Consider the following 72,089-nt stretch of genomic DNA (forward strand, 5'->3'; position numbering starts at 1 on the left):
GCAAATAAATACATGAGAAAATGTTCAACATCATTAGCCATTCAAGAAATGCAAGTTAAAACAACACTGAGATTCCACCTTACCCCAGTAAGAATGGCTAGCATTAAGAAATCAACCAATAAGAAATGCTGGCGAGGCTGTGGAGAAATAGGAACCCTCCTCCACCGCTGGTGGGAATGCAGACTGGTGAAACCTCTGTGGAAATCAGTTTTGAGTGTCCTCAGAAAACTAGGTCTAGAGGTCCCATTCAACCCAGCTATTCCCCTTCTGGGTATTTTCCCAGAAGATCTAAAAACATCATATCACAGCGATGTATGTGCACCTATGTTCATAGCAGCACAATTTGTAATTGCTAAATTGTGGAAGCAACCCAAATGTCCATCCACCACGGATTGGATAAGAAAATTGTCGTACTTTTATATAATGGAATATTACTCAGCTATAAAGAAAGATAAACTTGAGGCTTTTATAGGTAAATGGTCATAACTAGAGACAATATTTATAAGTGAAATAAATCAGACCTGCATGTGCAAGCACCACATTGTCTCATTAGTGTAAAACCTGAGAGTGCATTTAAACTAGGAGGTATGATAGACGTTGTGAAATGATAGGAAAACACTCAAGGGTAAAGGGCAACTGGGATGTGGGAAAAAAGAAGGGAAAGAGGAGAAATTTTGTGTGTATGTATGTACAGGATAGTTAACATAGTTGTTTACTGTCTTCTATTTCTTTGCTGAAAGAAACTGTCAGTGAGTCCTTGATTGGTCAATATTGCATGTGTGTATCTGTTTTCATGAGAAACCACTTTGAAGATATCAATATGTAATACAACAAGCATTGTTAATTTCCTACCACTTTGTTTGTAACCCTGTATTTTCTGTACTGTTCATTTGTTATTTTGTAAGAGGTTGTCTGTCTGTTAATGTTTTCCTTCTTTTATTTTTAAAATAAAAAAGATATTAATTCCAGTCAAGTAAGGATGGTTCAACATTTGAAAATTAGTTAATGTAGCCCGTTGATCCACAAAATAAAGAAAAAAAGGCATACCAGCTGATGCAGAAAAATCATTTAATAAGAACAAAACACCCACTCCTAATAAAAATTATCCATAAATTAGGAATAGCGGAATTCCCTCAACTTGAAAAGAATGTGTACAAAGAGAATCTGTACATCACATCATAATTAATGATGGTAAACTGGACAATTTTTCCTAAAGTCAGGAACAAGACAAGGATGTCCACTCACCACTTCTATTCAACATTGTACCTAGTGTCATGTCTAGTGTGGTAACATAAGAAAAATATACACAAATTGGAACAAAAAAAGATAAAAACCTATCTTTATTCCAAAATGCCACCAAAGTTTATGTGGAAAAGCCCAGAGGAACTAAAAAATGAGGAATTCATGAAATACCCTTTGAACAAATACTCAAGTATAGCAGTGCCTTGGTTCATGAACACATCTGTGCAGCAATAATTCAGTTCAGAAGCATTAAGCAAATTTTGCTTCCATTAGCAAACTCTGCAATGGGAGACAAAAGATGGTAGCCAACTTCCCTACACAAACATGAATGTACCCCTTCACCCTGCTCTGACACGTGATTGTGTCTTCTTGTAGTCAAAGTGGAGGTCACAGGCAGACCTGTGCACACTTGCTGTGAAACATTTTTGTGTACTTTTTAGCACGTACAGTACTGTACAGTACTAATCAGTCTATCAGGGCTCCACAGTGCAGAGCAATCATGGTGGTGAAAAGAAAATGCAGACCAATAAAGAAGGTGACAAGAACATGAAATGTGGTGATAAAGGTAACCTGAATGTGTGGCGCAGTAGTGAAGTTGACAAGATTGTGCAGACTGAGAATGACAAGAAGGAGGTTTTGAAAAAAATAACCATTGAACTGAAAAAGGAAAGTGTAGAAAAGCATGAGTGTGCTATACATGTGACTGATCTGGCCTCAGAGTACAAGACGGTGAAACTGATAATCTCTACTATTTGGAAGAAAAAAGATGCCATTGAAGGAGCTGATGTAGCAAAAGGAGCAATAATGTTAACCAAGCAGAAGACACAAGTGCTAGAAGAGATGAAAAAAATTTTGTAAGTGTGGATGAATGAGAAACAACTGGCAGGTGATAGCGGTAGTGATCTGTGATTTGTGAAAAAGTCAGGAACCTGGACAGTGATTTACTGCAAGAAAATCCCTCTACAAGTGCAACAAGTGGTGAATCCAAAGCCACTAGAGGCCAGTATGATAAATTCCACAAGGAAAGTGGCATCATACTGAGAAGTGGCATCCATAGTGTTGTAAGGCATGGTGAGGTTTTCATGTCTAATAAGGCTTCTACAGAAGCCTACAAGAAAGAATTTGCAGAATTCATTAAGGTAGGATATGTCATTCAACAAGTGTCCAACTGCGAGGAAACATGGCTCTTCTGGAAGAAGATGCTGAAGAACCTATTATTGCACAAGAGGAAAACGCAGTGCCAGCGCACAAGCCCATGACAAATAGAGTGACCCTTTTGTTTTGTGCAAACACAAGTGCCTATATGAAGATTAAGTCACTGGTGGCATACCATTCCCAGATCCCTTGTGCATTCAAGGAACAGAATGCGAGCAAGGCCAGAGTGCCTGTCATGTGAATGACCAACGTGAAAGCGTGCCTCCCAAGGCAACTGTTCATGGAATGGGTGCCTGAGGTGTTCGCGCCCACCATTAGAAATATCTCTCTGACAGCCAATTGACTGAGAGGTGCTGTCTTCTGCTGGACAATGCCCAGCACAGCCTCGAGGCTTGGTGAATGATATGGATGCTGAGGACCGACTTGATAAAGGTCAAGTTTTTCCCCCACCCAACATGACACCTCTTCTGCAGCAGTGCATAGACTACAACTAATCTGCAACTTCAAGAAGCTGTACAGTTTTAATGTCACTGAACAGACACCCTTGACTCTGAAAGAGTTCTGGAAGAAACATTTCAATATACTCCAGTGCATCAACCTCACTGACAAAGCCTGGGAAGATGTCACATACTGGACTTTAAAGTCAATCTGGAGCAAAATGTGTCCAGAATGTGCCACTGAATGTGACGTTGAAAGGTCTGATCCACAGTAGTGGAGGAGATTGTTTCCACGGGTAAGAGTGTGGGTCAGGACATCAATGGTGCAGATATAGAGGAGCTTGTTGAGGACAATAAGGATGAGCTGATGACAAAAGAACTTGTGGAACTCCAGAGTGAGCAGCAGAAGGCACTTGTTGAGGAATATTTCACTGAGGAAGAGGAAGACAGGGAGGAGCTTAGCAGTGATGTCGTTAAAATCCAGTATGGAAAAAATGGAATGAGTGCCAGGATTTTTTTAGAAGTGCCACACCAGCATAACTCTAATGAACAGTGTTGAATCTGGTGAACGATAATGTGGTGTTTCATTTTGGGCGGATTATGCAGGGCAGCAAAAAACAAGTGACAGTATAGAGACTTTTCATCAAAATTTGCCCTGTATTTAAGAGACAAAGAAGAGAGGAAACCACTGAAGGAGAGCTCCTCGATGTCCTTATGTAGGAGGACTCTCCTTCCAAACCATAGCCTGCTCCCCACCCACCTTCCTGTCCTCCACACCAGAAGTCACCTCAAGCAAGGTTAGTGTTCTCTCTCTTCATATTGCACTGTACTTTGTTTCATATTTTGTGGTTAAAAATACATACGATTCAAAATATATTGACCTTATTTACATTGAACCTGTGCAAAAATTTGATTCAGTTCATGACCAAAATCAGTTCATGACCACATTTGTAGGAGTCAGAACAGATTAACCTTATTTGCATTGAACACTATGGGGAAATTTGATTCAGGTCCAGACCAATTTGGTTCATGACCAGGATCGTGGAATAAGCTTATTTCATGAACAGAGGTGCCACTGTATAGCAAATACACAGGATACATGAGCAATATAAAAAATCTGCTTTCCTATATAACAGTTACAAACAATTAGAACTTAAAAATAAAATATAATATAATAATAATGTGTTGCTTGGCCTTCCTATTTCTCAACACAATACTCTCACAACTTTAAGGAAGAAATGTTTATTTTAGCACCCAGTGGGGAAAGTTCAGTCCATAATCAGCTGGCTCCAAGGCAGAAATGTCATGAAAGAAAGGTGTGGTGGCAGAAATCTGCTTGGTTCATGGCAGCTGGGGAGCAAAAAAGGGGAAGAGCATCAGAGAGGAACAGGTCAGAGGCCATATATGATACCCAAGGCCATACTTCCATGACCCACCCAGACACACAAAGGAGCATGCTCTAATAATTTGCTACATATTTTTAATGCAACGAAGTTAACATAACCAGATTAATGATCACAAGTAATATTTACAATAGCACTAAAAATTAAGTACTTACATATAAATCTAACTAAAAATGTATAACCTCCATAAAGAGAACTACAAAACACAGATGTAGGAAATCAAAGAATATAAAAATATAAATAATATAAAGGTATATGTGTTCATCAAATGGAAAGTTCAATATTGGAATGTTGTCAACTGCACCTAGTTTATCCATTCAGTGCAATCCCAAACAAAATCACAGCAAGCTATCATTTAGGCAGCAACAAGATGATTCTAAAATTTTTGTGAACAGCTGAATGACCAAGAGTGACCAGTGCAATACTAAAGAAGGACAAGGATGAAGGACTCACATGACTCAATGTAAGTATTTACCATAAAAAAAAGTATTTACCATAAAGCTGAACAAATTAGGCATAGAAAGACCTTCTTTTGGTTTGGTAAATGGTATTTATGAGAAATATACTTCCAATATCATATTGAACTAGGAAAAGCTGAAAGATTTCCTTTTAAAATAAAAAACAAGACAAGGTTATGCCTTCCTATTCAATATCGTACTCAAAATATTAGCCAGTGCAATCAGGCAAGAGAAAAAAGTAAAGAGGATACACACAGAGAAGGACGAAGTCAAATTATCATTATTTAAAGATGACATGTTCATCTACATAAAACACCCAAAAAGTTTCACCAAAAGAATCCTAAAATTAATAATTAAATTCAGTAATGTAAGAGGATATAAAATCAACACAGAAGAATCAATAGCATTCTTTTACACCAAAAATGAAGTCAGTGAAAAAAAAATTGGTAATACAGCACCATTCACAAGGATCAAGAAAACTTAAATGCTAAGGGATTAAAATAACTAAGGAAGTGAAATACCTCTACAATGAAAACGATAGTACTCTGTAAAACAGATCAAAGAGGACATCACAAAACAGAATTATATTCCCTGTTCCTATATAGGGAGAACCCATATTGTCAAAATGGCATACGTCCAAAACAGAAATACTTACTATTATAATTTCAATCAAAATATGAACAGCATGCCTCATAGAAGTAGAGCAAACAACCCCAAATTTCACATGGAACCTCCATATGGAACCAGAAGAGACCCAGAATAGCAACAACAACAAAGCAAGAGGCATCACCATCCCATGTCTGTTTTGACGCCAGCAGCAAACTGTTTTTAATCACTGTAGCTTTATAACATAACTTGAAATCTGAGATGAAAATGTAAACTGAAGGAAAGACAGTGTCTAACAAATGGTGCTGGGAAAATTAGCAATACACATGCAGAAGATGGAATCTAGAACCATATCTCTTACCATGTACTAAACTAAAGACAAAATCAATCAAAGATCTAAATGTTAAAACAGAAACATATAGTCTGTTGGAAGATAAAATAGGTAAAACCTTGAAGACATAGAGGCTAGGACTTTTTGAACAAAACATCAGTTGGACAAAAGATAACATCAAGAATCAACAAAAGAAAAAAATTTTAAAGAATCAAGAAATGATAGCATGTTAAATTAAAGAGATTTTACACAGCAAAGGAAACAGCCCGCAGAGTGAAGAGACAGCATACAAATTGTGAAAAAATTTTCCAAGTTATTTCTCAGACAGAGGACTAATATCTAGAACATATAAAGAACTCAAAAATATGAGACCCCCCCAGTAAAAAGCACCAATCAAAAAAATTGACAACTGAAATGAATAGACACCTCTCAGAAGAAGCACACATGGCCAATAAATGTGTGAAAAAATTCTCAACATCTCTACCACTGCACAAATATGCATTTTAAAACACTGAGATACTGTCTTACTCCAAAAAGAATGGCTATCATCAAGAAATCAAATAATAACAAGTGCTGGTGACAGTGGTAGTGGAGAAAAAAGAACTCTTCAACATTGTTGATGGAAATGTAAACTAGTACAACAACTACGGAAGTCAGTGTGGGGATTCCTCAAAAAAAAACTAAAGCTAGAAATTCCGTTTGACCCAGTTATTCCCCTTCTAGATATCTTCCTGAAAGAGTTAAAGACATCATATTATAGTGATACATGCATCCCATGTTGATAGTACTATAATTCATAAAAACTGAATCTTGGAAAGGCTTTATATGTCCATCAACAGACGAATGCATAAAGAAAATGTAACTTTAAACAATGCTGGATGATTGTGCCACAAATAGGGACAAACTTGAGTCATTTGTAGGAAAATGGGTGTACTTGGAGATTGTAATGTTTAAAAAATCAGACAAATAAGTTTATTTTAAAGATAAAAAGAACAAAAATATTAATAAACATACAGATACAAACAAAAACAATAAAAGCAATACAGAATTTCAGACAAGGTGATGGCAAATTAACAATGGTTGTGGTACTGCATACTATTATCTTCAAATTGGTTACTGAGATAAATAAATATAGGCATGTAAGATTGATCAAACAGTTAAACATTAACTGTCCCTTTCAATAAAGCAATAGAAATCAGTAGTACAACTATGTTATTTATCCTATGTATACATATATACATATTTCCCTTCTTTCTTTTCTCCTTTCCCACATTGCAGTTGTTCTTTCATTTTGAGCAGTTTCTTTCTCTTTCACAATATCTATTGTACGTTTTAGATTTTATTTACACTTTCAGGTTCTTATACTAGGGAGTCAATATGGTGTTTATTTAAATCAGACATGCAGGTCTGATTTATTTCACTTATGAGTATCGTCTCTAGTTGTATCCATTTACCTATAAAAGCCTTGAGTTTATCTTTCTTTATAGCTGAGTAATATTCCATTATATAAAAATACCACAACTTTTGTATCCATTCCTCAGTTGGTGGACATTTGGGTTGCTTCTACGATTTAGCTTTTAAAATTTGCACGGCTATAAATGCGGGTGCACATATACCACTGTGATGTGATATTTCTAGTTATTCTAGGAAAATACCCAAAAGGGAAGTAGCTGGGTTGAATGTGACCTCTAATACTAGTTAACTGAGGAATCTCCAGACTGATCTCCACAGTGGTTTCACCAGTCTACACTCCAACCAACAGTGGAGAAGTGTTCCTTTTTCCCCACAGCTTCATCAGCATTTGGTATTGGTTTATTTCTTGATGATATCCATTCTTTCTGGGGTGAGATGGAATCTAAGTGTTTTAATTTGCATTTCTTCAATGACTAGTGACTTCCAACATTCTCACATGTATTTATTTGCCATTTGTATTTCTTTATCTAAGAAGTGTGTATTCATCTCAGATGCCCATTTTTGCACTGAGTCTTTGAATTAGGGGGGCTGATTTTTTTTTATTCTTTATATGTTCTAGACAGAAGTGCTTTGTCTGAGGGACAGTGGGCTAAAATATTTTTCCAATTTTGGGGTTTTCTTTTTACTCTGCTTCTGATTTCCTTAGATGTGCAAAAGCTTTTCAATAAAATGAGATCCAAGGTGTTGATTCTTTGAAGTGTTTCCCCTGCAGTTTGGTTTTTGTTCATGAACTCTCTGCCTATCCCTATGTCTTGAAGATTTTTTCCTGCTTTCTCTTCCAGTATATTTAGTGTTTCTGTTTTGATATTTAGATCTGTGATCCATTTTGACTTGAGTTTGGTGTATGATGATAGACATGGGTCCAGCTTCCTTCTTCAGCACGTGGCAAGCCAATTTTTCCAGCACCATTTATTAAAGATGCTATCTTTCTTCCAGTGAACTTCTTTGGCCCCTTTATCAAAGATAAGGTAGCTGAGTGTGTTTGTGGTTGTGGCTGCATCTTCCAGTCTGTTCCATTGATATTCAGGTCTGGTTTTTGTTTGTTTGTGTGTTTTGTGTTTTTTTTTTTTTTGCCAATACCATGTGGATTTTATCATAGTAACTTTGTAGTATTATTTCAAGTCAGGGATTGTGATGCCCCCTGACTTGTCTTTGTTGCCAAACACAAAAGGATGGCTTTTACTATTCTAGGTCTCTTGTGGTCATAAGTTTAAACAACATAGAGTTTCTCTTATATGAGAAACCCAAAATATAAATAAACTAAAGAGCAAAATAAAGATAATAGGAAACAAGAAGATTAATATTTTGCAAAAGGAAATGGACCAAGAGATAGAGAGAGGGAGGAGAAAGGAGATGAGAAAGCATAGAAAAAAGAAATTCAGATATGTTATGTACATGCACCAATCCCCATGATGAATTTGATCATTATGCACTGCAGACATGTAACAATAAAAATAAAAATTTACAAAAAGAACTTACTATAAAGCTACAGTAATCAATACAATATGTAATTGCCAGATCAATAGACACGTAGATCAAAGCAACACAGTAAATATTCCACACAAATATCATCAACTGATTCAGACAAAGTGGAGAAAAGATAGTCTTCCAAAAACTGATGCTGGAGCAAATGTCCTTATGAATGGATATTTCATAGTAAAGTATGCAGATGGCAAATAAACACATAAAATATGTTTGATCTCTTTAAGCATCTGGGAAATACAAGTTAAAACTATAGTGATTCATAGCTACACAACTATCAGTGTGGATAATATTAAAAAAAACAGCAATAACTCAATGCTGAAAAGCATGCAAATGAACTTCATCATTCATACATTGCTACTGGGAATATAAAGTCATATGTCCATTCTGGAAAAGTTTGTCAATTTCTTATTAAACTAAGCATGCCATTATCTAGGACCTCCAAATCCAACGTTGGGCATTTATTCTAGAGAAATGACAACTTGTGTCCACTCAAAATTTGATACATAAATTACAACATCCCAAATCCTTAACAACCAAAATGTCCTTCAACAGGGAAATGGTTCAACCAGCTGTGGTACATCTATAGCATGACATATTATGTGGTAGTACAAAGAGATGAAGTATTGTTCCATGCAATGCCCTGAATAAATCTCAAGGGAATCATGTTGAGTGAAAAAAGCGAAACCCAAAAAGTAACATATGTCTGATTCCATTTACATATCATTCTTGAAATGACAAAAATATAGAAAGGAAAAACTAATTAATTATCAAGATTAGGAAGAGAAGGAAGTGAGAGTGAGAGGCAAGTTTATCTATTTTGCTATAAACAGGCAACAGGAAGGATGCTCGTGGTAAGGAATCTATATTGTGTAGGATCTGTATCAGTTTCAGCATCCTAGTAGTGATATTACACTACAGTTAGGCAAGATGTTGCCACTAAGGATATTGGGTAAAGGGTACACTGGATTCTATGCATTGCTTCTTAAAACTGCATGAGAATCTACAGCTAGCTCAAATTTTTTAAAAAGTTTACCTGGAAAATTCATAAAACATCAGGAGATGGTGTCACTGAGACCAAAGTGAATATATAGCACCAATGAAGTTTATTGAATATATTAATAGGTTATTGGTGATTACCTCTGCCACATTATTCTATTGGAGTTGTGGGAATAGGGAAACCTGATTGGTATGGATTGAAGAATGAATGGGAAAAAGAAAAATACACAATAGTCTTTTCTGTTACAAAGCTTAAAAAAGAAATAGGGCCATTTGTACAGTGTAATGAAGTATCAAAGAACAGTTTATAAAGATGGGAGATGCTCAAGCATGTGAATAACCTAAGATAAGGAAGGATTCTCACGGGAGAACTGACAAGATGTAAGCAAGATGTTGGGGGGGACATATGAAGAGGAAAGGATGGAGGAAGGAAGAGACAACAATAACAGAATCAGAATATGGACATCTAGAACTGAAGGAAGGCTATACAGAACGAAGTGAAAGCTAATGAACCCGAAGAACCTTTGTAGGTGTAAGTCAAAGAGTTCAAATTGGCCCAAATGGTCTTTAGGAAGCAAGAATCTATGCTGTTGTATGGGACAGGGTTAAGGAACTTGGAATACATATGATAAAAAAGAAAAGAGATTACTTGGGGCAAGTGAAGGATAGCTGGGTGGCCTGAGGGCTCAGCTGAATTTGGAAATTGTGATGACTAGGAACACCAGTTTGGGGAGTTCTGCTCCTTTCCTCCATGTTGGTCATTATGGGACTGAGGATTCAAATATTTGGAGGAACATAAATCTGAGGCTAAATAGTGTAGGTGTGGTATTTGAAGGACACGGGGATGGAGATACAGTTGATAATATGTCAGAAGATTTTGGCTAGATAAAGATGTAAGTGATGAGACAAAGGAGGGTTTGGGGCCTTGAACCCCTTTCAGTGAGGCCAAAGGTCAGATGATGTCAGATTCAGCCATTGCTGGGAAATTTGGGGCTCAGTGGGATGTCAGCATTGAATCATTAGGAGGTGAAGCAGTGCCTACTGTTACTAAATGACTTGAGTAGTTAAGGTGCTGAGAAGTAAACAAACAGAGAAGAAGTATGGAGACATTATTTATTGGGTGCATCTCCCGTGTGGATATTGTTGATGTCATCCAGGAGGAGGCCTGGACTTACAGTGTGAAGTTCTTAGAGTATTGGGGAAGAGCAAGAATAGTGCCCACATCTACACAGACTCTCAGGCCCAGAATCCTGGTTAGTAGTCAGCAATTGGGGATGAATGTAAGATCAGGAGAAAACTCAGTTCTAGGGAAGACCAGAAAGTGTAGGGAATGCATGTTTGAAACAGTTTGATTTCCTGTTTGTTATCTGGTTGGGAAAAGTGCAGCTAAACTCTTTGTGCATTATGTTTTACCATTTTCACCCCCAGAAAGTCCTGAATGGTCTCTCTGAATCTTACCGCTGATCTCTGACTTTAGGAAAATTCTTTATCCCTCCAAGACCTAGTCAGAGTATTCCTATAACAAGAAAGTTGGAATAGATTTTCTCTGCATTTTCTAGTCAGAACTACTAGGTCCTGCCTGAGATGGTGGTTTTTGTCTACTGTTGTGTCCTATCTGGGTAGCAAGGACCAAAGAAGCCTGAAACTTACTTGTTGAAAGTGCACACCTCAATCAAAAGCAAATGAGTGCAGATATCACAATACATTTTTGTGTCAGAGGCAGAATCTCAAGATGAATGGTCCAGTAAAATCTAATGTTTAAACATTCCAGCTTTGAACACTGGCTATTTTTCCATTAAGCAGCTGTGTATTTGGCAGGTTATTTAACCTCTCTGTATCTCATTTACCTCAAGAATAAAATGAAGATGACAGTAGCATCTATCTCATTAGGTTATTGTGAATACTAAATTAAATGATGCATGTAAAGCTTTTAACATGGTGCCAGATACTTCAGAATAACTCGATATGTGTTAGCTATCATTGTAATTATTATAAAATTATTATTATAGGAGGAGCCTAGTGGTACATGTCTGCTGTCTATAAAGCTCTGTGTAAGGAAATCTCCTATCACCAACTCTGTAGAAATAAGTAACACACATCATTCCACTTTGGGGGGCTCTGATCTTGACATGGAATTGTTCAAAGTGTCTCATAATTCCGTAAGCTTTCCAGAAAGGTTGGCGGTCCCATCAATCAGATAGTAGCACGTTATTCGTCTTACCCTTGGTTGTCAATGTTCTAGATGTTTCTAAGTTTTCATTTTTTACTGATTCAGGGGGGGAATTTCTCCTTTGAGAACATCTGCTTGTACCCCCCTTATTTTTTTCCCTTCCCACTTGTAGGCCTTCCTTCCTTTCTGCCACGTCCCCTTCATTCCTCCTTAACCATTTGTTCACATTAGCCCTTCTATCCTCCTCATTCAGTTATAGCCCTTCATCCTTTATTTCATTTATTCCCCCTTTATTCCTGTTCATTTCTTACCCTTTCTCAATTTCACCTCTCTCCTTTATCCCATGTTCTTTCTTCTCTTTCACTTTGCATCCTCTAGTCCCCTTTCTTCTACATTACCCCCACACCCCATATTCCACATCACCTCCTATGCTTTACTTCATATCACACCACCGCTTTTATTCTTTTGTGCCATTGCCTCTTCATTCCACATCCCTCCTTCCTTTATCCTGGGAAATCCCCTCCACTCCATTCCATGCTGTCCCTTCTCTTTATTCCATGTCATCCCTTCTTCTGTGTTCCACGTGACCCATCCCATTCTTTTCATGTTATACCACCCATCTCCTTTTTTCTACATCACCATCTCCCTGTCTTACTGTCACTGTCTCCTCCATGTTCCACATTGCTCCTCCCCTTCATCCCATGTCTCCCCTTTTTCATTCCTTGCCATCCCCCTTTATTCCACATCTCCCCACACCCTTCTCCCATGTCCCCCGCTAATTGCACACCATCCTGCTTTGTTCCACATCACCCTTTCCCTGTGCCCCATGTCACCCCTCCCCTTTATCCCATGTCATCTTGCCCTTCCCTTTATCTCATGCTTTTCACTTCCTCTTTGTTCTACATTACCCCCTCCCTTTATTCCTCTTCCCCATATCCTCTCTCCCTCAGATCATCAGTCAGATTCCCAACTCACCCTCAATATGTAAAAGGGAAAAAAAACACACAGTAAGCCATTTATATGATGCTGTCACAACACAGATGTTTACTAATGATTAAATGCCAGAGAAGTTTTAACAATCACAAATCTTCGAGCTCTGCGGTTGTTACCCATCATGTGATCAATGTCTATCCCTCAATACAATGCATTCTTCATTCTATGGATCTTAGCAGTTGTTACCCATCAATATCAGCTGTAATTTGGATGTCATACGTAACCCATATGTGTGTGTTACCAGAGCATGTCCCGCAAATTTGTACCGTCCTGCATAGAGGAACTACAGAGACGATAGATAAGAATAGTTTTAATCGGGTGACTTTAGCTACTTGGAACTATTGTGCCTGTATCTAACTAGCTGTTTTATAGACAACTGTAGTGAACATCAGCCATCTTTAAAACAAATTCAGGTACTAAAATCTAATTTTATCCCCTAACTTTTGATTGATCCCAGAAAAGCTAGTTAGACTTATACTTGAGGTTTTCCTGTTTGCTTGTCCTGAGCAAACCTGCACAGAATTTGGGGAGTGGCTGTTTGACGAGCCATTGGTCTAAATAATTTGGAAAAAAAATCCTGAGGCGGCAGACACGGCTGCGGGGACACGGCTATGAGTTGGTGTGACATGGTTTAGCATTAGTTGTTTGTCAGCTGTCAGTAGGCTGACCTAACATTCTAGCATGCCTCTTGAGGGCCTTTCCAATTAAACTCTCAGGAGGAGGGTAGGAAAGTCAGGAATAGCATGCAATCCTTTTTGGGAGAGGGAAAGCACCTCGAGATTTGTGAGCTTCTCTGGGACAGGTGTCCACCACAAATGTAACATCAATTAAAGAAAGGACTGTAGCAAAAGAAAGCCAGATCAGGGGGAAAGCGATTGCAAGGTAGCACCAGGGTGCCCGGACATGACACAGAAATAGCTCTTTTTACCAGCTGAAGAGACCAAGCATCCCCAGTAAAGGGGCTGGCATTGTGTTTGGAATTCCTATCCTGACCCGAGCATCAGGGGGAACTCCTTCTTACCCTCAGATGTGTGTCCTTAAGTTTCTCTTAAATGTTTCCTGTGACATTCCAAGTCTACCCCACCCTTTTCCCCTGTCTGACACCTTATAGAAGGAAAAACATCTAGGGAAAGAAGTAGCCAGTGCCAGTGTTGGCTTCCTTCTCCTGGGGCACACGAAGCAATGGGCGGCCTTGCTCCGGAATGGGGGGGTTACCCGCTCCCTCCTCATCATCATGGGAACGGGCAGTGCCAGAAGGCACAGCTGGATCCTCAGAGGAACCTGGAAAATAGTAACAATGTTAACTCCTTATGTTTCTAGACTTTATTCTTCCCATAACATCCAAGCATTAAGACCTAGTTTTGACTTTCAAATAAAATATGAGTTAAGAAGGTAGGGCAGGGATGGTTCTCACCACTAAACATGTAAGAAAAGCTCTTACACACAGATCTGTAAATCTAGGACCACTGTGGAAGCTGGAGTAAGAGCTGGGTTAGGGGAGATATATATATATATATATATATGAAATGTCACTGGGGAGATAGGGAAGAGGGCGACCTAACAACCACCAACAACCTAAAAGAAACCTGACTAATTTTACCAAGCAAATGAGTAACAAAGCTGGGACCTGAAACTTACAATACTAAGTGAAAGGGAGAAAACAGGGATCACTCTTCAGTGAGTCTGGGGGAAACCTAGAGCCTATGACTTGGCTGGGCTGACACTTGTTTTTAAGGAGAGTGGTATCTACAGGCAATGGAACATCTGCATCTTCTTCAAGGAACTGAATTGCCTTTGGATTCTGAATTTCTTTATTGTCTTGATCGTTAGGCATTGGTACCTCTTCCACATTCATAACTTTAAGATTCACAGCTAGGTCTTGTGGAGGGTCTGGACCTATACTGAGGACATCTTCAGTGTCTGGAGTCACAGTGCTCACTTCATCACTTTCAAAAGCATCGACTTGGTATTTCTGGGAATCTGGAACTTCATTGTGAATTCACGCATCCTTGGGCTCTGGGAGCACACTGAGAGCTGAGTCTTCTAGAGTATGGCTTTCTTCAGAATCTTGGTTTTCACCAATATCAGAGGTTTCTTCAGCCAGTGGAACTTCTTTGTCATCTGAGGCTTCTTTGTTTGGGACTGCACTCACATCTGAGGATTCTTCCTGATCTTAAATTTCATCAAAACTGGAGACATCTTCAGGGTTTGTGACCACATAAAGATCTGGGATGTCTTTGGGAGTGGGGAATTCCTCAGAGCCAGCTATGCCATTGACTTCCAGAGTTTCTTCATGACTGTGAATTTCTTCGGCATCTGAGGTTTCTTCACTATTTGGGGTGCTGTCAAGATTGGGATCTTAGTCAGAGTCAGAAACTCAATTAACCTCTGGGGAGTCTCCATGATTCAGGATTTCATGTCCTGCAGGGTCTTCTTCAAGACTCAGGACCACATGAAGAGCTGAGATGTCATCAAAATCAGGGTCTTCAGAGTCTGAAATGCCACTGACCTGTGGAGAATCTTCATGGCCTAAGAGCTCTTCAGCATTTGAATCTTCTTCACTTGTGGCTTTATCCACAGCTGAGATCTCTTCAAGATTGGAATCTTCTTTAAAATATTGGGCACTGTCATTACCTGAGGTATCTACATTATCTGGGATTTCATCAGTGTCTAGGGCTTCTTCCTTACCTGGGATTTCATCTGTATCAGAGGCGTTTTCATTGTTTGGGACTACGTCAAGATAAGGAACTTCTGCAAGGTCAATATTCGGGTCATCTTCAAAATCTTCAAAGTCGCTGTCCAGATTTTCATCGGGGTTGAAGAGTTCTTGCAGATCTGGAACTCCTTCAGGGTCTGGGGCCATATCAAAATAAGGTATTTCTTCAAAATTTAAGATCTCAATAAGCTGTGAAATTTCATCATCAGGTTCTATAATATCCTCAAGGGTAGGAAGATCATCAAAATTAAGGTTATCATCATTACCTTCCCTTTCATCAATCTCTGGATACCCTCTAGTTGTGGGCCTTGAATATCAAGGTCATTTCGAATCTCAGGACCTTAAGCTCCCCCCCAAAAAACTACTACTTAATAGAGATATCTAAATAGTAGCTCTTTGTTGACTGATATATCTTTCTCAGAGGACTTATCTTCCTCAAGGACTGCTGTTCAGCAAGGACCTGACCCAAAGGAAGGGCCTGACCTTCAGAAAGGGACTAACCATGAGCAAGGGCCTAACCTCCTAAAATGATACTGACCTTCATCAAAGGGACTGCTTTGACCAAGGATAGCCGCTCGGGCCTCAGCAGAGGATTCCACTGGATCAGAAAGCAGAGCGTCCTCTTCCATCTTTATGCGCGCACTCCTGAATGGGCAGGAATTTGAAAAATGTAAGTAAATTTGTACTTGGGTTGGTTGACTTAAAGGTGGTCTAAATGTATACACTTCCACTGGACAATGTGCTTCAGGCCAAGCATAAACAAATGAAAAACTTACTGGATCTTCCTCAGATTCCTGCGTCTGATAAAATCAAGAGCCTCAGGACTGGATTTCCACACACGCTTAGCAACCTGCTTCTGAATATGAGGAGGCACCTGAGGGTTAAATTAGCAAAGTTAGCCTTTATTGCACAGCACCTTTCCATTTACCCTTTTCTCTGTGAAGGGCCCAGGCCTGAAGGCATGATGAACACCTAATATGGGGAGAGTTTCTAGATGGGGAGATCCTGTGACTGCCTGCTTTTGTTGCCCACATACAACTTTCCCTTGTCTAGTGACAGATAAGAAATGTGTGAAATAAGTCCATCCAAAACCTCCCCTACCTGGAAGAGGACATCCCAGTTATCAATCATGGCACGGACCACATTGACAGAAGCAACATAGTGGTCAATTCCCACTTGAGCCTTCCTGGACTCTTTCTTGCCAGACTTTCCCCTCTTCAGGAGAGCAGATCCAAACACCAGGGCCAAGTTGGTGGAAGTCATGCGGTTGCCTGCAACCTAGGTTAAAAAAAAAAAAAAAAAAAAAGAGGTTTGCACCTTGAGCAAGCACTGGAAGTTACACAAGTAGATCTGTCCCCTTTTATGCTTCTCTCTCTTGCCTCTTTTTGCCATCCTATGCACCCTGGCACCCTCACACACTTCCCCTGCTGCAGTTCTCGCTGCCCTTCCCCAGATATTTTTTACCAACTGTCCATCAGTGCCAATAGAGTCCTCGCAGTGCTCAGTGATTTTATGCAGGGCCTTCAGCAGACGCTCCAGGGTGTCACTGTGGCAGGGTGGCATCAGGTAGACCAGCAACTGCAGGGCAGAAAGCTGATCCTGTGGCTTCAGAGCTACAGGAAGGAAAACAGAGGCTGGCTCAGTGGGCTAGCTTTGGCAACAACCTGATACCAAGGGGGTGTATTTGTGCTTCAGAATTGCTGGGGGCTGCGGAAGACCCCTGCAACTTGCTTTTTGCTTACTTCTAAAGCATTTGAATACAGGAACTCTGAAAGCAGGAAGTGACCCCCATCAAAATCATATTTATATATAACCTAGAGTCTTCTTTGCCCTGTGAGGGCATGCCCAATTTCCAGAAACTCTAGAGAAATTACCGAGCAACAAACTCATAAGGGAATTTTAAGACACATAGAAAGTGCCTTGGAGAGGTTTTTAAAAAATTTTTATTTTTAATTGACAAATAATACTTGTATTTATTCTGGCGAGGTGTTGGCCATCTTCTGCTGTTCATTCTGCTTCAGTTTCTTGAGGGTCCTGTACCCTGAGCTCTGTTACTCAGCCCCCTAGACCCCTGCAACATCTCCCTTCCCTGCCACAGCAAGGGAGGGCAGAAGACTCACTTGCTGTCAGGAGGAAGGACATGTACAGATCATCTGGCAGCAGAGAGTCCTTCATGTCACGGAAAAACTCCTTGAGAAGTGCAGCCACATCGTGCACATTCTGACTGTCATCCAGCACTACATCCAGACCTTGATCAAATTTTTCACGGAGCTAGAACAAGGGAGAGAAGATATGGACCATTGGCCCTCCCCACCACAGGTCATTTCCTCCAGATCATCCCCTGTTAACTGTTGGTCATTCCTTCAGTAAGTTCCAATCTTCACTGAAGACAGATGGCAATGTGATGTGTGGGGGCAGTGCTGGACAAAAACCTTGTTCCCCCCCCACACCTGTCATGACACAGTTCAGGTGGCTCTTCCATCAACTTTTTCTTACCCAAGGAACAAACACACAAGCCTAGTCAGTTTACCTGACGCACTTTCTGTGCAGAGTGCTCAATGGTGAAAATCCCCACTGCACTTAAACCTGAAAGAAAATCCAGAAGATATTTAACATTTCTGACCCCCTTTCTTGTGACATTTCTCTTTTCTCCCTTAAGAACTGCACCCAAGCCTCCTCTGGTGGCAAGGTAATGTTATCCAAGCCCTTCAAGCCAGGACCTTTCTCTCCCCATTTCTAAAATACCCCTCCTTCCCCTATCATTGCCTTCTTGTTTGATTTAACCCATTTGTGGTCTCCCTTACCATGTTCCTCAATGAACTTGCAGCAAGTTTCAACAACCTGGGGGATTTGCTGTGCAATGGGGTTGAGGCTCATCTCCCTTTTAGATCCCAAAAGCCTCTGGCCAATAGGAAATGAAACCCTTGACAGTTGCAGGGTCTGAAGCAACAGGGCTCCGTCCTCCAGCTCAGCCAAGCTATCCACAGACACAGCACCCTGTGGAAAAATCAGAGCATATTAAGGGGTTGGGGGTGTGGGACCTTTCTGAGCACTATGTGACATTTAGAACCCAAGAGACTGTCTGTGGCAAGCCAAACACATCCTTCCAACAAGTTCTGCTCAGCCTCCCTCCCTTTGAGGACCCAACCCTTGAGCTTCCTGTCCAATACCTCGGCACACCTCAGGACCCCTGTCTGAAACCTGGAAGGTTTAACTCACTCGACGCCCACGGCGAGTGAACTCCCTGGGCAAAGTAGGCTCATTCCTAGGGCGAGTGAAAAAGCGCCGGATGCGACCAAACAGCCTTTGCACTACGTTTCCCCGACGACGACGACGGCCCGAAGGCTGACCCGTAGCTTCTTCAACCTGCATCTCGGCTCTTAGTTCAAGATGCTTGCGGCGGGTAAACTCATTCACCAGCACCTCTTCCAGGCGAACACCAAACGTCTTGAATGATGACACGGCTGGGGAGCCAGGGAGAGAAAGAAGGAGAAACGTCAAAGCCCTACAAGCATCGCTTAAGCGATGGGGGTGTAGCATTCCCCCCCAGGCAATGGCCCACTGTCAACCTCCCCCACCACCTCCCGCAGCCCACCCCCGACCCGCAGCGCTCCTCCCAGGGAAGCCAGCCGAAAAAGACCCCGCAGGTATTAGAGGAAAGGACTCAACTACCACGACGGGGCTCAAGGTCCCTGCCTTAAGTCCTGCAGCGGGTGACCACTTTAAATGAGGATGATTTCTTCAGGATGTTCTGTCTGGGGTGCGTCCACTGGGAAGGCTCAGGGAGGTCTGAGAGAACCGCCCCATTGCTACTGCGCCATTTCCTGATAGCACCCCCTCTGAGGGGTTTCTGGGAGGGAGGGGGAGTGCCTTCAGGGGCACTGGGCACCGCCCAGTCTCCACTAGCCGCGGGGCACAATATGGTGGGGGAAGGGTGCAGTTTGTTTCCCAAAGAAAATAGAAGAGACCCTCACCTCTGTCTTGTCCTCTTAAGACCAGAAAACAGTTCTCCGAGGTGTCTGGGCTGTCAGTGGTTAGAGCTAAGGGAAGAGAAAAAAGAAAAGACACGCACATTCACACGCAAATAGGACTATAAGTGACTAAAACATCGCAATACATTGATCTGCAGAGGGGGGAGGCGCTGGAAGAGGGGCAGCTCCGTCCGGCCCGCTGAAAGTGTTTTCCTTGCCCTCAGCCTCAGTTTCCCCCACTGACGACCGGACCCGTCCTATCTAATACCTATAAGACTCCACGAATTTAACCAAACCAGACAAGCTAAGGCTCCGGGAGCGCAGGGCGCATCTTGCTACGCATCAGTAGTCTCTCAACACACTTAAAACATAAATTCAGGGGCTCTAAGGTGCCCGGATAATGCAACAGGCGAGGGGAGGGGCTCTGCCCGCCGCGTCACCGCGGTGAGGGTCGCCAAGTTACTGCGGGCGCGCTCGCACCCTATTGCCGTCGGCTCCCCGCTCTGCGGCGGGAGAAGCGGCGACACCTGGAAGTCCCCACACTCCGAATCCCGCAGCAGCGGCTGGGGTCTCCTCGCCCTGCGTTTCACTGAGTTCAGGCTGTTCCTGTGCTACACGCCTAGCGATCCTCCCGCCCTTGCACTTTCCTACCCTGCCGGGGCGACCCTTTCCCACCTCCCTGACTCGGCGGTCCGATCTGCGCTGTAGCCCTTGGGTCTCCGGCGCGCTCGAACTCAGTCCCGCGCTGCGTCCCGCAGGCTCCCCCGCCGCCACTGAGGTGGGCAGCGCTCAGGCAGCGCACCTTCCGCCGCCACCCCCACCCTCGCACCCCTTGCGCTCTCTGCCTGACTGGGTGCGGGTCTCTCTCCCCGACCGTCTCTCGGTCTCTTCCAACTGCCTTGTCTCTGCCGTCCCAGTCCTCTCTCAAGAGTGCCCCTCTGGACTCCCGTCTGGCTGTGCCCAATTCTCATACGACACCCGGTGAGTCGGTCTCTTCACCCGTCCTCTGTCCCTCTGTCCACTTGCTTGTCACTGACATTTGCCTATTTTACAGCCCCTCACCGTTATCCCCCCGTGCTTCGACCCAACTCAACTATTCTTTACCTCTTCTGCAATTCAACGAACAGCCATCAAACTCCCACTTTCTCGGTTCCCCAGACTCCTGGACAGCCGACCTGGTCCTAGACCAAGTGCAAGCCCCTCCCACGCTCCTGGATCCCCGAATCTGTCGCGTCCCGGCTGGGGGGTCTACTCGCCCGAAGGCGAGGACGCCACACTCCCGGGAAAAGCTCACCTCGGTTAGGCTCGAATTCAGAGAGGAAATGCCTGGCCAGGAGTTCTTGGTAAGCAGTCTCTTGCAGCTTCAGACGCTCTAGCTCGGAGAGGCTGTGTATTGATACCATCTTCATCTTGTGGTCTGGGTTGTGTCCTGGGGCTCCTCCCAGGACGCTCACTAAAAAAATGAAGGCAGACAACAACAGCAAAAGGGGCATGATTCTGGGGCACAATGTCCTTGCTGCCTTCAGAAAAGGAATGCAGCCACCCATTCTGGAATCGGATGATTATCTAGACTGCATCATCCAATTGTCACTGGACCTAGTGGAGGGAACTATGGGGGGGGCGGGTGGAGGGGGAGGGAAAACTGGGAGGTGGCTTCACCCTCAAGCAGAGCTGCTTCTGGCTGCTTTTTTTTTCAAATCCAACTTTTAAAAAAATGAGCTCTAGACAGATATTCCAGAAAAGAGAAAAATCTAATTAGCAGAAGAAGAAGAAAAGAAAAAAGAAAAAAAAGAAAAGAAGCAAGATACAAGGAAAAAAATCCTTATAGTTTTTTAAAAAGCATTTTGAGACAAGAATAAAATAGAATTTTCTAGTAATTAGTTAGAACATTGATAAAGTTTTTTTCATGATAATACTTAGTAAGAGTCAGGTAAAAGAAAAAAAAGAATTTCATCCAATCTAGGAGCACTGTAAAATTCTACAACTCTTCCAGAAAACAAACTGGACACGTGGGTGGGTCTGGAGCCAAAATTTGTCCCCAGGCCCTTTGCCCCAGTAATGCCCCTTCTAGGAATCTATCTTAATGAAATATTCCTGTGCACAGGAAAAACATATGCACATGAGCCATAGCAGCAAAAAAATTAAGAGAATAAAGCTAACCCAACAATGAGATTAGTTATATAAATTATGCAATGACCAGAGTATGGAGAATTATATAATCCTAAAGTGATGGTTATAAAAAAAACTTTTCAAGAACAAATACACAATTGTATTAATTATGATTACAACTATGTGAAGAAACACATGCATAAAAATAGAACACTAAAAGAAATACTCTCAAATATTAACAACCTCTGTAGTAAGTGGTAGTATTTTGTTTGCTTATTGTCTTTTCTCTGTTTACCAAAACCGTGCAATTTGATTATATTACTTTTCATGACAAAAAAATCAACTTGCACCAAAACAAACATCATTTTGACACCATTTCTGAAGAGACTCTCTATACAAAATTGGTGACTAGAATAAACTTTTTCTTACTATCATGGCAAATCTATTTTATATGGCTTCCTTCGTGGTCTCCACTATCTCATACTGCTCCCAAGTTACACATCATGCCCCAGTAGGGATCTCCCTGCATCCTACACAGCACCCTTTCCTGAACATGCTCTGTTACTCATTTGTTTTTTCCATCCATTCATTAAAAGAAAAAAAGAAATCTGTATTAATTGCCCACTCTGTGCCAAATGCTAAAGCTTCAAAGGATGAGCAAGATAATATTACTCCTTTCGTAAAAGATTTAGCAGTATAGTGAAGGAGATACACAGGTTAGCAACAATTTACAAAACCTTGTGATAAGTCAGTCAGCCAAGATATAAACAAAGTACTGTGAGAACAGAAAGGAGAAAACATCTAAGTCTGCATGGAGACAAGGAGGAGGTTGCATCCAGAGAGAATAGTTTATGCAAAGGTAAAGAGATGAGAGGCTGTCATCTTCTTAGGGCAGCATAAAGGAATGGAAGGAGATAAATCTGGGTGGGCAGGGGTGAGATCACAAATGGCCCTGTAAGCCGCAGTGGTACTTAGAAAAACTCACAGAGAGCCATGAAAAGCTGGGTATGGGTAGAGAGCTTGAAGCAGGGAGATAATCCAAGAGGCAGGCTATGCTAGTCCAAGTCAGCAACATGAGGTAGAATTGACCAGATTTAGGGGAGAAACTTAATTGTAAAGGAAAGAATTTAGGATAGCTCCCAAGTTTATGGTTTGCGTGAATATATGTATGCTGATTCTTTACCAAAAAAAAAAAGATAACTTGGAGCATAGGAATCTAAACCTTTAAACAAAAACAAAGGAGGGAGTCTGATCTTCCCTGTCCCATGGATATTTATAATAATAATATGTATATTACTTGAAGAAAGGCTTAGATCTCAAGGATTAGGTAATATGGTTTTGATAGAGAAAAGGTAGGTGAGGGTTTATCATGGAATAATTAAAGTAAATGATTTCTCCAAGAAAATCCCCCACTTTGAATTTTATCTCCAAAATTCTCTTTTGCCCATTTTTCTTAATGGTTAAATTATAGATATCAAAAATTCCTTGCCAAAGAACAGGTACAGCATAGTAACAGGGGGTCTTCCTGTGACTTTTAGACTAAGCTAAGAGGAAAATCTCTAGCATGGATTTTAAAGCTTCTTCATGTGCAAAGCACCATCCCCTGGACTGAAAGTAAGCACCTAAACCCAACCACAAAAATGCAATCAAAAAATGACCATTTTAACCACAGGCACATACATGTCCAACAGTGGCAGACTAAAACTCTATCAATCCCGCACTCACAGTAGCAGGTCTAGAGCCTAATAGTCAAGGGTCTCATCCTGACATGCACAGCCTATGTCTGACTTAATTCTTCTAACACCACTCTCCCTCTCCCCTTATCCCAACCCAAACATTCCATACCTGTCTTGGAGTTTCAGCTATTTCTTCTTCTGGAGGCTTTCCAGATCTGGTCACCCCAAGAGCAGAGCTGGTTCTTTCCTCAAAAAACAGGATGAAAATCAATCCCTCCCTTCCTCAAAAAAATAAGGTGGGAACAAACAGTAAAACCTCAAATCAACACCAGCCCAAAAAGGAGAGAGAGAGAGAGAGAGAGAGAGAGAGAGAAAAGCCTTTGAGAGATGAGTCAGCCTAGATGCTTACAATTCTGAAGGAAATCAAAGGACTTAGAATAAACTGTCATTGGTCCCCTGCTTGAACATACAGGGTAAAACTGAAGAGCAGTCATATGCTGTATTTCTGCCAGTAAAACTGACACTGTCTTTTTTGCCTTTAGCCCTCTCAAGACACGAGTAGGACACAGGACAGAAGCAGAGATAGAAAGATCCAGTCAAAAGGCAGGTGGGTGAGGTAGGAGAGGGGAAGACAGGGCAGGCTTCAACACTGGAGACAAGCATACAACAGGTTCCTGAGATGTGAATGTTCTACTTGTCCTCAGGCCTGATTTTCCAAGCTAAACACAAAAGTAGGCTCCTCACAGGGAAAGAGGGGCAAAGAGACCTCTCTTGCTTCAGAGTGGCTTTCTTTCCCATTCAGTACGCCAAGGTACCATCCCAAAGAGACCATGGGATCAAAAACTCTTCAAGAAGGAATATGAAAGCAGAGCTGCTAAGTTTTACCCTAGAATTAGAGATATTTCTAAAGACACTTTTCTTTTGACAAGTGTCTGTTCTGAGCATTGGAGTTAGAACCAAACATAACTGAGTTCAAAACCAGGCTTTATGGTTTCTTAGATTTGTGACCTTAAGAACATCAGTTGAATTTTCTGAGCCTCAGTGGCCTACTCATAAAATGGGTAAAAACATAATACCCATCTCTGTGGTTGTGTGAGAACTGAGTGAGTAATGTTTCTGTGATATGTAGTGTTGGTTTTTAATAAGTGTGTTCATATTGAAAGTTCTTTGCAGAGGGCCTGAGATTCAGGAAATATCAGACTTCAAAAGTAATTACATAAAATTAAAATTTCTATCAGCACATTGAACAACCTACTCTGTTCAATCTCTACTAAATTTGAATTGCTTTAACGCAAGTAAAGCTATCAGGGGAGACTATTGGAGTAGATCTTGCTTCTTCACTCTTCAATTTCTTCCTGGTCAAATATTTTTTTTGAGAAATCACTTCATGAACTTTATACAAACTAATGACATAATTCAATTTTTCAAATTTTATTATTCAGGTTAGTAAAGTGTCTACTATCCTCATATCTATTTCTCTTTCAGACCATCCAATTTGGCATTGTCACTAGCAAAACAATATATAATTTCATTTCAATCAGAAAGAAGTTAAGAAATTAGCAGATTCCAAAAGGGAGAATTTGAACAAAGACCAGAGAGACACCCAAATCAAGTCCCCAACAATACATAAAGGAGAAACACCCTTGGATGGCATCAAACCTATTTGTCACACCCTCCTGCAATGCACTGCACAGATGGAGAAACAAAGGAAGGTTACAGAGGTCACCGGCTTTGACACTGCAAGGAGGAAGGAGATGCTCTCAGCGAGGCACAAATCCATACCCTCCACAATTTGGAGGTGTGATTGTCCCCACTGCCCGATCCAACAGTGAGGAATGGTGCAGTGCTTACTAGTAAACACCCATGAGACAACAGCAAAGGCTGCACTGATGCCGTGGTTTGAATCCCTACAAATTCAGCCCTTTCTGGCATCATTAGACTTCTCCTGGCCACCAAGAGACCTGGGGAGTTTGAGAAATTGACAGTGCAAGTGGCTGGGTGCCCAGAAGGCGTTGCATCTACGTTATTCAGATGTCCACAGGCATAGTGAAGGTGGACAAGACATCCCGATTAATACCTTATAACAGGCTGGGGATTTAGCTCAGCGGCAAAAGCGCCTGCCTGGCAAGCGCAAGGTCGTGAGTTCGGTTCCCGGTTCCGGAGGAAGAAAAAAAAAAAAAAAAAAAAAAAAGAATACCTTATAACATGGGACACAGGTCTCTACATGGAAATGTTTGGGCACCGATGGGGTCTGCTGACACACTGCCACGTTGACCCTGAGCATTAACGAGTTAGCTTGTAAGTTGTTACCCCATAACCTTTATCTTAGCACAGGCTGAAGATGCAGTGCACAAAATGACTCATTTTATCCCACGAAGGGGTGACACTCTAATGTAATTAAATCTGGGGACAGTGGTCCTCAGGATATACAGTCATCCCATCAGGCCACTGCAGAGCTCATAAACGGGAAATAGTACTGTTAAAATATCTTGACAAAATCCTTGGCTTAGAAAATGCTTCAAGAACCACTTAGAATATTAGACTGGTTCAGAGATAAAAGGAATCTTAGCCATCACCTCATCTAATACTACAGTTCACAAAACTGAGGCTCAGAGAGGGTAGGAATTTTTCCCAAGGCTGCACAGCAATTTGACAGAAGAGTCTGGACAAGAACCCAGTTCTCCTCAGTCTCAGGACATTTTCTACTGCCTCATTCATCCTGCTCTTAATAGCTGCAAGAGCCTGCATTGCTAAATAATGAAATCAAATGAATGTACACATAATCAAAGCCTAATTCCACAAAGCCAGGGGAGGTCATATCTGAAGGCAGGCAGCCACCACAAATTACAACATTTTTGTAAAATAAGCACAGTCGTCACTCCATTGAATGCAGGATGCCCTTCTAAAACATTATTGACTAAAGAAACAACTTAAGCTCAGGGTGGTGAAAGGCAATCTTTATGCTATGAACATTCCAAAGGATTGTGTAAACAAGGCAATGTGACATCAAATACAACAAGACGAGAGATTCTCACTGTTAGCTGCAGTATGTGTCAGGGCACATAATAGTGCTTGTATCACCAGCGGTGTCATATATATCATTTTCCCCTTTCAGTTGCTGCTTCTATTAAATTGTAGTGGAAAGAGTAAAAAAATAAGATGCTCTGTCAATAGTAGGTAAAAAAATTTAATGCCTAATTTACCTTATGCTTTTCATTTGCTAAAAAGCTTTCTATATGTCCATGCCCAAGCACACAGTAGGTGTTTAATAAGTGTTCATTGGGTGAATCATAAGATTATAAACTCTGAGGGATTGAGGGAACATAAAGGTCTTAAAACCAAAACAGCTATTCATGATTCATGAATACATGAATCACGCCACTTTATTCTCACAACAACCCCTGGAAAGGAGGTATGATGGAGATTGTCCCCCCTCCTTGCTCCTTTTACAGAAAACAACAAACTAGAGCTTGGGAGTGGTTGTGCCACAGCTAAAGTTAGACCAAAATGCTATAGAAGAAAGTGATCTGCCGGTCCTATGTATGCCTGGGCCAAGCCTTGCCCTTCCTACCATGTCATGGCTTTTCTTAGCATTCATCATTAGCATCTGCTGCTTGGAACTGGGAAGGTCGAAGTCCAGGTTACCTTTTTTCCTAAAGAGGTGGCTGAAATTTCAGGTCCTGTTTTACATGCTTGTTCTATAACATTCCTTAGAAATAGTGATCCAGAATGGGAATGATAGATAGATAGACAGATAGATAAATAGATAGATAGATGGAAAAATATATATGCACATTTGAAAAAGACTATTGTGAAAGGCAGAAGAGAGGAGGAGGTAAAGAAGAAAGGCACCAAGAGCCCTCTGTATTTAAGGTACCCTGTTTCTTTTCTCATCTCAGCCCACACCAGTTTGAAAGCATGGTATCTCAGAAAACTTCAGAGACTACAGATTGGAACATGGATTCAAATCCCAGGCTCAGCACTTGTAAGCCCACACACACACTGTGTGATTTGGAGAAAAAAAAAAAGAAAAAAAACTCCTCTGAGTCTCAGACTCACCACCTAATAAAATACGAACCATATTTGTTAGTTGAGGCTGTAGTGAAGTTTTTTTTTGTTGTTTTTTGGGGTTTTTTACTTTGGTATAGTGAAACGATCTGCCAAAGGTACTATGCTGTACCAAGGTGAGGAATTACCCCTCCCTAAAAATACCTGGGAGTCAAGTGTGAGAGGATAACTGAGAAGAAGTGCTACTATGTAGAATGAGGCAGATAGTGTTCCTGCTGAAAAATGTCCCTGCTCCAGCTTTTGAAAAAGAATATGGATACTTTCCCACTGACAGCAGGAAGCACACTTTCAGGGAGGATAAAATGAACTATTTCTTCATTAGGCCTTTTATGATCAGAGATGCAAGCAGCTAGCTACAAGGTGTAGGAATGGGATTATCTAGTCTCTAAAATGTAGAAAATAACTTATTGGCCCACCAGAGAAACCCCCCTTTGGCTTCTCTGGCACCATAAGCAAGTCATCCAGTCTAGGGGTAGTGGGGAGAAGAGGGGAGCCATCTGGAGGGGAAAACCCCATTTTCTCTCCTTGGGATCTTACAACCAAGTTGAAAGTTGCATAAATGTCAAATGTCTGAGGAACTGTCAAGTGAGGCCCATAGGTCTAACATCATCCATCCCTGCACAAATTTTAAAATATTTTTTCTTCTTTGTTTCTGTAAGGAATACTGAAAATCGATTATTCCATCAGTCCCACAAGCAGTGTGTAGACCCTCACTGAGCTGCAGGATAAAGTATGCATTGAGTAAATTCCAACTCCTTTTGCCCACCTTTTGAACTCCCTCTGTCTTCAAGACACACTCCTTTTCACACACACACACACACACACACACACACACACACACACAGCCACATACTTACATCCTCACACTTTCTGACATACGCTTTCTTCACTCACATACACAAATACTATTCTTTAGTACATTCACTGCAAGGGAGAAGAGACAAATGAGGCTAAGTTAAAGAGAAGGACATCAAGCATTTACCCTGTAGCCTCTACAGAGTTGGCGTGAGAAAGAAAAGAGCAATGGGGACACTGCCCCAAAGCATCTGGACAGAGGTCATGTCAAGAAAACCTTCAGAGTAAAGAAGTTCTCAGATTCCTCACTGAGAGCTTCTCCTTCCTCCTCCCCTCACCCCACTCACTTCTCTTCTTTGATTATATCTTTTCCAGCAAGCATCCAATTTTCTGTCAGTTTTCTTTCTCAAAATCCTGTCTAAGTGGCTGTCTTAGGGAATTGGGGCTGTGGGAGACTTTTTCCCTGCAGTTTTCAGGATAGGAATAGTATTTTAAAACTCCATTCCAATAACCATATTTCTAAAATATCAGTGCCTGTCTAATTATCCATCTTCTCTCAAAATTAGACCACTATCTTGACTAGGAAGCGGTAAAAAAGCACTAGACCAGAAGTCAGGAGGCCTTCTCAGTTACTGAGCAGGTGGGTGGCCTTGGGCAAGTCCATAAGCATCTCTAAGCCTGAAACCCAACCTGCATAATTTACTATTACCCTGTTTATCTAACAGCACTGTAGAGACTCAGCCCCTCAGAGTCTGCAGAGTCCTTGATTATTCTAAGGGACTTATCAAACTCCAGGATATAGGGTCACACAGCCACCACCTGCTATTCCAGAGAAGGACCTGCCTTAGTCCTGCTCTGGCCTAAGGAAGTCAGAGTGCGGTGTGTGTGTTCCGAGCTCGAGGATGGTCTGAGAAGGCTTCCTTCATCCACTGCCCTAGACCAGCCCCAGCCCTGATGCTGGCCCCTGGCCCCGAGCGAGGGATATTCGGCTTTAAGTCAACAGTCTGCGCCTCCTCTTAAGGTAAGGGGGTCTCGACCTCAGGCTGCCACTGTTGGAGATCTCCGTTTTCAGGCTGGCCTGAGCTGGGCTGCTCAAATTATGCGTGTCCTGCCCCTGCATAGCTCAAAGAAGCGAAGAATCTGCAAAGTTAAACAAAGTCCCGCAGCTGGCACAAACTACTCTCCCCTGCCTGTCCCCTCCAAGAATCCGAAAAATTCAATTTTTCCGTGCGCACTCTAAGTTTGAGCCATCAATGCAAAGCCTGAGCAACCTGATCAGCACTCTCAGGCCTCCTCTCCCTCCCTCACGTCGGACCCTCCTCGGCGTGGAGTGCCCTTGCCCACCCTCTTTCACCCGCAGTGGGCAGCACTCAGAACCCTGGTGCCCGGCCCCTGCACTACCTCTTGGCGACTCTCCTGGTCCGGCCAGGGAATAAGAGGCTGTGAGACCCGCTAGTCAATCCGGCGGTGCGGAGGCGACTAGTCTTGAGAGGAGCTGCTGGCACTGTGAGCGCTTGGCTCTGCCTCTCAGATTCCCCCACTCCTTGCTTTCCGCGGTGGGGTAGGGGCTGATTCATAGCAATTTTCTGTGCAACAGCCAGCTCTGTGCCTTTTGCATACCTGTTTGCTGAATTCCCTGGGCTACTCCCACTGTTTTCATTGTACCCTACAATCGTCTTTTCCATTATTCCAAAAAAAGTGTCGCTTCAAGACGGAGCCCAAAGATCCCTTCTTTCTGGGTGCTTCAAATGACACTTCCTCTGGCCATGTCACACGTTCTCCCAGTCCACTCAAAGGAAATACACAAGTGGGGGATCAGATGTAGCCAAAGGCAGAGCTAATTACTACCAGAGCCAAGGTCAAGGCCCAGAGTTCCTGGGTCCCAGCTCAGCAAGCTTTTTATTGTACTGCGTTGCTCCCCTTCTGCCCTGACATGGATGACATTCCAGGGCAGGGACATCCTTTTCTGGCCCCTTGCACAGAAGGACTGCACCAGGGAACAAGCCCTTCCACACCTTGACTCACTTTTCCTGCTCCTCTCATTCTTGTCCAGGGCATGTGCTCTCACACACTCAGGAGCAAAAAGGTCATTTTGTTCAAAGTTCAGCTAATAGCAAGAGCAAACAGTAGCTGACTTCACAAAGTCCTCCACTGGCCTGGATGGCAATGATCTCAGTCAAGTCCCCCAGCCCCACTCCCCTGCACATTGCTGTCATCATTTCCTGTCTTCTGTGCATATCTAGAACCTGGGGAAGTTAAAACCTCTTAAAACCTCTTGCGAAAATATTCTCTTCCAATCATATATACAAATCTCCATTCAGTAAGGCAAAAAGGTACTATTTACAAGAGCTAAATAGTCTCATCTGATGCAGCTAGGGCAATATGGGGGGATATCAAGTGGGAGGATTTCAAGTATACAATTGCTCCCCTCTCAACTCATTCTCCTCACCACGTGTGCCAAGTCAGTGGACAAAAGGAGAATGTTATTGTCAAAGGGGGATAAAAATGGAGAAAAAAAGAGGAAAGAAGAGTCAAAAAATGTCAATGAGTGTGGGTGAACCCAGCAAGAGGGAAGGAGGAAGCAGAGTCTGGGCAAAAGAAAACAGGAAGGGGAGAGGAAGGACTGGAGGGCACTTGTGGCTCCAGGTGCACAGAGCTACCGTGGAGGTCCAGGAAGATATAGACTCACAAAGGGTTCTGAAGGGCCTAGTTTGAAAATGAGACCTAGAAGCCTACTGTTAAATTCTCTTACCCTCTTCAGAGACAGAGCTCCTGGATCTGGCAGTAGCTGGTGGCACTGTTTTGAATTTAAGTACCTCCAGCTCCTCCCCATCACTACCAGGAGGATGCCCTTGTGCCCCCCCAAGTTAAATAAATCTTACTCCACACAACAGTATAATTTTAGTGCCCAAGATGAGTGGTTCTTCCTCTGAAAGAGAGGATATCCCCCTCTCCTCCTGTTGGCAATAGGCTGGGTCTTATCCTTTTTATACATTCTAGAGTCCCAGATCAGGAGAGGGGGAGAAAGGGAAGGAGCAGCAGCTTGAGGCTGGTCCAGTTTGTCTCTGGCATCATTCATTCTCTCCTCCCCACCTGGATTTTCCTGCAGCCCCTCCTTTGGCCCTGGTGTCTCTGCTCCCCTTCCTCACAGCAGCATCCTGCAGTGGTACTCGCTTTTTAAGATGCAATTTTAGACTGATGGGCCAAGGGAAAGATTTCAGTTGGGGAGGCGGTTGTGTCACCGATGATAGAAAAAAAAAATCCACCCAGGTAGACAGCAACATATTGTTGTTGGAAGCAGCTTGGAAAGCATGATTTGAACCTAAGTGCATGGAAAGCCAATTTAGGCAGAAGATTGGCAGGTTATTGGCATGGATTACAGTGATTGCCTTTGTAACATAAATATTCAAAGACATCATGATATATGAGAGAACAAGTGGATCGCCAAACATCACTAAGCCTCAGTCTTTTCAACTGCAAAATAGGGGAATAAATGCCCACTCCATGGCACTGTAGAGATGAGTGTGTGAAATCGTGTAGGTAAAGTACTGAGCACGTACCTTGCTACTGAATCCCAGAGAGGGAAAAGTATTTGCCCATGGTGACAAAGTAAGTAGCAGAACTCATGGGAATCTAGGTCTTCCAAGCACCCCAGACTGCAGAAGGCGCGCTTTTGGCTCTACTTTCTTTTCTAAGAAGGCTCCCAGGGCCACTCTTTGGGATACGGTGGAGGTGGAAGTAGGGAGGTAGTTAGGAGCTGGCACTAGGTATGTGGGTGTAGATACTGTTTCCCTTTGCCCCAGCCTCAGATGACTAAAGCTCAGGCTCCTGCCTCATCTCCCTTTTCATCATCACTCAGGTAATCTCCCCATGTCATCTTGGACTGATTCATTGCCGCTTTATCGCTACCACTGCTGCCCAGCTCTGAGGTGGTGACTCAGCCTCTAGCTGGCCAGGGCCCCTGCCCTCCAGGAAAGAGGCTTTCTTCCTAATTGACTGCAGAAGCCTCACCCGCATTGAAACAGTGCCCTTCCAGACAGGTTTAGAGATAGAGGGCTTTGAGGGGGGATGAAACAGCCTTTTGTCCAAAATCACAGCCCTCTACCCACACCGTGCCTGGGTTGTTGCCTTGGAAGTCCCCTGTTCAGGTCCTTAATAATCCCTTGTATACTTTCAGACCTTAGCGTTGTCCAAGGGATTTCACCCAGCATGTCTCTTTGCTGCATTACACTGACTCTTTTGTATGTCTGGCACTGCACTAGGTGCCGGCAGGATTGAAGGTAACAGGAAGACCTCCCTGGAACCCACCGAGTGTTCACTACAAGTTCACAAATATTAACGTGGCTCCTGGTAAAGGGGTAAAGTCTGCAGAAGGTAGGGTGAGTTTGGAAGTTTCTGTGACGGGTGCAGGTGACAGACAGAAGAGCCCCACTGTTGACAGCTCCTAGGATTGGAGTTATGACCTGGAACTTCTTGAGGTCAGTGAGTACCATCACTAAATACTCACTTCTGCAAACATTTCCCTTAAACACAGCACACTCCTTATAAAATGGAACGTTAACTGAACCCTTGGAGAACCCTTGCCTTTCTGACCTGGATTGTGACCATCAGCTGGTGACCAAGTCCACCTCTCAGCCTCCGATCCCCTTTCTTCAAACACCCGTATCTTTATCTTTTCGATGAGGGCAAGTGAGGAGGGAAAGGAATGGTTATCTTTTTCCTGAACTATCTAAACTGGGAGGAGTACTTCGTATACTTCGCATTTAAGTACTTAAACCTCACGACTATCCCCGGAACGAAGCTAGGGACTTACTAAGGTAGACACCTATGAAGTGGCAGAGCGGGATTTGAACCTCTAATAGCTCTGAAGCCCGCACAGCATTTTATACAATGCGACTCCTCCGCCTAGGGAAAGGGAAAGAGCTCCTCCTTTGTCCATGCTATCCGTCCCGACAGAAAGGACACGAGCGCAGGACAGGAGCCAGGTAGTCATCTGGCCTCACAGCGTTCTGGAATAATCCCTGCAGCCCGCCCGCTCCCAGTGGGAGGCGAGCTCCGAGTTTCCTGCTGGGCCTACGCCTCTAGGAGGGCAGAGCACCTTCAGTCACGGTGCCGCCCCCTGCCGCCGGCGGTTCCCGGTCTGAAGCCGCCGTTCTGCGCACATTTGGTTGCCAAGAAAGTAGCTCACCCACTGCCCACGAACCGTCCCCGCCTGGTGTTAGGCTGCAAATAGTCTTTCCAGATTTGGTGACGTAACCGCGAGGGCGGAACATTAACAGCGTCCTACTGTGTGCCCAGCGCGGAGTCAGCGATTTCTAATAGCTCTAGCCTTTTACGTTAAAAAAGTGTTGCTATTCAAAATAGTGAGCTCTCCATTAAAAATAAGTCTTCATGCTACACTAGAACAGGTTTCGAAGAAAGCTTGTATGCAGATCCCAACTCCTTACTTCTTGAAACCAATAAATCTCTAAACCCTTTAAGAGTCACTGGTTTTGCTTTGGGGGATGGGGAGGAAGAAGCACACAGTGGGGGAAGGGTACAGAGGTCAGGCCCGGGAAGGGGATCCGGGAGGGTGTAGGAGGAGGAGCCTCAGGCGGGGTCGACTATAGTAATCTGAGTCTGGGTCTCCGCGGAATCCTGCAGCCCGCCGGTTGATTCCCTGGACCTTCCCGCTCTCCTGGGTTCTAGCTGGACCCTACCTGGACCCAACTTACTCCCTTTGCCTGGGAATGGGGAACTGAGAGGTCAAAGGGAAAAGAGCATCTGTGTCCGCCCCGCCTTCCCTGCCCATCCTCTCTCCTTTCTTCCCCGCCTCCACTCCTCGCCCCCTTCTCTTCCGCCCAGAGAAGGAGGGGGCGCGCTGTGTGTGTATGTATGTATGCATGTAAGCGTGTGTGCGCGCGGCGCGGGTGCGGTACCTCTGGGTGTGTTCAGTGTGTGGCCGGCTGTGTTTAGGGGTGTGTATGGGGTGCATGTTTTAGTCCAGGTGCTTGGTGTGGTGTGCATTTGGTTTTTGCTGACATGAAGCATGTGCTTGTGCGGTGTTTGTGTGTGCATTCTTGTAGGTTGTATGTTTCTGCTCGATTATAGTGTGACTATGAGGGTTCAGTCTGGGTGTGGATGTGTTCAGTGTGTGTTTCTGCCGGGTTCTGTGATCCTGCTGTGGTGAGTGTATACAGTAATGCAGTGTGTTTGTGTGTGTGTGTGTGTGTGTTTGTGCTTGCTGAAGCTCATGTGCATATGCATATTTGGTGTGTGCTTACTCTTGGATTCAGTGTGTGAATGTGGGTTTACAGGTGTTGTTTGTTGTGATATGCACTGTGTGTGTTTGTGAACAAGGTATCTCTATAAGTCTACTTAAGGTGCTTGTGTTCCGAGATTTATGTTCTGTGAGAATTCGGTGTGTCTTTGAATTGTTCTGTTCAGGTGTGTGGTGTGGATGCATGTGGGGCAGTGTATGCTTGGATGGAGGACTGAATACAGTGTGTGTCTCAGAGGAGCTGGCTTGAGTTTATGGGTGCAGGGGGTGAAAGCACCAGCTTAATTTTTTAAAAAACTGGTGATTTTGCTCCTGGTGAGGGGGAGGGGCTGGTGGGACTTTGCACCTGAACTGGGACCAGGAAAGAGGTAGGGGGCTGCGACCCCTGCAAGGGCTCCCCCGCTGGCGCTGACTTCATCTCCTCGGTGGAGGTCCACTCGCTGGAAGTGTGCTTTGTCTGCAAGAGTCAAGTTCTGCTGGGGCAAGGTGTGAACTTACCTGGATCGAAGAGGAGGGCGCCGCTTTGGCCAGGTAGGGCGCGCCTAGCGCGGGGTGCTGGGGCTGGTGGGAGTAACCTGGAAAGATTTTGTTGGTCACTGACCCGACACCACCACCACTAGGAGAGGGGATCCCAGTTTGTACTCAGTTGAACAAAACTATTTGTTCAAGGCCTGACTCTTTCACACCTCCTTGACCTGCTATGGGCAAATCCAGTTGCCTGGAAGCCCCTTTCCCGTGAGTCTCATGACAAATTCCTACTTATTTTTGTAAGACCTAACTCAAGACTCACAAACTTTTTCTGCTTTTCGGCACGCCTTCCTCCCAGTTGAGGGCTTCCTCCTTTGAGTCACCATAATTACACTTTCTTGCTTTACAAGGCATGGTCATGCTTAAGAGCAATTATTTGACCCTCCTTTTAAATCGTGAGCTGCTACAGAGAATGTGTGATATATAATAATAACAATAATAGCCATCATAATAATATTAGCATTTATTAAGCACTTACTAGGTACCAGACAGTGTGCTAAGTGCTCTTACATGCATTAGCTCCTGGAGTCCTCACAAGGAAGCTGTGAGGTAGAACTACAATCATCACAATATTACACTTCACACATCAGGCTCAGAGTAGTTAAGTCATTTCCCCAAGGTCACACAGACCATAGAAAGCAGAGCTGGTATTTTAATTCAGGTCTGCTATGCTTCTTAAACCTTTCTTCTGTATTAGACAGCCTCACTAAGAGTTCCCTGATTCCTGCTAGACATTGAAGTCTCTATCAAGCAGTATCACTTCCCAACAAATCTTTCTTTTGCGTGTACTGACAGCATCAAGAGTACTCAGCATAATTACTTTCTCTGCCTCCCAGACAGTTGATACCTTCTCCACCTAATTACCTGCTTTGTGGACACCTCAAAATTTTAATTACTCTCGGCACACAAGCACTTCACTAGCTCCAGTTCTGTAAGCTCTCTTTAGGCTGGTGCTGAAAGAAAGAGCTGGGAATGAGCATTTTTAAACCACAGAAAGGTGGAATTGGGTATGGAAAGAACTGGGTGAGGGGCAAGGGAGGACTAGGGGGATGATTTCGTAGTCCCACCCCACACCCATTTTTGCAGTATCCCCACCAGAAATTGTGTATGCAATATATTTCAAGCAGACCGGTCATCTCTCTATCAAACGGCACAAAGAAAAACAAGAAGAGCCCCCATCAGAAAAGACTGTTGAATGGATCCCATTTTGTCTTGTTCATGGGGGGTGCAATCTGCTTGCCTAATGAGGCTCATGCTGCTGCTCAAATGCCTTCCAAGCAGATTCATCTGAGAAATTCAAATTAAAACAATCCATTGCATTTTGGGGAACACATTTATGGGGGGCGTGGTGTTAGACCAGTCACAGTAAAAGGACTTCTAGAAGCACTGGCTCCCAGCTCAGCCCCCAGGGAACCATCCTAGACTACTGCAAAGAGGTCAGGGGGTGGAGAGAGAGGGACAATTCAACAGTGGTGAGTCACTTTGCCACTTTTCAGGGATAAAGTGAGAAGCACGATTTAAATTGCCACTGTTATTATTGTGCCCTTTCAGCTGGCACAAATGAGCCTAGTGTGTGGATGGAAAGCGGTTGGAACATCCAAAAAGCTTACCCCCAACTGGGTCTGGGTCAGCACCTCATCCTGGGTGGGCAGAAAAGCATTGCCTAAAGTATTATGTAGCAAGAATGCCTCCTTTTGGGGGAGAAAAAGGGGCTGTAGAGACCAATCTAAGTTGTGTGGGACACAGACCACCTGAAACCTTTGGTTTTATTGCATTTTTGTCTGTGCAGAGAGCTCGTGCAAATTTTTGTCATCTCCCAGCCTCTGGTCTCAAGCACATGGTGCTGCCAAGCCAGTGTCACACTTCCTCACTTTCCTCTGAATAAAGCAGCTTCACTTACACTTCCTTCTGGCTACTCATGCCTCTCCTTCCTTTCATTCTCCACACACACGCATACACACAGACACATCTCTAAACTACCTGCCTCAACCCCGGCAAGTCCCACTTGCATTTACAGGGTCTGTCTTGTTTGCTCTAGTTCAGTGCTTTTGCCTGTGAAATGGGGACAAACTGAAGAAGCCAATACCTCCAGTCTATGGATCCTAAGATCTAGACCTGGGCCAGTAGCTGCCAAGGCTCACCAAACCTACTTCCGTTAACATCTTTATTCCACTCCCACCCTCCACCTTCTAAATGGTGGAAGACGAGCAGCTACAGAATCACTGTCAATATCACCACCTCCATAGAATGAACACACACACACACACACACACTTTGCTTGTATTTTAAACTTGCTATTACAAGTCAATTTCCTCTCTCTGTCTCTGTCTCTCTGCCTGTCTATCTGTCTGTCTGTCTGTCTCTCTCTCTCTCTCAAGTTCCAGAAATGTGTCTCCATCACAGGAGTCTTATATGGGGAATTGAAAAGGTGGAAAGTACTTTAACAGCTGTCTGCCCATTACTGTTCAATATAGAGATTTGCTTGCTTGTATCCTAAAACCAAGACTATAGGGGCAGATCACCAAAATGTGAATTTTACTGATGAGAGAAATAGTGGTCTCTTGAGGAGAGTAAAGCCCTTGAGGATTAGGGTTTTTGTCTCTTCCATGGGGACTGTGAAAGACCCCAGGCTTGGAACAAGATAGCTTTGAATTGTTATCTCCACTTAGTCAGATTGCTAACTTGCTGTGTGCTCTTGGAAGGTTACTTCTCTGAGCCTCAGTTTTCTCAGCTGTAAAATGGAGATATCCAATGCCTATCTTAGAATTTTTCAGATGACTGAAAGCAGTGAATAGAACAAAGTGTCAGCCAAATACATAACAGGCATAGTAAGTGTTCAAGAAAAGCTGGGTTAATTCCCTCCACCTCCCCGTTTTTCCTCCTCTCATTAGCACTCATAGTATCTTAACCAGGCTACTGAGGGAGTGGAGCCGACAGATTTAGCTGCCAATTTTCCTCATTACTGATTTGTCTGACACTCTTGAAATAGTCCTTCTTTTAGGATGATGTTTTGATCAGCCTAATGCAGCCCCGGAAGAAATGGAACTTACGTCCAATTCTCACTCTGTAGTTTCTCCTGGCAGTGTTAATGAGGCCAAGGTTCCAGGGTAGTACTCTGCACAGGAAAATTTGAAACTTTCTCAGTATCCAGACTTCTTCCAGTTCATTCCCAACCCTGCCTGTTGTGTTTAAAAAAAAAAAAAAAAAATGGTGACTATTTCTCGATAAGATTTCCCGATGACTTATGTTCCTCCTCCATCATCTCTACCCCAGAAACTAAGAAAGCTCCTAAAACCACCCAAATTCTAGCAGCCAGAAAGGTTGGGAGGTAGACAGGATGATGGGGGCAGAGAGTGGCTTCCTGAGATACACTATGCAGCACCTAAAGCACATCTCGCATGAGTTTTTATTTATTTGTTCATAGTCAAAGGAAAACAAAATCTACCCTTTATCAAAACTGGGGAGGTGAAAGGAGACCCCAGACTGTGCCCCTTCCTGCCCTGCCCCATGTAGCTGCTTCCCTCTAGAGACAAAAGCCAGTCATTACAAGAGAAACTGCATCTGAGCAGGGATTGATGGGGGGAAGGTCAGGTAGCCAGGGCTCCTGGGAGGTGGAAATAATCCAGGGAAGGATGAAGAGACTACAGAGTAGAAAGGTACTGAGACTCAGGGAATAAGAAGCTCTGAGAGGCTGGCATTCAGATGTTCCCATTCTCTGGAAGATGCTTTCTACTCCCTCCTCTTTACCCCTGCTCTCTATCCTCTATGCTACCTTCCCTCCCCGCCTTGAGACTGCACTCTGCAAGATAATCTAGTAGCTAGTCCTACTGAGGATTTTGAAATTTAGAAAAGCTTCTCCAGTTCTGACCCCTGTCTGCTTCTGAAAAGATTCTGGAGCCCTCTGTTGACAAGGAAAATGGGAGAGGTAACAAGTATTGGTCAGCCATATCATACAGAAAACAGTTGAAGCAGGGGTTCAGCATAAGTGAATACTACATAATAGAGTCCCTTAATAAGCAGGGACTGGATATACCAGCTGCTGGATATTGGGTGCCCAACCTGAGGGAGCCACATGATTTCTCAAGAGGTATGTATTTGAGATGTGACAGTAGCTGCCAAGGCTCATCAAACCTACTTCTGCAGATACATGTGAGAACAAATGATAATGCCAGAAGGAGACAGAAATCATTTCCAGTGACTCACAACCCAAGCACTAAGGACACAGGTGGTGTTTGCATTGCATCTTCCAGTTAAAATGTGTACTTTTTTACAGAAGGAAATCTATAGGTAATCAAATGGGTCAAATACTAGAATTTGGACCCCAGGCAAAGTATCACTAGTGACATCATACTGCCCACCTAGTAATATCTGTTGCGTGTCAAAAGAGTTCTCAGAGCTTTGCAAATTATCATCTAATCTCACTCAAATGTTACAAAAGGAATTGTAATCAATTGTAATCTTTGCTCAGTCATTCTGTGATAGTGAGCAAGTTACTCAGCTTTCGCTAGCTCTTGTCTTTAAAATAAAGATGATAATAATAACTCAAAGAGTTGTTGTGAATATTAAATGAAGTAGTTTATGTAAAATGACTGGTATTTTAAAGTAGTAAATACTTGGAGGTTAAAAAAACATAACTTGTGATATCTGAGCCATAGAAAGTGTTTAAATAATGGTATCAACAATAACAGTAATAATAGCTATTACTTTATTATCTATAACCCAGAAATGTAGGCATTTTATGGCATTCTAAGAGAAGTTAGGTAACCCACCCATAGCAGTACTTAAGTGCAGGCCTTGGATTCAAAGCAGCTGTGCTTCTTTCCAGGATTAGGGAATTATTTCATGATCATTGGGAAGTTTATGTTCAGCTGGCCTGATTTAGCCACTGTATTTAAACTAAAATATGGAGGAAAAATCCTTAGATTATCTACAGTAGGATTCTAGATCATTGTATAGGTTAATTGTGTAACATAAGTCTTTGATTAGCCTTTTAAAACTTTTTTAAAATTTTAAGAATTTTTTTGAGACAGGATCTCACTGTGCAGTTCAGGCTGGCCTTGAGCTCACTATGTAGCCTAGATTGGCCTTGGCTAGTGGCAATCCTCCTGTCTCAGCTTTCTGAGTGCTGGGACCACAGGCCTGTGTCACCAAGCTGACCTGAAATTTTAAGGATTTAAGTTCAAACTTTATTCAGATTTTGGAAAACAGAAAAAAAAAAAAAAAAAAAAAAAACTATTATCTTACCACCTTAACTGAATCCCTAACTTTACACTATTGACAGATTTTCTTCCAATCTTGCAAAAATGCATGTTTGACACTGTTGTAATTATACCATTTTTCTGTGTTATTAAGTGTTCTTGCTAGACACCATTTTTATACTCGCATACTATCTAGCTAGTGGATATGTTACGGAATTTGTTTAGCCATTGCACTATTGTTGGGCATTGAGGTTGTTTTACCAGGTACATGTGAAAACAAAGGCAAGATGTTGCTTTCACCACTGGCATAATCACCCTCAAGGACCTGCTTTGTCAGTGTTCGGTTTGCTTTCTGCCATTTGATATTTAGTTTGATGAATGTCAGCTGTACTGCTGGACCCTGAGGTACATTTGCAAAAGGATAATTTTCTGCTAGTTTTCATCACACAAATTCTGTATTTCATTCTTGTGGTAGATAAAGTATAGCCTAGCCTGAGAACCTAATTTATAGGGGAACATCAGTTTTTCTCCCCATTTCTCCATGAGAAATATCTTAAAGTAAAAACCTTGTGATGTCCTACCGTGGGTGAATAGGGGTGTGTGTCTGAACCCCTGACCAAATGAGTGGGGTGCCTCATTGATAGTCTTGCCCTAGCTTTGGAAAATGATTTGGTTGCAGCTCAACTAGGCCTGGCCTCAACAAATCGATTGGGTCTCATCTCCAAGAAAAGATCAAATTTGTATGTAAAGTGGCCCCTGGGGCCCCTTCAGCTTTAGAATTTTAGCTGCCTTACAGAAGTCCAATTGTTTGATGCCAAATCCAATGCCAACAGTGAACCAGGGAGAGAATTTCAAGTGGGTCAGTCATGTGGTCCCCTTCCCTGGGAAAGAAGGCCTTTCTGAGCCCCCATTCCTCCTAGAATTGAATGATGTCTCTCCAAAATCCCTCCATATGGTTGCCCATTGCTATTATCACCCTCAGAAGTTTTCTCTGAAATATCAACTATCTCTAGGAGAAGGGAGTTGGGGTGAAAGTACATTTAGAATACCTCCCCCGTTCTGCCAAACTAATACTCCTTCCCCCTACCACTGACTCACTGGGGTTTCTGAGAGGCATTTGAAGAGAGGCACCAAGGGCAGTTATAGCCTAACAGGATATCAATAGTGATCCACAAAGTTGCCCTTCATGTAATGCTACATTTCTAAAGGGGAGTACAATGAAGTGGTTGAAAATTGTACACAAAGATTAACCGATTTAAGTGATGTGTGTCTTAGATAAGGTCATACATGTAGGGCACTGAGCCTAAGGACCTAGCATTTAGGCTATACTTTACATATTTAGCTGCTCGTGTATGAATAATAGAGCTGGTGTAGGCAATAGTGTGCTGCAGGGACAGATCTCTCCGAGACTGGAAATACTGCTGCAAATATAAGGTGTTGCACATATGTTCAAACACCAACTAAATACAGAACAAAGAGTCTGAAAAGAATTTGGGTCTACTGTATTTTTTTAAAAGTGTCAGTAGTTTAAAGTATTTATAATATAAATAACGTCTTTGTGTGACCTGTGTGGCATGTGCATGAAATTTGTGAGTGGTGCATGCATATGTGATGTGAGTATGTCGTGTTGTATGTGAAAAGTTCTCAGTTCATGTAAACCATATGTGTTTGCTCATGGCTTACACATTGGGCACTCATGGGTGTGGGATGTGTACATATGGGTGTATTTATGGCTATGTATACACATACTTTGGGTGTGTCATGGGCTTCCAAAAGAGGGAAAGTCAGCCATCCAGGGCTATATTTATAAGGACACAGCTGGAAATCTGGCCAGGTCACTGGGCATTTATAACTCAAAGAAGAGCAGCTAGATGTGGTTAGGGGCCTTGCAGCCATGTCCCACGTTAAATGAAGAACTGAAGAGGTTTGGACTGGATGAGAACTGGGGTGAGTGGGGAATGGGGGAATGGAGAAGCTTGGCACTGTTTCCTGGAAAGGGGGAGCAAGAAGGGTGCCAAGGTCAGTGTGCACAAGGTGGAAGATCCCAGGACTAGACGTTGCTATGCTTGGATGCAGGTGGGTGTCCTTGTGTGACACTGATTGCCTCCCATGGAGTGATTCATAAAGGAGACTTCATATCCTGGATCCCACTGGCATTACAGGACAACCTTGCAGGCCAGGCAGGGGTGGAATGATTCCCTCATGTCCTTTTCAAGGATAGGGTGGTCCAGCCCCAAGGCCTTAAAAAGCATCTTATAAAACTCCCTTTTTTATCTATATCAGGATCACATAGCTTTGTATGGGCAAGAAAAAATTAAACTCCTTATATCCTTGCAGATCTCTTTTGTTTTTTCCTCAGAGAGCTTGAGGCCTGCCAGAGACCGTACTTGAACTCGCTGGGCAGGCTGCAGTGTCTTTAGCAGAAGCTCAGACTCCTGGGATGGCTTTCAGCGGGTGCTGGGGCTAGAAAGACTTCAAATCAAGTCTGTGCTGAATTAAATTGCTGGAGCTCCTCCTTTCTCTGCCTCCCCTCCCTTGCCTGTGAGGACGCAGAGGAAAGAAGAGACAACCCAGGTTTGGTCTATGGCTGATGACCAATGACGCACTATCACCAATATAGATTTTGGGGTTGGAGACTATGGAAAAACAGGTGGCTTTGGGGGCAGGTGGCAGCCTGGAGGAGGTGGAGCCTATTAAGGGGGAGAGAAGGACAGTGTGGGTCCTAGGAAATCTGGAAAAGAACATATCAGTCTCTTGAAACTAAAATAAGGCATTTCCAAAATCTACTTTATAGAAGCAGTTCCAGAAAACGGTTGAAATGTGACCCACATACCATGATCATTGCGCACTTGTCCTGCTTCATAGGAATAGGGAAACCGAGCACTGATCACAAGCACGCGAGCAACAAGCCAGACTAAAGACCCCAAGTCACCGCCACTGAGCAGCTAGGGGCGGTGAGCAGTTAGCAGAACATAAGCTGTCTCAGATCTCTGCCAACTCCTTGGGTGACCTTGCTCAGGCCTTTACCGGCGCAGGGCTTCAGTGTCATCATCTCTTGAATGTAGGGATTGAATTCGATGGGAGCGTGCTGATATTCTGTAGTTGGGATTGGGACAATGGGGCAAACTTCAGGGCAAAGGAACCCCTACCTCCTTATTCAGGGGCCCTTGGCCCTGGCTTCCCTGCCAGGAACATTCATCCTAGGGCCTTTAGAGCCTTTGGGTTGTGGGACGGCGCTCTTGTGAGTCTGGCCTCAGGGCTCTGGCTGACCCTGCAGGCAGCTGAGCCAGGACTCCGCCCCCCGCGCTCGCCCAGCGTCCCGCTGAGCCATTAGTGCGATTGCTCTAGGTTCCCGGCAAAGCTGGTGATTTATGCGGGTCCTCGACGGGGCAGTCCCTTGGGCCAGGAGCAATTAGCTAAAAGCCAACGGGAAGGGAGGCTAGGGGGCAAGGAGCCAAGCTCCAGGGAGCCCAGCTAGGGCTGCAGGCGCTGGCCGCCCCAAGCCGAGCGCCCCAGACCCCCGACTCCGCGGGCCCCACTCACCACGGCGGGGGTGGGGCTCAAAGGCCGAAGCGAAAAGGCAGTCCAATATCCACGCCATGACCCGCGCTGAGCGCCAGCAGCCTCGCAGCTAACCTCCGCGCTGCTCTGTGCACCGCTGCTCTAAGTAGCCCCCGGTGACCACGCCCTGGGCCGCACCCTGCACCCAGCTCTGAGTGTCTTGGTCACCGGACACCGAGCCTGTCACAGAGAGGGCAGGGCCTCAGGGCAGCCCCCCACCCCCACCCCCACCCCCACCCCCTGCCTGAGGGAAGGACCTCTGGTCCCGCAGCCCCTTCCCCCACCCAGAAGGAGGCCAAGACCCAGCTCCTGTCCGGAGAAGCTCTGACTCTGAGGGCAGCACCCTGCCCCTACCCCAGGGAGTCCAGAGACAGAGGGGAGGAGACGCCGTCTCAGCCTGGGAGAGCCCCAAAACTGAGAGGTAGGGAAAGAACCTGGCCTGCCCCCTACCTTACTAACCCTTAATGGAGCACATACAACCACTTCGGTACCCCAGAAGGTACAATTTGAGGGCGAGGTGGTGCACCTGTTCCGGGGATCCTCAGACCTGAGAGAGACCATAGCAGCCCTAGGAAACCCTGGGTTTTAAATGAAATATCATGTCATCTCCCAGGAGGCCTAATCTAAAAGGGAAGTGGTACTTGCCCCAGGACCTCTGTATCTGAAGGGGAGGCTCTGCCTCAGTCCTTTGGAACTTGCCCACTGGTACCCCCAATCCTCATCTTAAGAGAGGCATCACCGAAGCCATGGATAGCTCCAAGTCTGATTTTAAACTCTGTTCTAGAAGACCAAGAATGTGACTGAGAAATGATTTTTGCCAGACAGGGGACCCTGAATCTAACAGTGATATTATTTCCCCTGCCCTGGGACTCTCTCAGGAAAGAAGGGTGCCCTCCTGCCTGAGAATCTGTGTTTTAAGGGATTTGGTCCCCAGATGAGGTAGAAAAACAGTGTCAGCTACATAGAAATTGGGTTTCCTCCTTCCCATCGCTGCGGACTTACAGATTCCACTGCCTATGCTTTTGTTCAGAGCACTGACATAGGAGGGGAACGAACACTTATTTTTAGAAAGAATTGGCTATTTGATATTTTAATGAGGGGTGCTACTGTGCTGGATTTTTTACATCTCTTTTATGGCTTTGTATTTTTAAATTTTAAATACATATGGGGGCACGCACCACAATCCATTTAGTGTTCGTAGCTTTTGGTAGAGGAAAACCAACCCTGTTCCCCCAAATCCTGGGTAGAAGTCACCACTAGAGATGGACCACACTAGGCACCAAGGGCTTCAAAAGGAAATTTTCTTTTTCTCTTCAAGTTCAGGGGCCCAAATTAATTTTCCCCCAATTCTCCATTGGTAGCTGTACAGATGTGACAGTCATGTTTTTCTCTACTGGAGAACAGGGGCTTTAGTGATCATAACGCTAATGAGGAGGCAGAAAAAAACATGGGAAATCCTCTTTCAACAGCTCCATTGCAGGCCAGAGGTGTGCAAGCCAAAGCCATGGGTCTTTGGGGACAGAAGTTATTACATTTGTTTGGCTAACCACTGACATTAGCATTGCATGGCAAAGGGGTGCATAAAACAGAAAAATTGCCTGTGCTTTACCATACAATTCTTAGCAAAGTAGGGCTATAGTCAGAGTTTAAAGGGCTTCCACTCATTTTTCTTCCATTCTGGGAAACATGCTCCCCTCTTTTGCACCAATTTCTACATCATTTCTAGTTTTCTAAAAGCAATCAAAGACAACAAACATTCACCAGACTTGCTTTTACCAATTTCTGCTGTACAAATATCCAGTCATCCAAGCCAAACAAGTTTGACATCTAGAAATGTCCAGCTTCAGGTGCTGGATATTGAAGTCTCAGCCTTACCTCTTCCCATGAGCTTATCTGGCACCAGCTTTTTTTTGGGGGGGGAGGGTTTCCTCCGGTACCGGGAACCGAACTCACGACCTTGCGCTTGCCAGGCAGGCGCTTTTGCCGCTGAGCTAAATCCCCAGCCCTGAGCTAAATCCCCAGCCCACACCAGCTTTTATAATGACCTCAATGGTTTTCTGAGGTTTCTTTGCTTCTAGAGTAGCTCTACCTGAGGTATAAACCCATGGTAGCTCTCTATCTTTGTTGCCTTTTTCTCAAGAAGTGTACTCTGGTAAAGGAACAAGGATAAGGGTACTTATAAACATGAAATAGCTCAGTTGTGCTATGTATTAGTATGTAATCTTGGGAGAGTTACTTAACCTCACTAATACTCAGTTTCCTCATCTGAAAGTGGGGATGTTAACAGTTATGAACAAGCTTCATGCAAAGCATATACTCTTTTGGGGGAAAAAGAGAATTAGATAGATAGATAGATAGATAGATAGATAGATAGATATAGATGGATAACCAAGCTGACAGTTCTTCTTTCTCCCTTTTGACTTATCTATTTTGTCCCTTAATTACTTAGTATTAAAGTTCCTTTTGCAAATCTTTAAATGTCACGCAACAGAGGAATGCATTCATCCATCAGTTCTTTAATTCATTCAACAAATATTTATCAGATGTCCTCTAGGTGCCAGATATTGAGCTATGCAAATAATGTTGACTCATTGAATGAATTATTATGCAATTATTTTAAAATGTATAATAAGAAGATTATATGATAACATGAAGATACACTTGTGATACTTTTAAATGAAAAAAGTCTGGATGCAAAATGTATGCACACTATAGCACAGACAGTAAAAATAAATAATATGCCTATACATAGAAAAAAGAGGCTAAAAGGAAACGTACCTGAATTTTAATCATGATTGTATTTAGGCAATTCAATTATAGGCAATTTTAACTGTTTTATTCTTTTCATATTTTAGCATTTTCCAATTTTTCTTTAGTAAGCATATTATTTTCTGGAATTAGAAAATACTACTTATAGAAAACAATCTATAACTTTGTCTCTGTTAAACAAAGGACCAAGCTAATTAGAATGACTGGACCTTGTAGGTTGGGGTTGTGCTGGTGGCACAGGATTCTTAGGCCCGGCTTTGTTGACCCAGAAAAGGCTAAGGAAGCTGGTCTGTGAGTAAAATGCAGAACTTAATTCCTGTGCAGGGACATATAACATGTTATGGCATCTCTTCCAAGAATATGAGGGGTCCTTAGCACCCTTATGAGAAACTTACTTAGCCTGGACCTGCAACCCCTCACGCCAAGGGGCTAATAAGGGGGCACAATGGGCATTTTTGTTCTCACCCTCAAAGTCTAAAGTCTAAAGCTCTAGAACTAGCTGGCTGTCTCATCAGAGGCTCTGGTTGAAACTTCAGCTAAGTAAGAGCCAACTTGCTCCTAACTTAGCTCAATGTGTGCTGTGAGTTCTATAGCCATCATGATGAAGTTAATCTGGGGGCTTGTTGACCTTGAGGGGGAAAGCTCCAAACCTTCCTTTCCTTTCTCTAAAGACTAAGAATGCCTGGCATCCAGGTAAACAATTTCTAATTAAATGCAACACTAAGACTTCAAGGTCCTTAAACCTCATAATTGATCACTTTCCCAAGGCGTGATCCCTAAGACCAGGTGCATCAGAATCTCCTGGGGGGATGCGAGAACAGAGCACATTCTCTTCTCCCACTCCAGTCCTATTGAGTACAACTCTCTGAGTATGAGGACCAGAAAAACAGCATTTTTAGCAGACTCTCCATTGGGGCTCTTATGTCCACTAAAGTTAGAGAAACTAATACAGAGGAAAGAAGTGCTTCCCTGTAAACCTTGCTAGCGATTTCTTCCCATTGCATCTCAGTTACAAGGAATGTAGGGACAACCATCAGGGGAATTTCATCACCCTAACTCAACTCCATCTCCTTAGCGTAAGTGGGTAGCATAAGAATTTCGTTTGGTACATTTTGAAACTTAACTCCAGGAAGGGTCTAGGTTTATTCAAAATGAGCAAACTCCATACAGAGTATCCATTTGGACTTTCTGAGAATTCTTGCATGTATTGCTACATGGCACTTCCCAGTCAAATTATTTCATTTGAACACACTATTCGTTGGGTTCCTTGCATCAACCAAGAGGCAGCTGAAGCACAGCAGATAGAACTGAGTGTTTCAAGGTAAGATATCTGGAGTGAGGCTGAACTGCTGGCTGACAGGTTGAGTGACTGTGAACGCATCAGCTTCCCAACTTCAGCCTTTACAAAATGGAATTCTCAGTCCCACTACCCACCTCCCTCGACAGGTTTTCTAAAGGTCTCTTCATTTTCAGGAAGGAAATAACAAAGTCATCTACTCCTTGGTCCATGAAGGAAATCAGCAGATTGTCTCCCAATACCTCTTCATGAGAACTCCTGTCAGAAGGCCCACGTACCATGCACAGGGTACACGTGTACTGACGTGACGCCCCAGTTCCTCAAGCCTCTGCCTCCCAGCCTTTTATTTAGAAGAATGTATCTTAGCTCATGCTGAATATACCAGTGAAGTCGTGGGAGTATGAGGAGTATGAGGAGTATGAGGAGTATTCTGGGAGTATGAGGACCTCTTTGTACCTCAGAAAGGCCTCAGTTTCTTCATTTCTCAAATGGAGTTGAACAAGGCAAGTTGGATGTCCCTTTCCATCTATTTAGTAGCATTCCTATGATACACTGCTCCCACAACACTTTTTTTCCCTCCCATAGCTCTATTACTTCCAAACATTTTTAGATCACCAAAGCCTGACAAAGTCCTTGCACAATCTTTATGAGGCAGGAGTGGAGAGAATTATTCCTATTTTTTTAAGTTAGAAAAGTAAGACAAAGTAAGTGACTAGTCCCGAGTCGCCCAAGGGAGGAGAGATGAGCTGAGACCGGCCTCCAGATCCCCCACCTTGTTCTTTTCCAGTACTCCTCGCTAGATCCCAGGAGCTGTCTGTCAGTGTGCTGACACCACTCAGGAAAATGCAAGCTTTATCCTGACATCAGAAAGACAGAGCTACGATTACACTTCAGTCCCCAAGGAGGCAGGGAAATTGCTTTTAGTTGACAAGTGCATCTCCCACACACATACCCCTCTGGTTGAATGAAAAGAAAAAATCAAGTTAAAACTCCCAAATGCTCACTTAATTTTGTAAAGCATTTTGTTCTTTGAGGTGGAGGGGAGGCAGGATGAGAGACTTTTGCAACTCTACAAGTCTCGACAGGGTGGGGCAGGAAGAATAGTACAAACTAAGGGGGCACACAAAAAATGTCAAAAAGAAGACAAAGTGGGGTGATAATCTTTTACTTTTGTGCCACAATCAATGAGAGAAAATGGGGTTATCTGAAAAAAAAAAAAAAAACAACAGGAGAGAACTGCAGTGTTTTTATGCCTTTTAAAAACTGCAAGAGATTCAAATCACTGAAATTTCCATGCTACATGAAAATTTTGTGGCTTCCAGTAATAAGTGTTAGGGGGATGAGCGGGAGTGGGTGGTCATCCACTTCCATGTATTACTAGAGACCTCCTTGGGACCAGGGCAGTATTGCTCCAGGACTTTACTAACTCCGAAGATCATTTTGGCAAATCAACTGTCTTTATGTGTTTAGTGTGGCAGTTTCCAAAGTGCTGTCATACATATTTTTACATCTGAACCTTATACAGCTTTGGGAAGCGGGCAGAAGAGAGATTATTTTACTTCATAGATGAAGGAGCTGAAGTTTGACCAAGGGAAATGACTGACGCAAGATCATTGCCCTAAAGAAAACAAAACAACAAAACCTGTACTTGAACCACTGTTTGTGCCTCTTCCTCTTGTGCTCAACTCCTCACACTACATATGCCCTGACTGAAATCTACTCCTTAGACCTTGTATACGTCCAGTCCCAGAGACTAGAGACCTTTCCCTTGCTGAGAATTCCAAAGCACTTATGAAGCCTGAGAATCTTTCCAATTAAGAACAATCTTGGGGCTGGGGATTTAGCTCAGCGGCAAAGCGCCTGCCTGGCAAGCGCAAGGTCATGAGTTCGGTTCCTGGTACCGGAGAAAAACCAAAAAAAAAAAAAAAAAAAAAAAAAAAAGAACAATCTTGCTATTAGGATATGCATTCCAAAGTGTTCAGGGTTAAAAGAGTCAGATCTACAAGAGACTTCCAAATTGGGAGGGGGGAAACAGAGAAAACATAAATGTGGCAGATTGCTAACAAGGGTATGCACATTTTAAATTTAAATTTATTTCATCCAGTACATAAAACATAAAAATGGTTCATATGCATAAGTTACCAGGTTATATTTTAATGCATGTATATACACAGCACAGTGTTCAAATGGGGGCAAACATATCTATCTTCTCAAATTGTTATCATTTCTTTGTGATAAAAGTATTCAAAGTTACTTCTTCTAACCTTTTCAAATGTACAGGACATCCTCATCTATGAGCATCTGCCTGCAGACTGGCGTACCGGAACTTCTTACTCCTGTTTAACTATAAAATAGTACCCATTGACCTAACCCTCCCCTATACACACACTCCTCAGCCTCTAGGGACCAGCATTCTGCCCTCAACCTTTAAGGGATCAACTTTTTAATATCTGTACAAGTATTTATTGTGCCATACTTTTAACTGTAAAAAAGTGAAAATTCAAAGTTGCGTGGCATCTCCCCCTAAGCAGACACCTCACCTGTCTGAGTTAAAATCTGAGTGCCAATGGTGCATCCCCTCCAGCAGGGCTCCACTTCAGGAGTCCAACAGAATGTTCCAGCCCCAGGTGCAGAGAGGGGCTAACTCAGCAGGACGGGAAGACCAGACTTATAGGTTTTTGTATCTTAGCCAGACTTGGGTGCTAGGCAATGACTGCAGGTACAGAGTGGGAGTTTAGGGTTAAGGGTTTAGTGGCAAAGCAGCTAACTTAGAGCCCTACCTAGAAAGGGAGTCCCTGAATTCCAAACCAAGCTGGAAGCTTTCCAAAGATGGTGGATTTTTAAAAATTTCAATTTGCTTATCAGGGCTGGAACTGTCATTAGAGAAAATCTAGTCAGAACTTCCTCACATCACAAGGGAGACACCAAGATCCAGAAATAGAAAGTGACTTACCTAGCATCTCCTAGCAAGTTAGTAGCTGCAATGGGACTGGAAGCTGGATATCCAGCCTCCCAGTCCAGGGCTCCGTCCATTACATCACACTGCCATCTCACCTTGAGTTCGAGAGTTCTTGAAAGGTCATCTGCCCACCCTAGGGCTTGCTTTCTCCAGACCAGCATTGCACTTGGGAGATTTGCAGTCAGCCACAGTCCCTGCCGCTGGGAGCAGAGCCAAGCGCCTGAAGATGGCACCTGTCACATCCCATTGGAATGAATGACCTCCCTCTGAAACTGAGAAGGGCCAGGCGGAATTTGGGAGCGGTACCTTGAGAGCAGAGTCAATCCTGGCCCTAGCGGCTGGTATGCCATGGACATTCAAGGCAGAGGAGGTCACAAAAAATGTTCTGAGCACTGTTTGCTGGGGAGTTTTCCACCTCTCTTGGACCCTAAGTGATTTATTGATTACTTTAGGGGCAGCCACTCTGGCTCATTGGTTTAGCGGCCGTTACCCCTGAGGGGGCGGGGTGGGGGGCAGTCTGCCTGCTGCCTCCTCTGGTCTGTCTGCTCACAGGATTGGCTCATGGGACAGCTTAGCTGGACCCTTGCGAGCCTGTCGAGATTAATGGCATTTGACTGTAGATCATGAGAAATCATATCAGAAGCTGCGGGCGGGGGGATGGTGCCAGCAGGAAGAAGGCGGAGGAGAGGAAGGGAGGAGCACAATGGTGAAGGAAGATAGGAGGGAGGAAGAGAGGAAGCTACGAGGAAGGAATCCTTTTCCACACCAACTACTGACATTTCTGAGCCTGTAGCTTCTCTCACTTTTAACCATCTCTTTCGTTAATTGCCATTTGTCAATGCAAATAAGTCTTTCTCCACTATAACTCAATCCTGGGGTAACCTCAGCCTCTAACAACAGTGCCAGGCTAGCTTCAGTCTGAGTTTCTCCTAGCTAACAAGTCGTCTGCCCTCTGCCCCTGTGTTTCCACGACCCCCCGCACCATAGAGGTTTACATGTGAATGCCAGAACTGGCCAAGGATAAATGATGCTGAGGACTGTCTTTATCGTCTGTGCATCTTTGGATCTGGCAGCTGTGCATCCCTACTCCTCTTCTGGGGCCCAGTACCCTCTCCTACTTATAAGCACCCGGGGATTATACTTGTCCTGCTGTTCCACCCTCCAGATTCCAGAAAACTTATCAAGCTAGAAGCAAAGGGGCAACGTAGGGAGCTATCTGCTGAGGCCAAGAGAGCAGCCATGCTGCGGAAGAGGGGCTATATCTAAAATGTACTAATAAAATCTGATTGAAAAAAAGAAGAGGGGCTATGACTAGGGCCAGGTAAAGCAGCAGGAAGGTCATCTGAAACATCCAGGAGGCTGTGTGAGCATATCAGAGCTGAAGACAGGGCTAAATTCACCAAATCTCTTGCTCTCAGTGGAGGAAGCATTTGGCCAGATTACAGAACTCTGGGCCTCCAGGACCTCAACAAATAACAGGAAACTTCAAGTTTCTAAGTGACTGTGGACCCTGACTGTCTTCAAGGCTGGCTCTGCAGTGGAAATTTCAGCAAGAGGGAAGGGAGAGGCTGTACACCTGCAGCCCCTGCAGGCCATCCCCCCCGGCCAGGCTCTGAGGCTTAGTATCCTCTCCCTAAGGCTACAGCTCTCTCCCACATCCCTAGGAAAAAAGACAGAAAGAGTCACCAACTTATCTTCCACATTACACACATTGCTGTCCTCAAAGAATGTCTCTCAAGTCTACTCAGTGGGAGTGAAATACCCTCTGACAGAAGCTGAGGTGTGGTGATATTCTTGTCCAAGTCCAGCTTCAAGGACCAAATGCATAACCATGGTCCCACTGGGGCTTTTTTTGTCCTTCTCTCCCACCCTAAATGATGAAGAATCAACCTTCTCTGGGGTCAGCCCTTGTCGCTGATGTTCTAGAGCTCAGCCCCTCCCACTGCTGCTACCTTGGCCACCAGGGAGACTTCTAACTCCAGCCTCTGTCCTCCTTCCCTCTGACTGTGCACATCTTAACCTCGCCCAAAGCTTTCCCTGGCTTTGGGTCTACTAGACTTTTCCAATGTAGTCTCTGCCATCCAACCACTATTTTACCACTTCCCACTCTGCACCAGCTGTGGAAGGCCCTCGCAGCTTCCTAGGTCTAGATGCGGTGGCTCCCTAGCAGTTCTCCGTCCTCCTGGCAGAGTTTGCTGCACATGTGCCTTTCTCTTTATTGCCCCGAAGCTTGTCTTCTCTTGTGGAACCTCCCAGGTCTCAGATTTCTTCTTGTGCCTGTTCAATAATCTCCTTATTTATCCTCTTTCCTTATGGGCTTATTCTCCCCATTGGCCTTTAGAGCCACTGAAATACTCCTCTATGAAAACAGCTTTTCTCTCCCCCTGAGTCGTTTTAGCTATCATCCAGTTTTCCCCTCTCAGCCTTAGTCTTTTTTTTTTTTTTCAATTTTTATTTCTTATTAGTACATGTTTGCAGTACATAGTTCCTCATTGGGAGGTGGTACATGTACAAGACACACCTTAATTCCTTTTTTTCTTCCCTGCTCCCCTCCCTCTCTTTTTGTCCATCTCTTTGTCCCCCTTTCTTTTTACAAAAGATCTATCTCCCTATTTCATATCATCTATCTTTTATTTTGCTGTGTTTTATACTTTGGTTTTCTCATGTTAGAGAAACCATGTGATATTTAAGCTTGTGTGTCTGATTTATTTCACTTAACATTATAGTCTCAAGGTATATTCATTTTCCTACAAATGAATCAAGTTTATCCTTCTTTGTGGCAGAGTAGTATTCCATTGTGTATAAAGACTCAGCCTTAATCTTGAGTGCCTTCAAAGAGGGGCCTAGAGTGCTCTCTTCACTTTTTCCCTTACACTCCTTCCTCTGTCCACAATACGGTGACTCCTGCCACTATACACAAATCCATGCACACTCAACTCTTCTCTGTGCAATTATCAATATTCTTTTGGAGACCTAATCCAAGGGACACATATTTATCCTAATTTGATCTGCCTTCTCTGCAGAAGCTCACGTTGTGAATCTCTACTTACTGAAGCTCTCCTTTTCTTGGCTCAGAAAACACTGTGCTGCAGTGGGATTCTTACTTCTGATTCCTCTTCCCTCCTCTGCGTTCTTCTCTGGTACCCAAAATAGGAGGACCCCTCAAGGTCTTGCCCTTAATGCTTGATTTTATACAGAGGGGCTCAGCCTCCCTAATGGTCTTTATCTCTCTGCATCACTCACGCTACCTAAAATAACATTTCAAGTAGAGTAGACATTTAATTAATGTTAATTAATTAACATTTGTTAATTACACAGTGCCTGATAAAGAACAAATCTTCTGTAATGCCTATTATTGCGTTTTAAAGTTTGCAAGCATTTCCTGTATATTTACTTGACTTCATCCCCATAATAACCATGTGAAGTTGATTCTTTCTTATTCCTATTTTTAAAGATGAAAGCAGTGGAAGGGAGCTGACATTTGTTTTCCACCTATTCTATGCCAAGTGCTTTATACACATTTTAATTTAATTTTCACAAAAGCACTGTGAAGTAGGTGTTCTTAGCCACATTCTACAGATGGAAAAACTGAAGCTCAATATCACAAGGAATATATAATTTGCTTCCTCTGTATTTCATTGTTCTGTAAATTTGATCATACAAAATCTAGTGAGCAATACTAGAGAGCCATATAAAAGGTATTGTAGAGTGATATTATAATTACTGTTTACATATAAGCTTTTTTTGGCTTGCATTTCTGGGAAATTTTAATGCCAGGCTTAAAAAGCGCTGAAAAGGAAAATAAAGCCTATTTCTAAACATTCTCTGCCTTTCCTGTTCCATCGTATAATAAGAAGAAATGATTATCGAGTGCTTACCATGTACCAGGCATTGCTCTAGTGCTTCACATGTATGCTTTCATTTAATGCTCAACATAACTTTATGAGGCAGGGGTTCAAATTATACCCCAATCTGCACATAAGGTAACTGCACCTCATAGAAGTTAAGTGACTTGTTTAGCGACCCCCGGTTACTTTGTGAACTAATTGAAGTTTCAAGTCAGGTTGGTCTGACTTCAAAGTTAATGTTTTTTCAATGCTACCAGGCTGCCTTTCTAAAAGGACAGGGAAACCAAGGCTCAGAAAGACTGAATGATGTCGTCATCATCTCCTATTTTCTCACTTTGCTCCAGCTGCTTGCGTCTTTTTGCTGACGGAACTGCTTTGTATTGTCAATAATCTTTATTTGTCTGTAATCTGTCTCCTCGACCACACTGTCATCTCTGCCAAACCTCTTTGGATCCCCCACAGAGGGTTCTCACTAAATACTTGTCAATTGATAAGCACGGGGCTCTCTTCAGTGGAGAGAATTATTAATAAACCATCAGGCTTTGACAAAGCCCTTCTCATCTCCAAAGGAGTTGAGCCCTTAGTGCTTAGGAGATGTATCAATTCCCCGCCTTCCTGCAGCTTGAAGTCAGGAGCCCACACTCCCCGCCTCCGCACACCATCCATTCTCCAGGGAGCGTCAGTAGCGTCAGAATCATCTCACTGAAGGCTAAATTATGTGTGTGACTCTGGGAGGGTGAGGTCCCAGGAAAGGGGGAGAACACTGTGGGCTGAGATTTTGCATGCAGATGGACCCTGGGGATGTTTCTCACCATCTGAGATGACGTGTCAACCGCTAGGAGCCACACTCTGTAGAATAAGCTCTCAAGACTGATTGTTACTGTTATTATTGGGAATATTAATGATCACTCTTATATTTGTACAGTGAACTTCCATTTACGCAGAAGGCTTCTGCCCAAGATTTCATTATTTTTAGTCTGTGTTTGCCTTCTGAAAAAAGAAAAAACAAACCTTTAGGCTTCATTATTCCCCGAAGAAACAATTCTCTGCCCAGCTTTTGCGGGTAGAAAACCGCCCCAGGGAAACAGAGACAGCTGAGCATCTGAGAAGGGGAATCTTCACGGGCTAGAATTTAAAGGCAGCAATTGATCCTGCTGAGCAATAAAATATGCTAGAGGTCTGAAGATAGATCCCTAAATGCTTTTCTTTCCTTTGCCTGTTTGCAGAGCCAGCAGAACCTACTAGCCCAGCCAGAAGCCTTAACTCTTCCCCAAATCAGAAGTCCAGATCCCTTCCCCCCAGCAATGGCCTCAGGGACACTTCTGTGGAAGCCGGCTCATCAATTATCTCTTCTCCTCCAGACCAATTTTCTCATGCATTTGTATGAGTTCGCTTAGCATCCTGCAAAGAGTCAGGCAGTAGTAATAATCATAGCTAACAGTCATGGAGCTTTTACTATGTGCCAAACACTATAATAAGCGCTTTACGTGCGTAATCTCCCTTCCTCCTCATAATAGCACTCTGAGGGAGGGTTATGAAGATCCCCACTTTATGGAGAAAAGAGTTGAGGTTCTGAGTCAGTAAGCAATCTGTCCAAGGCCACAGAGCTAACTATTGCTGATCCAGGGTTCAAACCCAAGTCTGTCTATGAAACCCCACTACCACCAGTGTATTGTCTCTTTATGTTGGCATTCATTTCCCAGACACCAACAGTGAGACCAAAGATTGGAAGGCCATGTAGTGTTCAGAGGAAAGTCTTTAGAAGTCAGAAAATAGTTTTCCTCCCATTTCTGCCAGTAATAGGCTGGAGGACTGTAGGGAGTCACTTAAATTCCCCGGCTTCTGAATCTGCAACTGGGGCCCACAGGGTGTGAGATTCAAGAGAGATGAGCCAAGGAAGGTTAATCTCCTTCAAATTTATAGAGTTTAAAAGCACCATGCAAATGCAAAGTGTTCCTTATCATAATCCTTAACATTATTATTCCAGCCTATTCATCTACGAACGAACGTGGAATAGAGTCCTGGCTCTGTCCCTGGATTGTGGTGCCATTTAAGTGCCAAGACAAATGGTCTCTGGGAGTCAGGGGTGATCCATTATCCGGATATGGATTATTTCTCAGGAGTAAATCGTTAGCCCTGTCGGACTGCTGATGAATTCTCCCACCGCACCTGGGGGTTCATTGCTCTGCAAGGGACGTGCCGGGAATGCAAGCAGCTGGAGTCGCAGTGTGACTCTGCAGATGGGGTCCTGGGGGCGGGGAACGAGGATGGGAGGATTAGGTTTCAGGGAGCAGCTACAGCCCCACCCACCTGTGAGTGAGAAGACTGCCCAGCACAGGTCAGAAAGGGTAACTCCTGCCCTCTCCTGCTGCTTGAAGCGTGTTTGGGGAGAACAAAGCACAAAAGAGACAGACATTTGTACACCAGGAGCTACTGTCAGAGACATAAGAAGAATGGGCCACAGGAACATGAACAGAGGAAAAGAATTGGAGAAAGACAGGGATAATGAAAGAAGAATAGCGAAAGAAGAGGAAGACACTAAATAAAATAAAGGACCACAGAAAAGAGCCATGGAACTAAGAGGAATAGAATAAAAAGAGAAATCATGAAAGAGGACCTAAGAGGAAAGAGAGAAAGAGAGAGGGAAAAACAGACAGATGCAGAAAGAATTTTTGAAAGGAAAGAAAGGAAATTATATGGAGAAAGATAAATTTAGAGAGAAAACAATAGCAACAGAAGAAAAGGGGAAAAATAAATAAAGTACTAAAATAAGCAAAAGATAGAAACAGAAAAAAAATAGAACCACCATAGACAAGCAGACATAGTGAGAGGAAAAGGAACAGGGATGGAAGGCTGGTGAACAAAAGAAATGAAGACATTTGAGACACGTGGAAGAAGAGAGTGAAGTCTATAAAGGGATCCAAAGTGTTTTCTACACTTTTTATGTCTTTTTTCTTTGTCTGTAGGACACACATGGTTTCAAAGTGATACCTCAGTTTTTAAACGTGGTACTGAGGGTCGAACCCAGAGTCTTCACACTGACACACAGCCCCAGCCATACACTATATATAATTAAGACAAGGTCTTGCTAGGTTGCCCAGGCGTTCTGGTAAGGTGAAGCACTGAAGGCAGAAAAAGAAAGATACAGGCAATCACCTCCTGAAATAAAGACCACAGATCTGGAGATTTATACACAGAAAAGAACACACCCCACACACACACACTGCCAGCCACCTTTGGAGGCAAACAGGTGCATGAAAGGGGCACGGCTGACTGTATCAGTGCTAAAGGATTTACCCACAGCAGACAGGGGTCAACAGGGCCAACCTGAATGAACACCAGGATGGGCACAGGTGGTAACTGACAAGGCACAAGATACACAGCTGCAGAAGGTCAGAAAGCGGCTCAAGGAAAGATGCACATATGAAGACACAGGTAGCGCAGCCAAGGTGGGAGGCGGCGGGGCAGGCCTAAGGCTGTTCCTCTTCTCTAGTCTTCATGAAGTACCCAAATAAAGGGCATTTACTTCCCTGCATCTGTGCCCTCGAGATTTCCCTCTGGGCTTTCGAACAGTTGGTAACAATGTGTTTATTTGAATACACTCACTCGTGTTAGTTACCTTGTCACCCCTGGGGAGGGACAGATGTCCTTCATCAGTTTAAATGAGTATTCAAAGGTCCCTTCAGACATAAGCAGAAATGGTGAAACATCAGGCCCTGTGAGTAAGACAGAGTCAGAGCCCTCCTGGATTCCCGCCCCCTATTGTACTGTGGTTCTTCTTAACGTCACTGGACTTGCCTTTTCTCCGCTGCAGTTTGAGGTAGATGAGATGGGGGGTTCAAGCCCAGGGACCTATATCCCACTTGAAGGAAAGGAGTGTTATAACATTTCCCTGGATGAAAAGTGTTTTTCACTAAAGAGCAGTTTGAAAACCTCCTGGTTACACAGAGCCAGATGAATTCTAAGGGTCCTTCCATTTCTGACATTCTGGGATTCTATGACTAAGAGCTAATTCGCTCAAATCTAAACCCACAGCAACTGGACAGAGAGAGCTTGATTGAATTTTCTGGGCAAACATGGCGTCAGTGTCTGCCCCAATAAATATTTAGCTGTGGCCCCAGTTTATTGATTTTGTGCAGTATCAATATTTTCTTGGCGTAATTTCTAACACTAACTATATGCCTAGGATGACGTGAAACATGCAGGCTCATGTGGCCTCCCAAGACAGCCACAGGTGGTGATTGGTGTGGTACAGACAGTGCCACCCCCTCTGGCTTGGAGCTGGCATGGGGGAGGGAGGGAGTAAGAGAGCTGCCTTGTAAAGGGGCATAGTGTTTGGTAGGTAGATCTGGTTGCTCTAAAAGCACAGGGATGCTGTAGCCAAATGATCACAAAGAGAACCTAAGTAAACAGGGCTTGCTTTGTGAAGCTCTACTTTGGAAATTAGTAACATCCCTTAGACGTTCTGCCCCCCTACATCTTCATTCATTCCTTCATTTATTTATTCATTCTACAGTGAGAACCTTCTCCTTGCCAAATTCTGTATTGGAGCTAGGGATGCAGACATGAACAAGAGAGAGTCAGGTGTCGCTCACATGGCTCATCTGTGAAGTCAGAGTTGGGGTACAGCTGGGGAGGCAGTATACAAGGTGAAGTAAGGAATACTGATGCCATGCAACTTCAACAGTGTTAGACTATGGATAAATATTTATGAAAAGAAATAACTTTGTAGGAATATTCCTGTATATGCACACTTTTAATTATTACCACTGGCAAAGCTGATGAATCAGAGACCTTTTTCATATGCAGTACTCAAGATGCACAGAAGTCTTGTAATTAGTTCAGGTAAAATAACTTGTTCCCTAAGTACAATTCTGAAACATATAAATTAATTTAACACTTTCTGTTTATCTTTTAGTTACACATTCTCGGTGACAAGGTTTCATTTGTTGATGATGGTTTGAGAGCATTGTGTTTTAGAGAGAATTAAAGCATTTACTGGAAGAGAGGCAAGATTAATTCCTTTCCTTGGTGCTACCATAGCATTAACCTTGTCATTCCTAATCAAAGATATATCTGTGTAAGTTGGTTGGCTTGTTCTTTAAGTTATTCACTCTTCTGCTTATTTAGTCTCTCATGTATTCACCAGCCTCATGTCTCATGCCCTGAGCCAGGTGTGGGAACATTGAAAAGTTTCAGACATAATCCTAGTCTTGATGGGTCATGCTGCAGAAGAGGGACTAACAGATAACTTGAGGGCCTTATGCTGAGTGCTGCAACAGAGATGCGGACAAAGGGAAGCTGAGAAGAACTGGGGCCAGTGGGGGCAGTGGAAGAAGCTTTAATGGCTGAAGTGACCTGGGGCGAGGCTTGGCAAGAGAGGTCTGAAGGATGATCCTGCTCAGCACTGTGGAGCAATGCAGAGCCATCCTCATTCCCCACGCTCTTTGTAAAAAATCAGCAGAACATATTTGTAAAAGCCACAGAGCCACACAACAAGCAGATCAGTTTGTGGCTGGGATTAGCCTAGTAGCTTGCTTTAGCTGCTTCAATTTAGCATGAAATATAACAACTCCTTTTGAAAAACACTATGGGAGAGAAAGATGATCAGAGACTGGTTCCTATCCCCTAATTCTAACTTTTGACATCAGATTTTCCCCACATACCCATCACCCCTATCTAGTAGAAATTCTTTGATAGGAGCAAGAGGCTTTGAGTGGTACTGGGTACTGTGGTGCCTTTCACATTATTCACATTCCAAAGGAGCCTTAATGATTTCCAAGATAATTGGTTGTAGAAATAAGTCCTTCTAAAAACCCAGCAATAGAATGTTCGTGATGCCACAGGATGATTCAGAGCATTTGGCCTTAATTACTTTGATTGTCCGCCAGGATTTAATATATGAATATTACATTGCGATCTTCAATTTAATTTCTTGTGTAAATGGATTGTGGCAGAATCCTGTAGTCCTGGAACTGGCACATAATTCAGCGTGGGAGACACTATCTTAACTCATCTCATTACTCAAGCCATTTGTTGTCCTTCAGGCTTTGACAGCCATGAGATGGGAAAGTAGCAGAGGTGATGTGATCTCTCAACCTGGGTCCAGACAGACATGAGCCATAGTCTCTACCGATTACGTTGTTACACAGACATGGGCAGCACTTATTTTCAGAAGGGAAAAAACACTCCAGTCAATGTTCAGCTGTGCCCTGATCTTCCTGAGCATAATGGAATGGAAAAGGCTGGTACATGCACGCAAGAGACCTGACAGCGAGTTCTAGCACAGCCACTAACTTGCAGTATGATCTTGGGCAAGTCCATTAATTTCTTTGAGCTTCCAATTCCTTATCATTAAAGAGAGAATGATATACTCTCTGAATTCTTGCCAGAGAGAGGGTTTCCTGACATATTAGTGGCACATGGCGAATCTAAATGGCAAGCACCCACCTCCCCAAGAAAGGGCAAGGTTTTAAGGGACAGAAGAAGAAAGAGAAAAGGACATGGATGGAAAGGAGAGAGGGCCAAAGGAAGGGAAGGTACAGGGCAGAACTCTGCAACCTTAGTGAAGTGCCTCCCACAGTCTGGACCAGCTTATCAAGGCAAAACACGGGTTAGTTAAACCTAAGAAGCCTGATGGAAATTGGGCGAGAAAGTGAGATTCAATGAGTATTAAATGAGAAGGCTTAGTACTGGAGAATTTATTTGTATCACCTGTTTTTAAAAAAGAGCTTGTATCTAAAATCTGTAAAGAACTCTTCCAAGTGAACACGAAAAGGACAGTCTGCAAGGAAAAAGTGGGCAAAAGACTTAAATAGGAATTCTGCAAAAGAGTATATACAAAAGGCAAATAAATATATGAAAAGATGCTCAACCTCATTAGTCATGAGAGAATTACACATTAAACCACAGTGAGATACCACTGCACACCCACCAGGATAATTAAAATTTTAAAATCTGACAATACTTGGTGTTCATAAGGATTTGGCACAATGGAAGGGTGCAAATTGGTATACTTGGGAAAATGGGCAGCATCTGCCAGAAGGGGACATGTGCAGATCTTATGACTCAATAATTCCACTAGTAAAGGAAATGCAGGCACAAGTACACCAAAAGTCAAACAAAAATATCCATACTATTGTTGGCCTTAATTGCCTGAAAATGGAAATGGTCTGAATCTACAGGAGAATGGAAAATCAACATGTGGCATATTCACAAAAGGGACTATTATATAGCAATGAGAAGGCACAATGTAACCCTCATGCAACAACATGGGTGATTCTCAAACATAATGTTAAATGAAAGAAACAACACACCAAACAGCACATACTCAATGACTATATTAAAGTCATTAATTGTCCAAACTGTAGTGTTTATGAATGCATGCTAAGGTGTGCAAAGGTAAATAAAAGGAAGAAAGTGATGTATGTAGAAGTCAAAATACCGTAGTTGTTACCTTTTAGGAGGGAAGAAAGGAATCCTGATTAGGAAAAGGGGCCCAAGTGGAACAGCAGTTATGCCGATAACTTTCTGTTTTCTGAACTGGGTAATAGTTAACACAAGTGTTTCACTGAATAAGTTGTATATTTATCATTTATACACTCTATGTGTGGAAGATTTTTTTTCCTCAAAAAAAGCTTTGAAAATATAAAGGTATGAAAAAGCCAAATAAATCACTCTCTCAGATTATCCATCCTTTCAGGACCCTGCTCATGACTAATGGGATTCTAGACTTCAGGCAGAGAGGGCAGAGACTGTTTCTCAGTCTTTTCCATATCTGTCTGCCACAATAGTCTACCTTTAAAGTTAGTCTGGCCCAAACTTGCACCTAAGCGGTGTCAGCCGGTTGTCTGGAGTCATATACACCATGTTCCTTCTGCTACCTAGACTCTTCTCATTTCCCTTCTTTTCAAACTGTTCTTGCTCTATTTCAGTTCTGTCATTCTCCTAAATTTATTTTATCTTCTGTTTGCAGCCTTTGGACTCATGTTCATGCCCTTTGGACTAATGGCTGAACAACCCAGCTGGATTTTCTTGGCTGGAACCTCAACGATCCCTCCTCCAAAGGCTTGAATACCTACTGCCTTCTTTCTGAGGCTTTTTCTGTCCTGACCAGCTCAGGTAGGATATCCACCAGATTTTCATCACTAAAGTGCCTCATATAAGGTCCTGTGCGCCACCTGTGTTTCAGAATTCTGAATTTTATTTATCAAGATAATCATGTACATTTGCCTATATCAGATTATAACTTCAGCAGGTTGTGACATAGCTCCCTAGAGTCAAACACATTAATATTTCTGTCATGAAATATATGAATATTCACACTACATAGGAAAAAGGCTATCAATATTTTGATATAAGTTAAAATGAGTTTAATATCAAACCTACAAGAAAGTTTTGTGCCTTGAGAAGTAAAAATAAGAAATTGATGGTTCATAGTAGAAACTTAGGGCTGGAAATTTAGCTCAGCAGCACAGCACCTGCCTGGCAAGCGCAAGGTCGTGAGTTTGATTCCTGGTACGGGAAAAAAAAAAAACAATAAAAAAAAAATGTCATCATAGTAGAAACTCAGTGATCGTTTGGTGAGTGGATGGAATCATGGAGAGACACAACATACTACCTGTGTTTATCCTCCCCAGTAGGTGATCAAGTGCATTTAACAAGCATGTGCATAGCATTAACCAAGAGAGCAAAGTTATAGGCACGTAGATGCCATTGCTTGCAAGAGGAACACTATTAGAAAAATGCAGCATATAGATCTGCTACCAAGTCATGAATGGCCTGCTTTGGCTAAGATGGCCATCTTTAGACCAATCACTGGCTACTCTTTTGCATAATACAGCCAGTCTTTCTCTTTGGCTGTGGGTGAAGTAAGCCTAAATAGATGGGAAATGTGGATATGGCAGGTACATATGGCTATTGTATTGGGTCCGGTGTGAAAGGAATGGATGGGCTGGATGCATGTCTTTTAGATGGTCTTCTTTCAGTAGTACTGCTCTTAGCCTGAGTTTGCAAAGGTGTCGAGCGGCAATCAGCTTGAGACCCCCTTCCCAGCAAGTACTCTAGAGTCATGAGTTTATATTGTAGTTTAGTACAGAACTACGTGTTTTTACTTCCAGCTGCCTGGGGGCAGAGGTACTATGTCCTATTGTGCCAGCGTGTTCCAGAGGCAAAAAGCGGGGAGTTTTATTGGAGGCTAGCAAGGGACTAGAGCATGAGTTAAAAGCAAACCTTCAGGCTTTCCCACTCAGGAAACTCCAAAGAATCATGGGAAAACTCAGCAGCAGAAAACCACGCAGCCACTTTCAGTACCAATGCCTAGAGGAGAAAACCAGTGGAGCAGGTGGGTTTCAGGAAGGTTAGGAGGTTCAGCCTCAGAGCTCCAGGACACTGTGCTGTTTGCTCCTAGAGGGCAGAAACTATGACTAACCAGCTTAGCATCTCCCACACAAATGCCCCAGGCTTCTCAACCTTAAAAACAAGGTAACAGAACTTCCACAAGCTCTATAATTTATTCCGGTTCCACTTCTCTGCACCTATGAGTCTATCTTGCAAATAATGCTTATTGTTTCCCACAAAAGTAATATACACTCCTTGATAAAATTTTGGTAAGTCAGGCAAACATATGGAAGACTAAACTCACCCATCACTCCACCTCTTGCACACTTGAGTGTATTTCTTTCCTGCCAGCTTGCTTTTATTTTCCTTCTCTTTCTAAATGTGATCAAGAGTTTTGTATCTGGATTTATACTCTTAAGCATATTAGGATCATTTCTCAGGTCATTACAAAAAGTATGAGTCTACTCCAAATTGAATGCCCACCAGATATTGTGGGGCGCATGTCACCAGTACAAAATGTGTGCCTTGCCCTTATGGAACTTACAGGCTGCCTGAGAAGATGAGACTGATATAAATGATATCAATGGTGAGAAACACAAAATGGAATATAGTTAAATGTCATTTAGGGAGCTAGGCTGGAAGGACAGTGAGAATATAAAGGAGGGAGAGACTGATGTGGGCAACACCAGAAAGGGAAGGCTCCCAGGGAAGACAAGCCCTAAATTAGCCTTTAAAGGATAAAAAAGGGAGGAGGGGGCAGGGAAGCAAAAGCATCAAGGAAACAGAAGCAACAAGGGGAAGCTGGATTGAGAATCCAAAATCCCTTTATCCATTTTGTTGCTGATGGTGATACAGAGCTACCCCATGGCCAGGATTTTAGGACTTTCCAGAGGTTCATCTGACATATGAACAAATAAACCCAGGTCTCTAACCTAAAGAGAGTTTGGAGGATAAAGGCATGAAAAACAAAGCACTCGTATTAATCTGGCAATATCAGAGGATCAGACCTTTTGGATTTAGTAATTGACTTGCTTCTTTGCCTTATTTTGAACAGTAAAGGCTCAAACATCATGATGCTAGTGGTCAGGGGCCCCAGTTGGACAATTTCTGAGGTAGACAGCTGGTTACATGGCTGCAGAGTCCTGGCCACAGTCAATTCACTACTGGGTCGGTAATCAGAAGAAGAGAGTAAACAATGAGAGAAAGTCTATGGTGCAAGCCTTTTTCTTCATCTACTAAAGATAACTACAAACATGTTGAGGAAGTAATTAAGCTACATTTATGCTCTGAAGATCTCCCCAGTAGGAACAAGAATTTTGCAGGGGCAGAAAACCTGTACTTTAAAGAGTAATAGAAAGGTACATTAAATACCATAGTTCACAATTCGTTTGTGATGATTCAGAAATGCCCTTGCTAATGGCCAGGAGACCTGCCACTCACGAGCTGTATGACTTTGACCAAATTCCATTACCTCTCAGAGTTCACCTCAGTTCTCTTCCTCACCTGTAAAGTGGGAAATACCAGAGTTCCCCTTGGGCACCAGGATTTTATGAACCTATGATTTCTTTGGACCATCACAGCCTCTCAGATTTCAGGAATTCTCTATGACAATGCAAATAACTCTGAGAAAAGGCTACATCTTACCCTGTGTTGCCAGTCACCACCATACCTGGGAATCGAAGTCCTGTGGGGGAATGGGACCAGGAAAGCGAGCAGGCCCAGCCCGAGGGGAAAGGCCCAGAAAGGAGAAGTGGATGGACCCTCAAGATGTCACCAGTTAAGCAGAGGAAGGCTCTTGATACTTCCTCCTCTATCTGCTTCTCCCCTGAGTGCCCAGCAGCAGGCTGTGCCCAGCTGCATGTCTACGTAGGTGCTTGCTCCCCACAGGGTGACCTGGCTGCCAGCATGCTGTTCCAAGCCAATGAGAGAGTCCTGAAGTGAAGTACCCTAGGGCCAATCACAGGTGGAAGTGTCTCTTTAATGGCTACAGAAACTGTATCTTTGGCTCCATTTCATTGGTTCGGGCCAACTGAAGGCTCTCCAGACTGTCATCCAATGCTGAGACATCAGCCAACAGGAGTGGGACCAGCTGCTGGATCTTGTTTTTATCTGGGACTTATGGATAGCCCTGCCTCAAGGGCTGCCTTGTCTCACCATTGTCAACCCTGAAAGGAAACTTTGGGCATGAGTGCAGAAGGTATAAGCAGTGGGACCTAATCAAGGCAGCCTGAGGAGAGGGAGGCATGCTGGGGGCCAGGAGCCATGCCCAAGCCCAGCCCCTGTAGGTGAGTGCAGGTGAACCAGCAAAGAGATAGAATAAACAGGTAGAACCAGTGGTAGTTGGTGCTGTGAGGCTGAGAGCAGATCCTGAGAGGTAGAACTCTTTACTTCCTTCCCTCAAGCCTAGGAACCCGAGTGACTTTTCCAAGACATTATGGTGCCCTCTCTACTCTTGCCTTGTAGTCTCAATCACAGCCAGAGAAGCATTCCTCCCAAAATAGTGAGAGAAGTCAGTTGGGGGAGATTTGCTGGCTCCCAAATGAGACCTGCACTCCGTCCATTAGGCTGCCCACAATACCCAAAGATGGCATTGGTGACTCTGAACTCCAAAGACACCTTGATACCCTGATCTTTGCTTCTAAATCTCTGTCTACAATCTGACTAGTTCCTCCTATGCTTCTAGGAAGGCTAGGATTATGGTTCAACCATGAATAAACTGTGTGGGCTTCTCTTCAGTCTCTAACCACTGACACAATTATTAGCCCTGCCCAAAGATAAAGCCCCTAACCAGGGAAGCTATCTAAACAATGTGTACATGGGAAGCAGATGAGAGAATAATGGTTGGGTGGTGCTCAGTCAAAAACCTTCCCTGTTTCTGGAGAGATTCAGTCTTCATGAGACATTTTCTCAGTGCTATGAAGCAGGCACTATATTAGGTGCTAACAGGGCAGAGAAGAATCAAATACATTTTGGTGAATACGACCAGAGCAGAGCCAAGGGAAGGGTGTGTTTTGAGCACTGGTGATAAACCACTTTATTGACTGATCTGCTGTAAAAGTTGGCTCTGTAATACTCCAGAACTGACCCTTAATAAAACTAATCAAGAATATCTGTCTTCAATGCTCTCCTACTAAAACGTTCAGAAAAGAATTTGCTATGGGTTATGTCAGTCAATTCTCAGTTCCCCCCTCCTTAAAATAAGAAGTTTGGACTCAGGGGTGTTAATTCCTTTCCTAATTTAATAAGCCATCTTAGAGTCTGTAGTAGTAGCGGTGGTGGCATAGTCATTTACTCCTTAGTATAAATTTAAATATCTGAGATCCTTCTTCCTGGATTTAGCTATATTTTAACTTTGTTTCCAATTGTGGATGAAAAAGGCTTTGTCACTTAGTAAAGACATTGCAGAGATCTGTCTACAAGAAGGAGAAGTATTTGTGGGAGGGGAGCAGGAAGGAGAGGGAACATAATAAACCTCTTCAATAATCCGAACATCTTCTTTCCTCAGGCTGTAGGACACTGCATTCAGTTGAGGCTAATCCCAAAAGATTACTTTGTTATTGATAAAAGAATAATTAAAAATAAGCCTTCTTTGGGGTTTACAGAGCTTGAACACCAAAGAACACAGTGCAACAATGATCATGAAGTGCCTAATGAAAAGCTCTGAGCACCTCTTTCATAGGCTCAGGGTGCAGGGACTGCAATAGCATTGTCCATTTCTCCTCCCTCCTGCCTCTTTCAGGTGCCTTTGGAGCCCAGATCTCAGTCCCACTGGCCACAGATATTTTAAATGATACAAGGTCAGGGAAAAGGACAACAATTCAGAAATGTGCATTTTTCCTTCGGTACATTTAATTGTAAAAGACATTTAATCAATTGGAGCTCCTGCCTGAACATGGTAGCTAACAGAAGTAAAGCAAATCTTTTGTATTTTACTCTAAACCAAAATAAGAAGCCAAGGGAGGGGGGGAGTGGGTGGGATCAATGAATCTAATCAATGGTCTATATTAATGTTTTTGATATACTAGTGCTGATTTGGAGCTCTCCAGGTGCCAAATGGCATCTGGGAAGCATGACTCCATCCCCCACTTGACGTAATAATTAGATTGCATAAATGGCTCCTCTGCACTCACTGCCAGCCCAAGAGACAAATGTTGCTGGTGAGCCAGTCAGTCCCCTCCCCTGTTAAAGTTTCACCCTGCATCAGCAATTATACTGTGGAGGTCAAATGCCACCCAAATCAGTGAAAACTGGCAAGAATGAATTTCAGGCATGGATTATACTGAACTGTGTCCCATCAGGGTGTATATGGTCAGGTCCCGGAATGTATACGAACAGAGCCAGCACTGAACCTGCCACCAGGGGCCAGAAGAGGAGAAAACTACTGGTGACTCCTGCAAGACTTTGCTTTTCTCTATTCTAGTTGGTAATTATGCAAACCAAGGGGCTGCAGAGAGTTTAGCAAGGGAATGCCTTAGGCATTTGGAATTAGTCTTGTGCTGTGCTAAGTAATAACCCTCATCCAATCCATGTTTCAGTCACCAGAACCTGCGAATATTACCTTCTGTGAGACATTGCAGATGTGATGAATTGAAAGTTCTTAAAATGGAGAAATTAGCTTGGATTGTCCATGCCATTGCAAGTGTCCATATGAGACCCACTCAGTGGGAGACTCCAGATAGAAGAAGAGAAGGCAGTGTAATCATGGAAATAGAGACAGGAATAATGCAGCAATAAACCAAGGAGTGCCAGCTGCCACCAGAATCTAGGAGAGACGAAGAACATATTCTCCCCTAGAGCATCTGGAGGGAGGTTGCCCCCGCAAACACCTTGATCTTGGCCCAGAGAAACCGCTAAGAGACTTCTGTCCTCCAGACTGTGAGATAATAAATTTCTATTGCATTAAGCCACAATGTTTGTGGTAATTGGTTACAACGGCCCTAAGAAACTAATACGGTCCTCCACTACTATGCTCAGATCAGAAGCAGAATGATAACCTTCCTGTTGCAGTGCAAATCTTGCTGTAGCTAAAATGTGCTGTTCTTCTTCCATGATGTACTGTCTGACAATAGAAATTCAAAATAAACACATACATGTCAACATTTTCAAATTTTGGGCCACTTTTTCTTGCTGCTACATTGCAAATAGTACATAAAGCCCTTGTTTTCCATTAGACCTTTTGCATGAATTTATATATCCAATTACTTCCATCTACCAGGCGGGCCTTGGGGGGACAGGGAGGGACACTGAGCAGGTAGGGAAATACAGTAAATATGTCTAAATTGAAACCACAATTGGGCTCAAATCAAATCTCTTTTAGTAATAACACTAAGTAGGGCCTTTAGGAAAACAAGTCATGGCAGAACTAACTCAATTTACTCCTCTGATAAGGTTACAAGGCTTGTAGATCAGGAGAATGTTGTAGACAGGATGCATCTGGATTTTAACAAGGCTTTTGACTTAGGCTCTCATGAGCTCTTTGTAGATCAAGTGAAGAAATACAGACCATAGGTGGGACTCCAGAGCTAGCAAGTGGCTGCTGATAATGTAGATCAGGGTCTCTAGTGACAGGTCATAGGTCTCTACATCAGTCCCAATCAAATCACCATTCTTATCCAAGGGCATACATGAAAATCAAGACAGATGGCATGCTCTTGAAGAGGGAGGATGCTGGGAAGCTAGAAGTTCCAACTAACGAATTGGATGTGAGCATTGGGATCCAAAACAATCCCAGTAGGCTGGAACAAGTTTTGACCGCTGTGAAACGCAATAACCGATATGAGAAATCCAAAATTCACTTGTACAAACATAGCTTTCTATACAGAACAGTTGTCAGGATACAGAAAGCAAGGGGGTCAGCAGGCAGTATGCTTGATGAGTCAGAAGAATGGTGAGGCTAGCAGAAGAAAAAAAATGCTAAACGTAGCCAGAATGTGTCTTTCCAGAAACGGGAGAGAACAAACCATGCTCCCACTTACTATTCCTCATTTTCTAGGCAACACTGGGGTTCAGTTTCTTTTTCCTAATATTAAAGTTTGAACCCAGTACCTTTGCACTGAGTATATCCCCAGCTCTTTTTTTTTTTTTTTTTTTTTTTTTTTTTTTTGATTTTTGAGACAGGTCTAGCTAATTCACTAAGATGCTCAGGCTGGGCTTGAACTTTGGATTCTGATGGCAGTCGTTGACAGACTAAAGGCTGGAGAGCGAAGTACTCTTTCTCTTCCTCCTTGTGCTAATTATCATTCATACCAGTGTACATGTAGAGGTACAAGCCACCAGCACTATTGGCATGTGCCCCTATGACTAGCTCAGATGTGTGTGTTCTTGAAAAGGAGGGGGAAGTTATTTACTGTATATAATTTCTTAATATGAACAGTACAAACTTTCAGCTAGACAGGAGGAATAAGCTCATTAGCCCTATCATGCAGCAAGGTGACTATAGTTAATAATAACACATACTTGAAAGTTGCCAAGAGATCTTTTAAAATATTTTATGAGTGCATATTGATTTTATAAAATATCAAGTTTCAATGTAGATTTTCACATATGTATATAACATTTTATCGTGTTATCCCCTCTATTACTCTCCCTTATACTCACTAAGTTACCCCTCCCCCTTACTCTTTGACTCTCGTTTAATAGGCACTAAGAGATTTTAAATAGCCTCAGGACACGCACAAAAATTAAGTATGTGATATGATGGAGATGTTAATTAGTTTGCTTTAGTCATTTTGAAATGTACACATGCACATCAAACAATCACAATGTATGCTGTAAATATATATATACAATTTTTATTAATCAATTATACCTTAATAAAGTTGGAAGAAAAAAAACCCAGAATCTCACCAATATACACAAAGTAAAAATTGACAATTTCACTTCCCCTCAACCCATAATTCTAAAGGTTATCAGTGTTAACAGAGTCATGAGTATCCTTCCAAACTTGTTTTTCTATGGAATTATTTATTATATATAATTTCATGACATAAATGAAAGTGTAATATACATATATTCTGGTTTTGCTTTTCATTTAACAATATATTATGGGCATTTTCCCATGTCGGTGATGATAAGAGCTAGTAATTATTGAGCCAATATTTCCATGTGCTAAACATAATTTTAAAGCTATATTTTCATTTATTTATAATTTTCAATGACTGCATGAGATGGGCACCATTATCACTGCCATTGTAGAGAAAAGAAATCAGGTTCAGGGAACTCTTCCATGATCACAGAGGTATTAAATGACGTAGGTTGGATTTGCATTCACAACCTTTGGTTGCAGAGCCTGTGCTCTTAACATCTGTACCAAGCTATTTCTGAACACTTTGAGGGCTAATTCATTTTTACCATACAGCATAGGGATTTATTGTATCTGTGTCATCGTCTATTGAATTGATCTTGTATTTATGGGGATATAAGAATATTTCATTTTCAAAGGATGTCTTAGTCTTTTAATTTGCTAATATTCATTATGAGTCTCCCGAGAGTAGGACATAGTGAGCAGTGTGCCTGAAACTTCCTGAACCTTCCTTTTTTGTCATGGAGTATTTGAAGAACTGGCACACTGGAGGTAAAATTTTGGTGTGCAACTGCACCATCTGGGATGGTTTTTCAAGTGCAGAGTCCCAGGCCACAACTAAGGTGTTTCTGATGTGGGCAGTTCAAAGACGACACATTGAGAAAGGCTGCTCTGTGCTAAGGGATTAGGCTTGGATGTACAAAATGAGTATGTGTAGCTGCATAATGGCAGTCATTGACAGACCAAAGGTTGGGGAGAGAAGTACTCTTTCTCTTCCTCCCTGGGCTATGTAATTATCATTCGTGCCAGTGTACATGGCATGTGATCTAAATTCCCAGGAGACTAAGCCACCAGCAGTAGCCATCACCCCATTCCACCTCTTTTCACCTGTCCAATTATTTAAATACAAGATGACCAAAATTTGCATATTTTATTACTAGTTTTATAGGATAATATGACAGGAAATATGAAAATGACAATGTTATCAAATTTGTTCAGTACAAAAGTTGACTGGTTGAAATGACACCTGCCCAAGTGACGCTCAGGATAGTCAGTAGGCAAATGAACACACTGCCCTAGTGACACTTGGGGTAAACTCTTCAGTGGTTAATAAAGAACTGTGCCACCTCTGAAAATATGAGCACATAACAGGTGAGAATGCCTAGAGAGATCCTTCCATATAGATTTGAAGTCTTACTACTGAGGCCTCTCCCTTAGGAATAGTA

At 43.1% G+C, this 72,089-nt stretch overlaps 1 protein-coding gene across 1 annotated transcript; it reads right to left on the reverse strand.

Annotated features, from left to right (window-relative positions):
• Window positions 1–12,813: 12,813 nt before the first annotated feature.
• Arhgap36 (Rho GTPase activating protein 36) lies at window positions 12,814–20,983 on the reverse strand. The gene is made up of 12 exons (XM_013523052.1): window positions 20,731–20,983; window positions 19,440–19,505; window positions 18,685–18,929; window positions 18,270–18,462; window positions 17,996–18,051; window positions 17,586–17,736; window positions 16,930–17,078; window positions 16,567–16,743; window positions 16,242–16,339; window positions 16,004–16,110; window positions 15,438–15,602; window positions 12,814–14,030 (listed from the first exon to the last, which is right to left on the reverse strand). Exons 1-12 carry the CDS (start codon window positions 20,981–20,983, stop codon window positions 13,873–13,875), a joined length of 1,818 nt encoding a protein of 605 aa, XP_013378506.1. The 3' UTR covers window positions 12,814–13,872.
• Window positions 20,984–72,089: the final 51,106 nt, after the last annotated feature.

Source organism: Chinchilla lanigera, unplaced genomic scaffold (assembly GCF_000276665.1).
Source record: "Chinchilla lanigera isolate Chin_1 unplaced genomic scaffold, ChiLan1.0 scaffold00072, whole genome shotgun sequence".
Classification (NCBI taxonomy): domain Eukaryota; kingdom Metazoa; phylum Chordata; class Mammalia; order Rodentia; family Chinchillidae; genus Chinchilla; species Chinchilla lanigera.

What these genes read in the sequence shown, in the direction of transcription:
- Arhgap36 (XM_013523052.1), bottom strand. Translation starts at nt 20,983, where the DNA reads ATGGGTGGCTGCATTCCTTTTCTGAAGGCAGCAAGGACATTGTGCCCC. An exon ending in TCACTCGCCGTGGGCGTCGA is followed by an intron (nt 18,463 to 18,684) that starts GTGAGTTAAACC and finishes ATTTTTCCACAG; the next exon opens with GGTGCTGTGTCTGTGGATAG. An exon ending in GTCCTTCCTCCTGACAGCAA is followed by an intron (nt 17,079 to 17,585) that starts GTGAGTCTTCTG and finishes TCCTTCCTGTAG; the next exon opens with CTCTGAAGCCACAGGATCAG.